The sequence below is a fragment of the Tenrec ecaudatus genome, chromosome 14 (assembly GCF_050624435.1).
Source record: "Tenrec ecaudatus isolate mTenEca1 chromosome 14, mTenEca1.hap1, whole genome shotgun sequence".
Lineage (NCBI taxonomy): Eukaryota > Metazoa > Chordata > Mammalia > Afrosoricida > Tenrecidae > Tenrec > Tenrec ecaudatus.
Window position 1 is genome coordinate 4,759,846 of NC_134543.1, and position 70,239 is coordinate 4,830,084.

At 56.0% G+C, this 70,239-nt stretch overlaps 1 protein-coding gene across 1 annotated transcript; it reads left to right on the forward strand.

Moving 5' to 3' along the window:
• Positions 1-571: 571 nt before the first annotated feature.
• Positions 572-27,662, forward strand: CYP46A1 (cytochrome P450 family 46 subfamily A member 1). Its single transcript, XM_075531225.1, has 15 exons — positions 572-705; positions 7,446-7,526; positions 8,090-8,171; positions 12,973-13,046; positions 13,411-13,497; positions 17,373-17,511; positions 18,703-18,813; positions 19,616-19,766; positions 19,912-19,974; positions 20,061-20,133; positions 23,694-23,778; positions 24,255-24,365; positions 26,249-26,337; positions 26,934-27,000; positions 27,112-27,662. Exons 1-15 carry the CDS (start codon positions 587-589, stop codon positions 27,280-27,282), a joined length of 1,503 nt encoding a protein of 500 aa, XP_075387340.1. The 5' UTR covers positions 572-586; the 3' UTR covers positions 27,283-27,662.
• Positions 27,663-70,239: the final 42,577 nt, after the last annotated feature.

Genomic DNA, 70,239 nt, shown 5'->3' on the forward strand with positions numbered 1-70,239 from the left:
CTTGGGGAACAGGCGGTGCTGTTAGGGCGTTTGGGGCCTGGGATGGGTCCCCAGGTAGGCTTTAGGGAGCGGAAGGGACGTAGGACCAAGCGCGGAGCATCGCTGTTACTTCACGGCCCCATTGGGGGCGGAGCCAGCCAGCTGGATTTTTGTGCTTAGACCCCCAACGCGGCAGAATCTGGCCGAGGCCGAGTTGCTAAGACAACGCGTTCTGGGAGGAGCTGCGGCCGGGGCGGAGCTTCAGGGAAGAGAGACTGGGGCTGAGGCCGGGGGCTGAGTCCAGACGAGGAGTTGTGATTGGTGAAGAAGGCACACTATGGGTGGGGCCAGCGCGGGGCGTGGTTCCAGAGGCGTGGTGAAGCATAGGCGGGACCTGCGCGCCGGGGCCGGAGGCGGAGACGTGGTTGGAGGGGCCGGCGCGCCGGGGCGGGGTCGGGGCGGTGGGGGCGGAGCGAGCGGCGGGGGCGGTACTGGGTCGCGCGGGGCTTGGGACCACGGCGGTGCGCGGCGCTGACAGCTGAGTGGGCTCGCGGCCTCCCGCGCCCCGGCGCTCGGCCCGCCCGGCCCGGCCCGGCCCGCCGGAGCCATGAGCCCCGGGCTACTGCTGCTGGCCAGCGCCGTCCTGCTCGCCTTCGGCCTCTGCTGCACCTTCGTGCACCGCGCTCGCAGCCGCTACGAGCACATCCCCGGGCCTCCGCGGCCCAGGTGAGCGGGGGCGGGGCGGGCGGGATCCCGGGGGACTGGCCAGAGCCGGGGCGGGGGGTGAAGGGCAGCCGGGGCCAGCCCGTGCGGGAGGCCGGCTGCCGCTGACGCGCCTGGAGAAGGGCGCTCTGTTTACGGAGGCCCGCTGCTCCCCGCGGCCGCTGGCACCCCGACGCCTGGCTGAGCCCGCCGGGCGAGCTGGCAGGGCGGCCGGGCAAGTAGGCGCTATTGTTCGTCCGAAGCGCGCAGAGGCGACGGCAGGCGCCCAAGGTCACACCGCCGCCGGTAAGCCTCGCTTTAAACCCAGCTCCCCCTGGCTCCGGAGGGCGCGCCCGTGACTTGGGGACCAGCCCAGGATTGGAACACGCTGTGCTGTCCCACCTTGTGCTTTGTGTATGTCTCTGTCCTGGCTCATACGATGTGTCGTCCCTGACTCCCACTGTTCCCCCACCCTTGCCCCTTGTCCCTTCCCCATCCCCACCACCTGCCCCAGCCAGGACCACCTTTCTGAAGCCAAAAACCTCTCTCCATTACTTTGTGGCGCTCCATGGCCGGAAAGGGTCCTACCAAGACCAGGAGCCCCCCCCCCCCCCGTACCTTCTCTGACCTGTTCTACAAGTCCACTATGAACCCCCACTCCCCCACAGGTGATCGCCCCAGAGTCATGCTCTGACCACTGGGGGTGGGAGGGGTGGAGCCGGGAACATTGCACTCCTGCCTGGGTGTGCTCTTCCCCCCATCTCAAACAGCACCCACATGCACACACTGCAACCCCAGCCAGCCTCCCCACTGCAACCCCAAGGAGCCCCCAGTCCCTCATGGCACCATGCTGTTGGACGTTGTCACCTGTTGACTGTCTTCACCCATAGACTGTGAGCCCAGGAGGGCAGGGACACATCCTGCTCGCTCTGTACTCCCCAGTGCCTGGCACGTTGCAGATGCTTAATAAATATTTGTTGACTGGATGAATAAACAATGGTATTAGACACAGTTTTTAAATCCTCAGGCCATGAAAGTTCTGGAAGGCTCCCAACTCCAGCATAAACCAGCTGCACTGGCCTTAGAAGCCTAAACCCCTATTTGGTGGATTCGAAGAAAGAGCTCTGTGGCAGGTGACATGGGGAGGTGGCTATTGTTCCTGATGACTCCTGCCCTCCTGGTGTCCCCTGCCCAACCTATCGCCCTCACGTGACAGTGTGGCCTTCCGATTTCCCAATAACAGTTCTAGTTAACCGCCAGAGAGGTTCTTCCCACCCCTCCCCTGGAGTCGATTGTGTTTATTTCATAAATGCTGACATTGCCCTGAATGAGCCTGGTTGTGCAGTGGATAAGCACTTAGCTGCTAACTGAAGGGTCAGCAGTATGAACCCACTAGCCGTTCCATGGGAGAAAGACAAGGCAATCTGATTCCATAAAGCTTTGCAGCCTCAGGAACCATGAGGGGAAGCTCTGTTCTGTCCTGAGTTGAAATCCATTCAATGGCAAGGGGTTGTCATAATTTAGTGGCAATTTGTGCAACCTCTTGTTAACTGTTTGTTCCTTCTCCCATGGGACCCAGATCTGTGTCACGGTGACGGACACACACATGTCATCACACACACACAGTTGCCATCAAGCCGATTCCAACTCCCTACTCCGTAAATAGTGGCCCTAGTTTGAGTGTTGGACTTCTCCTTCAAGTTCTAAGTCCCTGATCATGAATCCTTCCAGCATCTCGGAAAGCCTGCAACCTCCTGGACCAGAATGAGTTTTACACTTGCTTTGAATAAAACTCACTGCCATCAAGTCCATTCTGACTCCTAGTGACCCTACAGGACAGTAGAACTTCCCTTGTGGGGTTCTGAGATTGTAAATCTTTACAGGAATAGAACGCTGCCTCTTTCTTCCAAGGAGTGGCTGGTGGTTTCAAACTGCTGACCTTGGGCTGAGCAGCCTGATCCATCATTAAGGGCACCCCCAGAACTCCTTTTTGCAATTTGTTCATCATTTCTTGGTCTCCTAGTAAACCAATCAAACTCCACCCCTCCACATTTTTGTTTTGTATTTTTTCATTGAGCTATAATTCACAAAGCATAACATTTTCCTCTCCAAATGAATCAATACCTCCGAGGCTTTCAGTGTTGTCCCTCAGTTGAGCCTCACTCCACCATCTAAATCCAGGGCATTTCATCATCTCCCAAAGAGGTCCCCATATCCACCCACCACACCCTTAGTGGCCACTCCCTTTGCCCCTCCCCCAGTCGGCTCCCACAAAGCACTCACTGTCTGTCTGGAGGACAGTCCATATAAATGCGCTCTATAATGTGCCCTTCCTTTTGTGTCTGGCTTCTGTCACTTAGCATAATGTTTTTGGGGTCCATCCATGTTGTAGTCTGTGTCCGTGCTTTTTTACAGCTGGTTTCCCTCCAGAATCTTCCATCACAGAGTCAATATGTGATCTACAGGTGTGTGTATTTGGTGGGGGGGAAGGGCCAGGGAGGGCAGGGAGTATGGGAGATGGCCAAACATCATCAACAGGGCTCTTTAAGGAGGTGAACTGAGCCATGCTTATATCAAAAGGGCTTGGATTAAAACTGGGCAGATGATCAAACACCCAAGGTCACTAAACAGAAGTTCTGAAACCTCTTCCCAGCACAAGACATCTGAGCCCTTAGAGCCTGAGTCCCCACACCATGATTGGCAGCACCATGCTTGACGAGAGACCTCAATATGGAGGCTCCAGTAGTGATGCTTGTCCCTTGGTACTTGCACCACTGTGCCCTCCTTCCCCTTCATCCTCAGTCATCTGCAGGCATCCTCAGCAGGCACTTACCTCCAGGAAGCCCTCCCCAACTGGCCCTCCTAGGGCAGCAGTCTACCTTGTTGTGACAGGCTACTGCACCAGTCTGTGTGACAGCAGAAAACAGGAACCCCACACTCAGCCCGGGTACAGACCCTTGTCGGTCTTGACCCCTCTATAACTGCCCAAGTATCTCATCACCACCCCTACCCCTGCCCCCCCACACACATACATACACTCTCCTAGGGACCTGCAGTGGCTAGAGGTGGCTCCCAGTGGGCCTGTCTTTAAGAATGCATTGTCCAGGTATGGGTACTGAGAGGTGCCACTTATCCCCTCCCACTCACCATGATGCCCAGAGGCCAGGCTGTCCAGTAGGAGCCTGGGGTTCTGCCCTGGGGAGCCCCATTGCAGCCTGGTTAGGCAGTACATTCAATAGGCATAGGGTACTCCCCTGGGCACTTGGTACCCCCAGCATAAGGCATGACCACACCCCTTAGTGTCACCCCTAGTGGGTGGCCCACCTTTCATCTTGGACCCCCTCCATCCCTCTGTGGGGATCTCATCGGGCCACTCCTAGGTGTTCCAGGTGCAAGAGGTCAATGTTGGTTTCCCACCCCCCACCATCTCTCCCGGGGCTGTCCTGGCCTATCCAGGCTTGGGGGGAGGGGCTTGCCTGTTGGGGTCTGCCTGCCTATGATACCAGTCCCCAGTCCCAATGCTCTATGCCCCCAGCCTTACCTGCTGGTCTCTAACACCTGGTCTCCCCACTCTGTCTTCCCCGCACCCCAGTGCCCCCTGCAGGATCCCAGCAGAACCAGCTTTACCTTTGGGTCTGTCTGACTCCAAGGCTGGCCCTTACCACGTGGCTGTGGATCCCAGTGGTTAGGAAGGAAAGCACTAGGGCCCAGCGGTGGAGGGGGGCGGGGAAGTGTGTCCCCGTCTCTGCACTCACTCACGTGACACAACACGCACCACCTGCACCGAAACGTGCAGTGGGGGCGATGATGGCATGGGCGCTCTGGCAATGCAGTCTTGCGTGTGACACCCCCGCGGGCGCTCTGCAGGTGGCGTCGCGCGCATCCCAGGCCCCTCACCTCGTCAGGGCGCGGGGCGGCGCTTTGCTCGCCCACGCGCCCCTCCAGGCGCCTTTCTTCCTTCGGCTGCTCCCCTCCCCCGCCCGCCTTCCTCAGCCCCGCTGCTCTTTTCCCTCCCACTTCGCCAGCGCAGGAACAGCTCGAAGAACCCCCGCCGCTGCCCACCTCCCTGCTTCCGTGGACGGCTGGACAGATGGCGAAGGACCCACGGCCCAGGGCCAGCGCCTCCCTCTTCCTCACTATCAGTTTGGTTGCCCGTTTTACGTAATAAGCTGTCCAGATTGGTAGCGAGGAAAAACACCGTCTCTTGCCCCTTTTCTCTGACTGTGGACCTGGCTTCCTAATCCCTGACAGCGTAGCTGCCAGCCACTTCCTGATCCAGGTCCTTCCCTCTCCTCCCTGAACACCATTCTTCAGTCTACTGCCTCTGGACCCCTCCTCCTGGCCCTGCAGGTGCCCCTGATCCCACCCACTCCAGCCGTTCCTCCTCCTTCTCTGCCTCTGCCTGAACCTCAGTGGTGGTGGTGGTGGGGAGGGGTGCGTGAAACAGGGCCCAGGGTTAATCTCAGACTCCCAAGGTTGCATCTCCAATCTAGAAGCAATCCTCTGCCTTGGGTGTCCTTCACTAAGACCCGCTGGACAGCCCCTGCCTCCACAGCCAGAACCAGACCCACTGCCCATTCTGATTCATGATGACCCTATAGAGCAGAGCAGAACTATTCCTTAGTGCTTCCAAGACGGTAAAGCTTTATGAGAGTAGACAGCTTCAGCTTTCTCTTTCCAAGCAGCTGGTGGGAGGGGGGGGAGGAGGGTTGTTGAACCTGCAGACCTTGCAGTTAGCAGCCAAGGCCCAACCTGTGGCACCACCAGGGCTCTCTCAGCTGTGGGAAAGCCGTGCAAATCCAGCAGGCTCAGAGCCAGGCTACTTGTTTGAGCCCTCGAGTCTCCCACTGGTCCCCCAGAAGCCAATCTGAGACAAGAGTGGACGTAGAAGTTGCTTATGGGGTGGTGATCCCATTTGGGTGGAGAGGGGGCCTGGAGTGAAGAGGGAGCCACCGGAAAGTCAGCAAGAAAATTACCCTGGGGACTCTGTGAGCCAGTTAGGACCCACCAGCTGATGTTGTTAGGGGCCGTTCTCAAAGGAGCTTTGGAAACGTTAGCCTGCCTTTCCGGTGGCCAGAGCTTCAGGGCTGGCCCACCTGTGGACAAGCGAGGGTGTGGGCACAGCTCTCCATCAATACCCTGCACCCCCACGAAGGGCAGCGCCATCCATCCTTCCAGTCAGCCACACCCACAGCCAATGGTCAGTAAGTCCTGCAGAGTCCACCTTCAGAGCGCATCAGGGCCCACCCCTCTCTGCTGGTCCCACTGCCCAGCCCCCATCTGAGTGCTCGTCACCTGCCCTGGGGTGATAGGGAGGGCCCGTCAGTGGTGTCCCTGTGTCCTGTGTATAGCCCTTACTGGACTTACTGGACCACCACTAACTGGACTCTCAGCCAGAGTGATCCATTTAAAACCCAAGTCAGCGGACGCCCCTCTCTGCTGCTCTGGCGCATTGCAACAGCCACAGGCACCGCCCAACCTGTCCCCGCCTGGGTGACCGCCCCCCTCCCCAAGTTCGCCCCGGTGACTCCCTCGCTCTCCTGCTGCCCCTTGGCTAGCCCAAGCCTGCTCCTACCCCACGGCCTTGGCACCTGCTGTGCCCAGGGCCTGGTCTACTCTTGCCCAGCTCTCTGCATGGCCAGGTGGTCGGCCCCTTGTTCACATGCCTCCTCCTCAGAGGGGTGTTTCCTGTCTGGTCACCCTCAACTGTTCATTTGTAATTCTGTCTGAGTCCCGTGACCTGGGCCCCTCAAACAGCAGCCCTGTGTGAGGCGGCCCACTGTGCTGAGCAGGGTTGAAGCCAGGTAGCAGGCCGGAAGTCACAGTCACTTTGAAGCGCACCTCCAGTGGCCCTAGACACACAGTGTCACCCTGCAGACAGCCACCCTATGCTCTGTTGAGAAGGATTGTGGGCACCTGGTGCCTGTGCACCTGTGGACAGGAGGCATCTCCTCTCAGCCTTGGTTGCCTGCCGGTCAAAGCTGTGGTCAATCATAGTTGTCCCTCCAGGGTCAGGGGGGAGGCTGGGCAAGGTAACATCAAGCAGGTGGACACTGAAGTCCTCAAGGCCATGCCCACTCCATGTCTACGGGGCCCCATTAATGTGCCCAAGGGACCTGGGTGGAATAAATGACGTGCACTCAGCTGCTCACTGAGAGTCTGGCAACAGGAAGAAAGTGCTGCCGAAGCAGACCCTAGAGACCTGCTTCCATAAAGATCACAAAAGTCTCACGCCGTCTTGTCGACGCTGAGTCACAGCGCCCCTAGAGGACAGGGTAGAACTGCCTCTGGCTTTCTGAGACTGTCACTCTTTATGGGAGTAGAAAGCCTAGTCATTCTCCCCTGGAGCGGCTGGTGGTTTCAAACTGCTGACTTTGTGGTTAGCAGCCCAGCTAGTAACCACTGCTCCCCCAGGGCTCCTTGTCCCTTGAGAACTCCAGGTGCACAGTTCTACTCTGTACTGCATGGGGCGCTGTGAGGGGTGTCTGACTCAATGGCTTTGTGTGTTAATCCTCCCCTCCCCGCAACATACACACACACACCTCTACAGCGTCAAGGTGAAGGGATGGAGGGTCACCTCCCCAGGAAGACCTTTCACATCTGCCAGACTTCAACTCGAGTCCTGACTTCTTCCCCAACAACCCCTCCACGTGCTCCCACCTCCACTTTCCCACCTGTGAAGTGGGTCCTGCTGGGAGCGAGCGTTGTGGCTCGGCAGGAGGGGGCAGTGACCCTAACACTCCCCCCTCCCCCATGTCTTCTAGCTTCCTTCTAGGACACCTGCCCTACTTTTGGAAAAAGGACGAGGTGTGCGGCCGCACGCTCCAAGATGTGTTTTTGGATTGGTGGGTTCTTCCTTGTTGTTTGCTGCCAATAGGCCAGGTCCCTCCCAGCAGAAGCCCTCCCACCCCACCCCCCACCCCGGCCACACTCTGATTTTGCCACAAATGTCATCAGTCCACTCACTCTGTGTGCTGAGAGTCTGTGGCCTCATGGGTACACTGGCAGGGTGTGTGTGTGTGTGTGTGTGTGTGTGAGAGAGAGAGAGAGAAAGAGAGAGAGAGAGAGAGAGAGAGAGAGAGAGAGAGAGAGAGAGAGAGAGAGAGAGAGAAGGTAGCAGTCATTGGGGAGCAGTTGCCTCCTTTCAAAGCCAGTTCATGGATGCAACTCTGTTTGATTGGAGTCTGTCAGAGGAGGGATGCGGCAGTCCCGCTTTATGGATGTGGACACTGAGCCCTGTGACATTTGTGACCCAGCCTGACTCAGCAACAGGGCAGAACCTCGTCCTTGGGCTTGCTGGGCCCTGATCAGGACTCTTAGTGGCCTGAGCTAAGCCCCTCCTGGGATGGGTCATGTCCAGTCCCCGGCTGGAGTGCTGACCGCCTCCTGTGGGTCACTCTGGTTCCAGGACCAAGAAGTATGGCCCGGTGGTGCGGGTCAATGTCTTCCACAAAACCTCGGTCATCGTCACCAGTCCCGAGTCAGTCAAGGTAAGAGTGGTTTCCAAGGGGCCCGCCCCTCCCCAGGGGCTGTGGGGGAATGCTCCCCACCTGCCTTCCCAAGAATCCAGGGGTAATGATCACTTTGTCTCCACACACACGCCTCTGGCCCTGTCACTGCGGCATTGACAGACAGTTGGTTGATGTGGGGAGTGAGTGAGGTTTGGGGTCAGACCTGGGTGGGATTCCTGCCCCACCATGAGTATGTTTACACTGCCCCCGAATCCCAGCCTAGGGTGAGATTTGAATGTTGATAGACATGCCAAAATACATACAGTGTCCAAAGATACTTAGTGGGTCCCATGGGCCACGCAAGGGTGCCCCAGTGACTCACTGGATTACATGTTGGCGGCTAACCACAAGGTCAACAGTTCACCCACCAGCCGCTCGGAGAGAGACAGATGAGGCTTTCTGCTCCCAGAAAGAGTTAGAGTCTCAGAAACCCACAGGATCATTTCTAACCTGTCCTCCATGGTCCCCATGAGTCGGACTTAGACCAATGGCAGGGGTTGGTTGGTCTGGATGGACCATGCATTGTTCTACACATGTTACAATGATGAATCTGTTGACTCCCCTTAGTTGGGGACATTCATGTTCACTCCTATTTTAAGAAAGAGGCACAAAGAGCAAGTGGGAGTTGAGGCTGATTAGCTTGGCTCCCAACACTGTGCTGCACAGGGTCTCAGGAGGTGGCGGGCATGTGGCCCTGTGCAGGGTGCAGGACCATGGAGAGCTCACGGGCGTCAGATCACTCCAGTTGGCACAACTGGGCTCAACTTGAGCTTTGTCACCCACCCATGTGGACAGCCTCCTTCGCCACCCTGGTCCTCTTCCCCCCTCCATCAATCAAGGGTGGGGCCTCTCGTAAGAGGCAGTTGTAGGAATGGAACCAAAATCAGGTACTTGAGCCAGCTAGTCCGGCTCATAACGACTGAGCCTATAGGACAGGGTAGAACTGCCGCTGCTGGGAGTCAAAAGCCAAGTCTTTCTCCCAAAGAGCAGCCATTGATTTTGAACTCCTGACCTAATGGTTGGAAACCCAACTCACAACCACTACACCACCAGACAGGGCTCCTTGGTGCACAACAGTGACTGGGCAAATGACAGTGCGGTCCATTCCACGGTGAGGACTATGCGTCCTAAGCTTGGGGAGCGGAGGTGGTGCGGAGAGAGAGAGAACGTTTTACTTAGGGTCCCAATCAGGACAGGAGCTGAGCCTCCATGTTATCTTTATCTGAAGGCTAGAAACCCTTTGAAAACAAAGTTTAGTTCTGAGCGGCAAGACAATTTAAGACCTTTAAAAGCACACTACGGAGGCGTAGGACAGAAACCCTTAACAAAAGGGGAGCAAGCTCATGAGAGTTGAATCGACTTGACGGCAGTGAGCAGCCAGGCTCCCAAGCTTGGAGCTCCAAGAAAGGAGATGTGAAGAGAAGAGAGGAACGTGGGGGCTGCAGTGGTTGAAAATCCAGGGTTATATCAACCTTGCTTTGTCTTCATGACACCTTCTCTTTGCTATAAACCACCAGGTTCAGTTTGCTAACCTCTGTCAAGGTGCTTTTGGTGCCTCCATTTACCTTTTCCTTGCCTGGTCTTTGTCTGGCTTTGCTCCCAGCCCCGGAGGGCGCACTGGGAAGTCTTTCCTCTCTGCTGTTTGCCCTCTGTGTGGGGCTGGTGTATTTTTTCCTTAAATGTTTGGTGGACTTACCCTGGGGAGCCATCCGGGCTTGTAGTGTTTTTTGATGGAAGGGTTTTTGGATTTTTTTAAAATTAGATATTCAATTTGTTTGCTGATAGAACACCATTCAGTTTTCTTTTTAGTAATGTGGGTCGTTTAGGGAATTTGTTCATTTCATCTAAATTGTCGAAATTATTGGCATTAAGTTGTTCATAATATTTCCTTCTTGCCTCTTTGATATGCTCTGTAGAATCTATAATGATGTTCCCAATTTCATTCCTGAGAGCAGTAACTTGATTTCTCTTATTTTCTTGATTGGACCAGCAAAAGTGCATCAACTTTATTCATTTTTTTAATAACAACCACGGTTTTTATTATTCATATTCTTCTATTATATTGGTTTTTGTTTGTTTCTTTATTATTTCTTTCCTTCTGTTCACCTTGGACTTAGTTTGTTCTTCTAATTTCCTAAGGTGAGAATTTAGGTCATTGACTTTGACCTTTAAACTTTTCTCATATAAACGTCTAGCTTCCAGAGCTACATAGTTTATTTAGCTACATAGATTTCCTCAAGGTACTGTAGTAACTATATTCCACACACATTTTAATAGGTTGTGCTTTGAGTAATTTTCATTCAGTTCAAGATATATGATTTCCTCTTTGAATCATGAATTAGCTTTACAGTATATATATTTTTAATGTCAAAAGGAGTATTATGGGATTTTCTATATATCTATACGTAGGGGATTTCTAATTTAATTGGGTGAAAGTCAGAGAATATATGTCTTGAGAATTTAAATTGACAAGAGACTTGTTTGATGGCCCAGCATGTGACCTATTTTGTTGAGTGTTCACAAGAACATAGGAAGAATACATATTCTGTAATTGCCGAACGGAGTGTTTCAGCAACTTAGGCCATGGAAACCTTTCAAATCCTGACTAATTTGGAATCTACTCAGTCTTTCTGTTTCATGGAGAGGAACATGGACCTCTTCTACCGTCATTCTGGGTCTGTCTATTTTTCATCTCAGTTCTGTCAATTCCGCCTTGATGTGGGAGGCCTGGTGTATGGTGCCCGCTGGCTGTTGGGATCTTGGTCAGTTTTTAGTCAGCTGTAAGCTCAGGCAACTGTTCAGCCCAAAGTCACCAAATGACTGATATTTACAAAAAGACTCAAGGGGATGCCTATGCAGATATCGGGGCTCCCTCTGGGCCCAGCTCCCTCTGTTCTGGTACTTTGCCCTGCACACTCCAGCCTCCCTTGGTCACCCTGGCCCCTGACCTGTGTCTCATCGGATCAGTGTGACTGCTGGACTGTATCTGGGGCTCTCCCCTGTCTGTCACGGTCCTGAAATTACCTTCAGGTCTAGCTGCGGGGATTGTAGGACTCACATCACGCACCCCCACCCCAATCTCAGAATTGATGGTCCTGCATTGCTGCCATCCAGCGTGGAGAACCAGACATCTGTATGTTCTTCCAGATTGCTGATTGTTTCTGGTGGGCGGGCAAGCTGTGCTGTCCATCTCTGTGGGAGACCAGAGAGATGAGCGAGAGAATCTCCATGCATCTCTCAGTCCCCGACTCCTGGGGCTCCTGGCCACGGGGGATGCCTGGTCACAGAGCCATCCGGCTGTGGGGACACCCAGCCACAGGGACACTGACCATGGGAACACTTGAGTGTGGGGACACCAGCTGTGGGACCATCCATCCATGAGGACACCTTGTTGTGGGGACGACACCCTGTCACAGAGATACCAGGCCATTAGTGATACCTGACAGTGGGGCTCTTGGCTGTAGGGATAGCTGACCATGGGAGACACATGACCATGGGGGACACCTGAAAATGGGGACACCCAACCATAGAGACATCAGGCCATGGGGACACTGACCATGAGGACATCAGTTGTGTGGAGTCTACTTGGCCACCCTGTGTGGTGCTTCATTCAGTCCAGCTGGGGCATGTCCCCTCAGACTTCAGCTCAGGGGCTCCATGAAGGCCTGGGAGGCGGGGCTTGGCTGGCATAGTTTCCCCCCCACGAGGTCATCTGCGAAGTGTAGGGGAGTGACACGACCTGATTTCAATGACGCTGTTCAGGGAAAGTCCCTGGGACATGGCTCCTGACTCAATGTTAACCTCTTCCAGAGTTTTCTTTCAACTGAAAAGTTAATGCGGGACCCCCAGGAGCACATAGCAGCGACCGGCCAGCTTGAGTCCATTTGCAGCCCAGTGTCCCCAGGGAACTCTCCCTGCCTGTGTGTACCTCAAGGTGTGATGGCGTACGCCCCTGGCCAGGGTCACACTGCAAGCGTCACCAACCTCGAGTTCATTCTCAGCCCAGTGCCCCCTGTTTCCCAGTGTCCCCAGGGCAGGTCTCTGCCTGACGTACCTTGAGATGGCATATGCCCTACCCCCTTTGTCCAGCTGTCAGGATCATAGCCCTTCACCGCATCCCACTGTTGGGGCCCACTCCCCACCCTGACCATGTACCCTGTGTGTGTCCGTGGGCCCCTGGTGAGGACTGACAGGCATTCAGCACAATCTGATGAGGACGCCCATCCCTGAGTGAACCCCTGTCTGCAGGCACTGTCCTCAGAACTGTCCAGGTAAGGATCAGTCCCTCCTCCTGGCCTCACCCCATCTTGGAAGGCCAGGGACCTACTTGAGGGGCAGAGGCAGTGAGCCCAAGCAGAGTGACGGAGCAAAGGTTCTGGGCCTGGATTCCAACTGGAGCTAGCTGGCTCCACAGCCCAAGTTGCTACCCCGGCCTGCCCTGCCTCAGAAGCCACGGGCTACAACACTGATCACGGGCGCTCCTGACGGCGGTGGGTACCACCAGACCCTTCAGCTCTCAGGATGACAGGCTGACGCCTCCTCCAGGAAGTTTCTCCTGATTTTCTTCCTGCGCCCTCCTCCGCGCTGCCTTCCTGGGCTCATTGCAGTGGGAAGTGGTTTAGTTGGGGTGCCTGGTGTGGCTCTGGGCTGGGACTCCCACCTCAGCCCCCTATGAGCCTTTCTTCCCTAGCTAAGTCTGTCGTGGTGTGACCGGAAGCAGGTCGGCGTGTGTGAGGAGTCTGTGGGGTGAGCTCACTGAGGCTTTCCTCCGTTTGGGTAGAAGTTCCTGATGTCCACCAAGTACAGCAAGGACTCCAAGATGTACCGTGCCATCCAGACCGTGTTTGGTGAGAGGTATGAGGCTGGGCGGGGCTGGAAGGAAGGATGGACCGCAGGGCCCCAAGGGAGGGCGGGGTGCAGCGGGAGGCCCGAGGCCATCGTGGGTGTCTTGGAAGGGTGGCCACCTGCCTCTCACTGTTGCCTTCCTCCACTACACCCCTCTCCTGATTCCGGTGAAGTGGGGGAGGGGAGGGGACAAGCAGTGACCTTGTGGTAGCGTTTACATCACCTAAGCCATTCCACGCTGCCCGTTCCCAAGGACAAGATCCTGCTGCACCTCTTCACTCCCTGCTGTCCAGGTTCCAGAATGTCCCATTGCCCCTAAGGGGGCTCCGTGCTGATTTGCAGCCTCGCCCCTCTGCCCATCTCTGTCCCGCAGACTCTTCGGCCAGGGCCTAGTGTCCGAGTGCGATTACGAGCGTTGGCACAAGCAGCGCAGGGTCATGGACCTGGCTTTCAGCAGAAGGTGAGTGGCCCAGATGGGCGCCGGGGACGTGGCAGAGCAGAGGTGGTGCTGGGCTGCCCTGGACAGGGGGCCTGGGGCAGCGGCGTCCTCAGCTGAGGGGCTAATCAGGCTGGAGGGAGAGAGGAAAGAGGACAGAGTTGTGTGTGTGTGTGTGTGTGTATGCCCCCCTGTAGCTGCAGACCTCCTGGTGAGTGTCTGAGACTCCCCAAGACCCCTCCCACCCAGGCCTCTCCTGGTTTTTTCCTTCAGTTCTGTTTGTAATTGTGTTATGTTTTTCTTATTGTATCTGGCACAGCCTTATTGAGACACAATTCACATACCAGGTGGTTTGTGCCAGCCCCTCATCTGCCATGCAGTCTGAGCTGTGAGACCATCCACACATGGTTCATTTTAGGACACATCCGTCACCCTCAAACAAAACCTTGCATCTCTTAGCAGTCCCTCCCTCAACCCCCCCCCTCCCCACCCCCACCATCATGAGGCAACGGCAGCTCCAATTTCTCAGGATTTGACTGGTTACCCTGTGTTAGCCTGGGTAGACTAGAGACACACATCCAGGGAGACTCATATGTATATTAGACAGAACCTTATATACAAGGGCAGTTAAATACTGAGAAAACATCCCAGCCTAGTTCAGATCAAGTCCATAAGTCCAATATTAGCCCAGATGTCCAATACCCATCTATAAAGACCTCTTCAGACTCATGCAACACATGCAATGACGCTAAATGTAGGATGATCACAGGCCAGTGGGTGGGAAGTCTTGTGGACCCAGTGGCGGTATAAGTATCTCAGCACTGGCAGGGGTCTCCATGTGGCTTCTCCAGCTCAGGGCACTGGCTGCCATCAGCCTGTCTCCATATGACTTGTCCACTGCAATGTCTCCCAAGGTGTGAGCAGAGAGAGAGTGGGTCTCCCGCCTACAAGGAAGAATACAGGAGTTTCCAGAATCCTCAGGAGAAGGCCATGCCCACACAGAGGCTTATTGGCTATGACCTTATTGACAGGCCAGTCTCCACCCCTTCACTCATAATCCTCTCAAATTGACAACAGATTATATAAAACATCCACACACTCCTTGGGCTGCTAACTGCAGGTTGGCAGTTCAAATCCACCAGCTGTTCAGAGAAAGACATAGCTCTCTACTCCTGTCCACGGTGACAGTCTCTGAAACCCACAGGGGCAGTTCTACCCTGTTCTGTAGGGGCACTGTGAGTCAAAATTGACTCAGTGGTGGTGGGTTTGGGGTTTGGGGGCTTTCCTTGTAGACAGACTCAGGCAGTCCATAGGCATTTGTTCCTGAACTGATCCTTTCCCTTCACGGCAGTGTTCTGAAGTCGTCCATGTGGAAGTGCGTGTCAGGGGACCAGTGGCACTGTGGGGTACATGTTGGGCTCTTAATCCAGGCTGCTAATCACAAACTCAACAGTTCGAATCCACCGGAGAAAGTTGAGGCCACCTGCTCCCAGCAGGGTGGCAGTGAGTCAGAATCCACTCAAGGGCGGTGGCTTTTGGGGCACGTGGATCAACACTTCATTTCTTTTTGTGGCTGGATGATATTCTCCTGTACGCACGGACCACACTTTGGCTTCCCTGCTTCCTAAGGGTTCATGTGTACCCCGCCCCCCACATGTCCCTCTTAAATCCTCAGCATCAACTGCCCTTCACTCCTACCTCCTCCATTGAGCCACTGGTCTTTGAAGGCGGGACCCTAACCCTCCCCTCCCCACAGTGTGAATGGATGGATGAGTCATTTGAGGGGTGGAATACTTGTGGTCTTACCGAAAGTTACAGGAGGTGACTTTGGGTACAATGAGACAGGATGGAGGAGTTTCTTTGATGTGTACTATACCGAGAGCGGAGGGGCCCTGGGTGCATGGGGGGGGTTAGAAGGGGGGGGGCGGCCAAGCACAAGGTCTGCAGGAGCTCACACTGTCTATCTCATATGAAGCTGGCCCAGAGACAGGCCAGTGTCTGATTTTCACTTGAGACCCTGGTCCGGATTCTTTCCATGAAAGGCAAGCGGGTGGAGTTTTACTGAACGCCTGGCACCCCCAGCCCAACAAAATGGTGAGAGATTCCGCTCAGCATGAAAGAAATGCTTGCCAGTGAGAGCCTTCACAGACCCAGCCTGGTACTGGCAGCAGACCCTACTCGTGCAATCCAGAAAAAAATAAAGCAAAACCAAAAAAACCAAACTCACTGTTATCGAGGCGATCTCACAGCGACCCTGCAGGACAGGGTAGAACTGTCCCGTGGGTTTCCCCGACTGTCACTCTTTCCAGGAGTAAAAAGCCTGGTCTTTCTCCAGAGAATCAACTTGAAATCCAGACAGTCAGCTTCAGTGGTACTTAAACAGCAGCTACATATAATCCGCTAAAGAAACACAGAGCTGCAAGCCTTGTCCGTGGTGTGAAGCAAAAATGGGGGAAATGGTGGTCCTGGGGCTGGTGGGGCCCACCGACTGGGCCTACGTGGGCAGTGGGAGAGAAGTTGTGAGCGTGACCATCGGCAGAGTAGCTGGGCAGCAGTGTCCACGGTTACCAGGCCCATCGGAGGGAGGAGGGTCGGGGGAAGCATGGTCCCAGCAGAGAAGTTGATGTGCAATCCCGGTGGTGGAGGGGGGTGGGGTGGGCGAGAGATGGAAGGGGCAGGGTGCTTGGGAGGTGGCAGCAGGGAGGCCCAGCTAAGGATGGGAATCTGCAAGGGGCCAACTCCATCCTCAGCCAAGGTGAGGGCTTCACCTGTTTCGTAAAGGTGGCAGGGCACTTCAGAGCATGCTGAGGTGGAGAAGGGTCACGGGATCAGAGGTGCATTCAGGCCAGCCCTGGACATAGGAGGAGATGTGCCGCAGGACTGGGCAGGAGCTGGGCCAGGGCCACGACACCAGAGCCCGGGAACCTGAGCAGGGCTGGCCTATGGGAAACCCAGGGCTAGTTTTCTCCCCTGGTTTTAAAAAAAATGACCCTTCTTCCCTGGTCTTCTCCCACTCCTTTCTTCTTCACTAAAACAAGCCCTTGTACTTGGAAAGAATTTCAAGTCTGCAAAGGGAAACAGATAATGCCATATGCTCTTTCTACCCGATGACCCGCGTTAAATAATCACTTTCAGCTACAGAAGTAGCGTCCTGCTGACTCTCTTAGCAAAGACTAGGCCAATCCAGAGCCATGTCATTCCTACACAAGGTAACAGTTGCACCCCATCCCTATTCCCTCGGGGCTACTATTTCCAGGACTTTGGAGCCCATCCATCCATACCTCTTTCTAAATACACTCTGTGGCTCTGAGACCTCCAGGGGGCACTGTCTAAAGACAGAGGGCCACTGTTTGGGGAGCTCTAGGCTGCAGATGGAATCTTCATTTCCAGGGAGAGGGACCGTCAGGATGGTGGTGGGGAAGGCTGGGCAGGTAAGGAGGATGGTAGTGCCACAGAGAGGTAGAAGGGGCACCAGGGTTCCGTCCAGTCCTAGTAGTGCCCGGAGACCTTTCCTCCCTTTGTTCCCACAGCCCCTCCTGGGCGCAGAGTCAAAGGGGCTGTGGTGCAGAAACTCTGTGGAGCTGGAAAAGACAAGGTCAAATGCATGTCTGTCCTGAGTCGCAAGGAAATGTACAAAATAGTGGGCTAGGTGGTTGGGCTACGAACTGTTGGGTCAGCAGTTCAAATCCACTAGCCACGCTGAGGGAGAAAAATGAAACTGTCTACTCTCATAAAGGCTTCTAGTCTTGGAAACCCTGGGGTGAAGTTGAAGGGAGAGAGTCTGGTGAGCTGACATTTGACAAGCAGGACAGGAGCTTCTCTTGGGGGTAGAGGCAGCAGGCAGAGCCTGCAGGGTGGGGCTGGTCCTGGTGGCCACTGATGCCTCTGCTGTCCCCCAGCTCCCTGGTCAGCTTGATGGCAACATTCAACGAGAAGGCTGAGCAGCTGGTGGAGATTCTGGAGGCCAAGGCCGATGGGCAGACCCCGGTGTCCATGCAGGACATGCTGACCTGCACCACCATGGACATTCTGGCCAAGGTGACGTCATGTGGGGTGGCTGGTGGGGTCAGCTCTCTCTCTCTCTCTCTCTTCCTTTCTCTCTCTCTCTCTGTCTGTCAGTCCAGGTAGGCTAGAGAAACACTTCCAGGGAGACTCATCTGTGTATCAGAAAGAGCTTTATATACACGAGCAATTATATATTGAGAAAACATCCCAGCCAAGTCCAGATCAAGTCCATAAGTCCGACATTAGCCCACATGTCTGATACCAATCTACAAATTCCTCTTCAGACTCACACACATGTGCAATGATGCCAAATGCAGGAAAATCACAGGTCAGTGGGTGGAAAGTCTTGTGGATCCAGTGGCTCCTCCAGCTCCATGTTGTCTTGTCAGCAAGTATGTCTCCCAAGGAGTGAGTGTGTTTCCCGCCTCCAGCAAAAAATGTATCTCCTTAGCGCCTCCAAATGAGGTCATCAAGCTGCAACTTGATAGGCTAAGCGCCATCCTGTCACTCTTAAGTCTCAAATTGACAACAGATTATGTAGCTACCACACTCTCCTTTCCCCTGCCATACCCCCGCTCCCAACCCTCCATAGCCCAGTGTGCTGTTGCATAATGCTTCTGAGCTCCATGGATATCCAAAGCAGTCCAGTGAGAGCAGGGTGGAGCACTCAATGCCCTGGTCACCCAGAGAATACCCAAGAGCCTGGTCTGCTAGTTAGTGGCTAGTTAGGGGCTGAAGCCAGGCTTGACCTCGATTCGGCTTGATGAGGGATCCAACACTTACCCCACCTCCAGTGGGGCATGGCTTGGTTGCCCACCTGGCTGGCTCCGGAAGAGCCCAGATAAATCGAGACTCACAGAGAGGCAGCCCAGGCAGCTGAGTGTGGTCCCAGTGGGTGAAGGATAGGTGGAACCATTGCAGCTGTGTAAGCAATCCGTGGTACAGTTGGGTATAGACTGGGCACCCGAGGAAGGCGGCGCTTCCAGGGAAGTTCACATTGTCAAGGAAGGAAACCAAGGTTTATTGAGTAGCTACTAGGTGCTTTTAATGTCCACTGCATCCATAGTGTTCTGTTCATCATGGGATGTTGCTGTAGTGGATAAGATGATGTCTGAAAACCCTTCAGCCCAGGGCTTGGGACTCAGCGGCCTGGCACCAGGCTCTGCTGCAGACTCGCTGGCTCCCCATGGCCCAGGCATGAGCTGGCTCATCTCTCTCCCCTAGGCAGCTTTTGGGATGGAGACCAGCATGCTGCTGGATGCCCAGAAGCCTCTGCCCCGAGCGGTCAGAGTGATGTTGGAAGGCATCACCGCATCCCGCAACACCCTGGCAAAGGTACCGCCCGAGCCGGGTCTCCCTCAGCGACCAGCCACTGTGCTCCACTTGCTGGCACACCTCCTGCAGTTCTCTTCTCAGAGTGGGTTTTGAGACCCGGTCTCTCTGGAGAGACTTAGTCCTCCCCGAGTCCGTCAGGATTTGGGTTCACCATGAAATGGCTGGGAAAAAAAACCCCAAAAATGAGGAGCGGCTCTTTCTTTCTTACACAGCCATCCCTACCCCAGGCCACCTGGGATGGCACCCCAGGGCTAGATGTTCCCGGGCTTGACTGTCTTTCTTAGCGTGTCACTTCATGGTCACACAGTGGCTGCCGCAACTCCAGCCATCCAGCCACCCCCTCCTCGTTCCAGGCATACAGGAGGAGGAAGGAAGGGAGGAGGTGGCTCCTCTCTCAGGTGGAGGTGCCCATGGTTCCCTGCCTGTCCTTCAGCCTCTGAGCTTGCAGTCCTCTTGTGCCCCTGATTTTTCCCGAGCAGTTGAGGCCACACCACTTTCCTGAAATTTCCTCCTTCCGTGAAAATCTCCCTGCCCGCCTCCTGCAGAGGCCCCTCCTCCTTTCCCGCTGCTCCGTGGAGACGGCGAAGGGCCCTCGCCATCATTCCGAGGGGCTCGTTCTAGGAAGGGGAGGTTGGTGTTGGGCTCAGGCCGTCACCTTGACCAAGTCTCTCTAGCTGCCCCCACTCGTCTAGAACTTTCTCACCCACTCCTGGCCTCCCGGGCTCGTTTTGGAAGGAGTGTGGGGGAGGAGAGAGGAGGCGTGGGTGTTCAGCCGGCCATCTGGGCCGGAACCCCGGTCTAGTTCTTACCAGGCAAGCGGAAGCAGTTGCGAGAGATCCGGGAGAGCATCCGATTTCTGCGCCAGGTTGGCCAGGACTGGGTCCAGCGGCGCCGGGAGGCCCTGAAGCGGGGGGAGGACGTCCCCGCAGACATCCTCACCCAGATCCTCAAAGGTGCGAAGACCCCCTCGAGGGGGCGGGAAGCCTCCAGGCCACACTGGCTTGGGTTGTCTGGGAAAGGCTCGGGGTCTTTCTGGAGCTCTGGGGCAGGGAGCTGGGCCCCCATGGGACCGGGCCAAGCCTCTGCTTTGTCCCTCAGCTGAAGAGGATGCCCAGGACGATGAGATCCTGCTGGACAACTTTGTCACCTTCTTCATTGCTGGTTGGTAGCTTCGGTGGGTGGTGACCCTTACTCGGAGGGAGGCGCCCCCCCGGCCCCGTGTAGAGCTGTCTCCTCCTCACCCGCAGGTCACGAGACCTCTGCCAACCACTTGGCCTTCACCGTGATGGAGCTGTCACGCCAGCCCGAGATTGTGGCCAGGTACAAGTCGGCCTTGGGTGACCTCAGGCAGGATCCCCCAAGGCCACCTGCTCCTGCCTTGAGGCTGAGTCCTGTCCAGTGTTCCTGCCTCCCGACACCCCACTGTTGCCATGTCTGAAATGTTCCTCCCTGTTCTCCTCCTGAGAACACATCACCTCCACCTCCTCCTCCTCTACTCTTTCCTCTTCTTCTCCAACCCCACTTCATCTTCCTCCTCTTCCTTCTGCTCCATGGTCTACCCTTCCTCTTTACCCTTCTCATCCTCTTCCTGTCCATGCCCCTTCCATTGCCCTCCCTGATCCACAGTCCTCCTCCTCCACTTCTGTCTCCTCTTCTTTCCCCGACTCTTCCTCTAGAGCAGCAGTTCTCAACCTGGGCGTCCCAACCCTTAGGGGTTGAATGACCGTGTCACTGGGGTTGCCCAATTCATAACAGTAGCAAAACAACAGTGATGAAGTAACAAGAAAAATAATTTTATGGTTGGGGGTCACCACCACATGCGGAACTGTCTTAAAGGGTCGCGGCATGAGGAAGGCTGAGAACCCCTGCTCTGGAGACACTGGTCCTGACAGCAATCTGAGATCTCCCTCCAAATGTCACGCTGCTGCTGCTGCTGTCAGGTTCTATCGAGTTGGTTCCGGCCCACCGTGACCCCCACGCACCACAGAACAAAACATTGCCTGGTCCCACGCCAACCTCACAAGTGTTCCTATGCCTGAGCCGGTCATTTCAGCCCCCGAGTCAGTCAATCTCCTTGGGGCTTTCCTCTCACGGCCCCTGCATTTGACCAAGGGTGATGTCCTTCTCCAGGGACTGATCTCTCCTGAAAACATGTCCCAAGTTCAAGACGTGTGAGCCCCTAAGGAGCACTCTGCCCGTGCTTCTGAGACAGATGGGTTTGTTCTTTTAGCAGTCTGGCTAGGGCATTGGCTTTCTCTTGGAATGGTTGACTTTAAGCTCCGGGAGGGCAGAGGCCTGGCCCCTCGCCTTGCCTTCCTCCCTCCCCCACGTGACAAGGAGGGGCCCCTGTTGAGAACAGAGCCCCCCATGGAGCTGAGGGCTGGGGGGGTTGCTGGGAAAGAGTGCCTTTGGTCCCCTACATGAGTGGAGATCAGCTCCCGCAGGGCCCGCTTTGTTGACTCACCCAGCATGGTGATGCGGAGTGTTGTGGGGGGGCAGCCGCGGGGCGGGGGCGAGGCCCTGGCACAGTGTGTCTGTCACTCAGCACAAAAGGGCCCCAGGGAAGCAAGCCTCCAGTGAGCACAACATAGTTCCTGGTGTGTTTTTAAATACAGCAGCAATGTGCTCTTTCAAAGCAATAGGGAAGGCAGGGAAGTTAAACCAATCCCAATCAGAAAGAACCCTCCCACAGTGCCCCCGGGCCACTGACTCACTGATTCCCCCCACTCCCCGCATGGATTTCTGCTCCACTCTTCATCTCTGTGCGCAGGATTGGGGTGGGTTTTCCTCCCTGACTTTCCAGTGGCTTTGACTCACCTGTAACTGCAGCCACTCTCCCAGCCCACTGTTTGCCACATACGGCATAGAACGTGTCTCCCCTGCAGTCTGAGTGCCCACTTCAGGAGCCCTGGCGGCATAGTGGTGACCATTGGGCCAGTAGACGCAAGGTATGCAGTTCAAAACCCCCAGCCGCTCCTCAGGAGAAAGACGAGGCTCTCCACTCCACTTAAAGCATCAGTCTCGGAAACTCACAGTTCTACCCTGTCCTGTACAGTCACTGTATGCCAGCATCGACTCTCTGGCAGTGAGAAGTATCCACTTCGATGGCTTTGATATAGCCCCCACCTTTGGCCTGCTTCCAAACGTTTTTCCTGACCCCCAAACGGAAGGCTGTGAGCAATCACTGTCCCTCCCCACCCCAGCCCCGGGGACGTGGGTCCACTTAATGCTCCGATGCCTTTGCCTGCTGCTGACAGCCCAGGCAACTGGAGTCACCCGGTGTTGGTCCTTGAGAGCCTGGCATTTCACTTAGCACGTTTCAAGGCCCATCCGAGCCATCACCTGTTTGGAAGCCTCCTCCCTTTGATGGCTGAGCAATAGGACGATGGGTACACGACACTAGGGCGATTGTCAGTCATGCTGCTGCAAACATTCATGCACAAGCTTTTGTGTAAACCCCTATGTTTAATTCTTTGGGGTGGACAACGAGGAGGGGGATTGCTGGCTCCCATAGGGTTAAGGGTTAGGGGCTGGGTTGCTAACTGCAAAGTCAGCGGTTCGAACCCACCAGCCACCCCTAGAGAAAACACGAGGCCATTTGTTCCCGTCCAGAGCTGCAGTCTCAGAGTCCCTGCACAGGGCCGCTCTGCATCGGATGAGCTGGATGGCAGTGGGTCAGGCATTTTTGGTGTGACAGTCCCCTGATGAACTTTGGGAGGGCCAGCCGTACGGTGCTGTGTAGGGACCTCCCGCATCCCCCTTCTCTTCCCTGCACCATGGCTCTCTGGGTGCTTTCCAGTGGTGGGCATGGGGTGGCACCCCCGGTGGTCTTGACGTGCATTTCCTACGTGACGAGTGGAGTGGGAGAAGCCGAGGTGCCGCAGCGGGTTAAGCACCAGCGATGAGCCAAAAGGTCAGAGGTTTGAACCCACCAGCCACTCCATGGGAGAAAGAGCAGACCGTCTGCTTGGAAACCCTATGGGCAGTTCTGTTCTGTCCTGTGAGCTCGGTGAGTGGCAGTGAGCTCAGCGGTGTTTTTTTGTGATGTTGGGCATCTTGCCACGTGCTTATTCTGTTGCCTTGGAGAAACCAAATCCATCTTCTAAAAACGTCTTGCTAGGGGACCATGTTCAACCCACACCAAGAGCAGAGAGCGTGACACACTGCGTTTCCATGGCCCCACGTGCCTCATGGGTCAGCCAGGCCACTGTGAACTCGACATACTGCGATGGTCAGTGTGTGTCCCCAGAATCACTTGGCTGGGTCTGTGTGACCTGCCTGTCGCAGTTACCAGCTCTGTGATGTGCGGCACAAATATCCCACAGTAGATTCCGTGCAGCAGACTGCAAAGGTAGCAGCCCCAGTGGTGCACTGGTTAAGTGTTTGGCTGTGGACAGACAGACCTTCAGTGTGAACCCCAGCTGCTCCTTTGGAGAAAGACGAGTGAGTCATCTAGTTCCCCAGGGGCCAACCTGAGTCAGAATCAATGCCAGATCACCGGAGGAGAGCCAAGGAAGGGGAGGATGCTTCTAGGCCTCTGGAAACCTGCCAGACCGATTCTGACTCATAGCAACCCCATCAGACAGCAAAGCATTGCTCTATGGGTTTTCCGAGGCTGTCCATCTTGACAGGGGTACACGGCCTCCTCTTTCTCCCATGGGGCAGCTTGGGGGGGGTGGTCACTGCTGACCTTGCAGCTGGCAGCCTGGAGCCCAGCCCATTGTGCCACCAGGCTCCGAAACCACATTGCCCTTTGGACTGGAGGCATGCTGGCCTGTCAGCACCAGGCAGGGCAGTGTCTGGTGGACCCCCAGCTTCCTCTCTCCCCCACCCACACATGGGCACCCTCTTGGGGACCTGACTTGGCTGTCTCTTCGTAGGCTGCAGGCCGAAGTGGACGAGGTGGTCGGCTCCAAGAGGCACCTGGACTGTGAGGACTTGGGAAGGCTGCAGTACCTCTCCCAGGTGTGGGGAGCGGGCAGCCACAGGGCTGAACAGAACTGTTGGGTGTGTAGGGGGGATGCCCAGGCTGTACCCCAGGGTCCTGCTGTCAGGGTCCCTGCAGGGAGTGGCACCTGGGCAGCACTGGGACATAGGGGGCTGACAGCACATGCCTTGGCTGCTCTTCAAGGGGCAGGCTCAGGCCAGCCGAAGCCCAGCTGGCTTCTCCGGGATGGTGGGGCCTAATTCGGAGGGAGGATCCTGGATCCTGTTCCAACTGGGTCCTTGCGCAGCTCCTTTCTCCTCTGGGCTCCACCTTTCCCATCAGGCACTCGAGGGGTTGGATGAGAAAGTAAGACCTTGAGGTGGCCCCACACCTATTCCCAGGGGTCCTAAGGGCACACTCAGCACTGTGAGAGGGAGCAGAGGGGAGTCCAGGGATGCCATCTCCCTACAGGGGTCCCCCAGTCTCAGCTTGCTTCCCCGTGTGGCTTCTACAGGTCCTCAAAGAGTCACTGCGGCTGTACCCACCTGCCTGGGGCACCTTCCGCCGGCTGGAGGAGGAGACCCTGATCGATGGGGTCCGTGTTCCCGGCAACACTCCACTCCTGGTGCGTGGCTGCTTTGGGGTCCCCTACACTCTCCTGGGGTTAGGGATGCTGTGTCTCAGTGTCCCTGGAGGTCTCTGCCTGGAGTTATGCTGCTCCATGTAGGACAAGAGGGCTCTGCCCATCCAGAGCTGAGACCGAGGCTCAAAGAGGCTAGGTCACTTTTCAGAAGACACACAGGCGGAGAGGCACCTATGGGAGAGGTGCAATGATTTGTACCCGACTCCCTCTGCTCTGACTTCTCCCCAGACCCCTGGAGAGGACCCTCCACTCCTGTTGCTCTAGCCCCCACTAGATGTTCCTGCATGTCACACACACACACACACGCACACACACACACACACACACACACACACACACACACACACACACACACACACCCTGTGTCCTAGATTAGAGCAGGGAGACCTTGTTTCTGCCAAGGGCCATTTGGCTATTTATCACATCTTTCATGGACGAGACGAGATGACCGACTTACACCAGCCTGCTCTCTCTGGTCAGTCAGCAAATGGATCTCTGCCTCATGTGGTGGCCAGAACTGCTCTGCCCTTGGTGAGGCCTGTGGTGTGAACTGGTATTGATTTCATGGACCTGGTCTGGCCCGCCGGCTGGACGTTCCCGCCCCTGTTCTGGAACTTGTTTTGATACTCAGCACAGTGGCAGTGAAGCTGTGTGGCTTTTGATGTGGGGCTACCGGGCCGGCCAGCTAGCCCCATGGCTCAGTGGGAAGCTGGCCTGTGGCTGGCTCACCATGTGCTGATGGCGAATGAAGGCTGAGTGAGTGAGTGAGCAAGCAAATGAGCAAGTGGGGGGAGCAAGCAGTTTTCCTTTCAGACAGCGTTTGCTTCCCATCACTGCTGGTCAGCCATTTGGTGGACCACTCCTCACCCTCCTTCCTGCCCATATATCCTGTTTCCCTACCTCCTCCCATTCCTAACCCTCTGACCTCTATCCTGGGTGACCTCATGACCAGTGATTCTCAGGCAGGCAGCCTCCCTCAGGGCCGTGTCCCCACTAGCACAGATCTGTCTGTGGTTTGCTGACCACTGAGTCCCTGGGGTGCGTTCATTTCCAGACCTGAAGGGTGGCCAAGGGCCAAGGGCCTGGGGCTCCACCCACCTCTACAAGGTGAAGTGGCAGAGGGCAGCATCCCAAGTTTAATGATGGATAGGGCACAGGTATGTGGAGGCCAGGGGTCCAGGGCACTAGCCGCCGCCACAGCCAGGGGCCACCGTGTGGGGGTCCCCTCCTTGCCAGCAAGGTGAGGCAGGGACTGGAGAGGACTTTGAGTAACCAGAACACAGGGGTCTGGAGAAAGGTGGCCTCGCAGACAGCCCTGAATCTGCATCTCTGTTTGGTGACCCTGGGCCATCCCAGACTCTCCCAGAGCCCCAGTCTCGTCTTCTCTATGATAAGGAAAGCTTAGTGTCGTGGCGTCACGGGCGCCATGGCACTTTGGGTACCCTTTCTTCCTCTTATGGGCTCGCCAGGGGCTAGTAGAACCCCAACCTTGTCTGGAGAGGTAGGGGGATGGGAGGAGAGATGGTGGGTAGGAAAGTGGAAGGCGGTGTGGAGAGGTGGAGAGACTGGGTGAAGAGGCAGGTGGGTGGGCAGAGAGTGATGATGGTGGAGGGGTGGGTGGGTAGATGGAAAGGTGAGTGAAGAGATGGTAGGTGTAAGAACCTGGGAGAGATGGTGGGTGGAGAGGGAGAAAGGTGGGCAGATGGTTGGGTGGCGGGATGGATGGTGGGTAGAGAATGGTGGTGGAGGGGGGTGGGGGAAGTGGGAGTGGCTACCTGCTTTGGTCACTTTATTGGGACTCAGTGGCCTAAGGCAGCCGGAGGGTGGGGGATGGTCGGGTTGGAACTGCACATCTTTGCCAACAGTTCAGCACTTATGTCATGGGGCGGATGGACACGTACTTTGAGGACCCCCTGACCTTCAACCCTGACCGCTTCGGCCCTGGAGCGCCCAAGTAAGCCCCTCCTCACACCGATGCCCCCCTCCCAAGTGTAAGCCTGGAAGGAGGACAGCCACAGTTGCCTCTGGTCTGAGCCCCACCCCTTGGCACACATGCCCCCCCCCAGCCCTGTGAAGGGGTCATGGTTCCTTCTGCCTGGCCATACCTGGGCATCACAGAGAGGTCAGGTCACGTGTCCAGGTCCCTGATAGACTGAGGGCAGTGGTAAGGAGAGGAGGGCTCAGGGGCCGGACACCCAAGTCCACCTCCAGGTTCTGCCCAGAGCGGCCAGTTTGGGGAGGAGTGATAAAGGGGTGGCCTTGGGCAGGGACTCCGGATCTCTGAGCTCAGCTCCTTCATGGAGGCAGGGGCAGGGGTTCATGCGTAGCCAGAGGTTGGCCGGGTCAGTGGTCCCAGGCTCCATAGAGTTCTAGGTTGCAGTCCTAAATGAAGCCAGGCCTTTGCTTTCTCCGCACCGGTAGGGTTTGAACTACCAACCTTAGGTTGGCAGTCAAGCACCGACATTTGCACCCTCCAGGGGCCTATGCCAATGACTTTAGAGAAGGCAGAGCCCCTTGTCCTCGTCCCCGCTGACGCCTCTCTCCCCACAGGCCTCGATTCACCTACTTTCCTTTCTCCCTGGGGCCTCGATCCTGCATCGGGCAGCAGTTTGCTCAGGTAGGAAGTGGGAGGCCCCGCGGGGGAGGAGGGGCCAGGAGTGGGTGGGGCGGTGGGACCCCCACCCCCACCCCTCCTGACACCACCCTCCGCCCTCCCTGGGCGGCCCAGATGGAGGTGAAGGTGGTGATGGCTAAGCTGCTGCAGAGGCTGGAGTTCCGCCTGGTGCCCGGGCAGCGCTTCGGGCTGCAGGAGCAGGCCACGCTGAAGCCGCTGGACCCCGTCCTGTGCACCCTGCGGCCCCGCGGCTGGCAGCCCGCCCCGCCACCACCGCCCTGCTGAGCGCGCCACCCTGGGGCTCCCGGCAGGCTCGGACTCCAGGGCAGACGCCCCTCCCGGTCCACGCTGGCCCCCAGTGGGCGAGCTGCTTCGCCCCCCCCCCCCCCTAGCGCCCTAGCGCCTGCTGATCCCGCCCCCAACAACCCCTCCTCTGCACATTCCCAGAAGCCTTCAGGTGTTGCCTCCTCCAGGAAGTCCCCTTCCCCTGCTGCCCCGGCCGGCCGGGTCCCTCCCCCGTGCTCCCACAGTCACCAGTGCTACCTCTGACGCCACACTGACCACACTGTATCGTGCGTGCCGTGGACGTGACGACCGCCCAGCCTGCGAGGGTCACCGGGGGCGGGGTCTGCGTGTGATGCCACCGCGTGCCCCGGGCCCCCAGGGCGAGGCTCCGAGTCACTGGTCAATAAATGTGCGTTGACTGCATGAACGACCGGCTGAGCTGGCCTCCGGGTGCGTATCTGTAGACTGGGGGGGGGGGGTGGTGGTGGAGGGGGTCGAGGTGGCTCTGTGGACTGGATCCCCAGTTACCAGACGATGCCTGCCTTAGGAAGCCTGCTAAACCCCAGTCAGGTACCTGGGGTGGGGGGCTGAATCCTGGGGTCCCAGAAGGTCTGGACTCCCCTGGTGGCCACACAGGATTCTGGATGGAGCCTCTCCCCACTCCATGTCTGGCCTCCCCCACCCCCTACCCCTCCAGGGTGAGGAGGGTTAGAAGAAACTGTCCTTTCCTTCTCTGGGTCCAGGACTGGTCCCAGGTCAGTGGATACTGACTGTCCCCTGGGCCCACCCAAGGTCCCTACAGACATAGGAACCCTAGCCCTACCCTTACTGGGGACCCCTCTCCCCAGCCGGAGGCCTTAATGACCTAGCTGATGTGGCTGGTCATTGCCATACCCCACCCAGCATCTGGGGAAACTGAGGCTCAGGAGGCCCAGGTCCAGGTGAGGACGGATGGAGACTCACACCAGGGTTTCTGGCTGCAGCCCCCCCTCTTCCCTTTCCATCTCTTTCTGGGGCCTTCAGCCCTGCCCTGCCTCCATTGCCCCCTCCCCACGAGCCCCCCAGGACAGACCTCCTCGCATGCCCTGCACTGTTGCCTAAAAGGCTGAAGACCCCTCACCTCGGCTCCCAGGATCACCATCTGCAAGCCCCGCTCCCACCCCTGTACAACTTCACATCCCACGCAAGCGGGTCCATGCTGTGCACTTAGCTGGAGAAGCCACAGCCCAGGCCAGCCACTGCCACGTCAGGATGAGAACTCTTGGCCCTGTGCATCCTCCCACACTCCACTCGCCCTGCCACATCAGGCCTGGACGCCAGGGGGCTAGCAGGGTGGGGCGGGTGTGGCGACGAGCCCCCTCCCTCGCCATCAAATGGGGTTCATGGGAGGGTGCGCCCATTGAGTCAGAGTTTCTGGGGTGGAGCCCCAAGAGTTTCAAAAAGTGACCAGGCGGCCCCAATGTGCACAGACTGAACGTCACTGCTCTAGCTCTGGCACGGGTTACTATTACTCTCGGGAGTGTCGTTATTGATTGCCCCCTTGGGGATGAGGAAGAGGCCCCACAGAGGGAGAGAGGGCGGGCACCACGGGGAGAGGCCGCGGCGCAGTTTCTGGATTGACCGCATGGTGGCGCGCTGACGCAGCGCTCGGCCCGCCCGCGGCGCTGCAGTCACTAAGGGCGGTGCCTTCCCCCGCGTCCACCCGAGGTGCCCAGGTCCGACTCCGGCAAGAGGAGGGGAAACGCCGAGAACCACATCCAGCTCCCGATGGCGCGGGCAGAGTGAGGTTGCAAACCTGACCCGCCCAGCGTCGTTTGCAGGCCATCTCCGGAATCCGCTGGTCACGCACCACCGCCCCCAATTCATAGATGCTGAACCGAGAACTGACCCCCGACTCACCTGGGGGTCCGCTGGTGGAGGTTCCCGATGGCCCAGCGGTTGCTCACCACCTCTCCAGAAATGGATCTGGTTTGGCTTGGGGCCCACTGAGGCCACACCCGGTGGCTGGTCCAAGGCGAGGCCTGCAGAGGGGCCCAAGCAATCTGAGCCCATCTGTCGCGTTGGGGACCCCCCCACACACACTCTAAAGAGCGCCCCCCTGTTCCCCCTGGCTGCCTACTCATGGGAGGGTCCCACCGTCCCTTGAAACCTAGAGGAAAGAGTGGGGAGAGCACACTGCTGATCTACATGCCCCCAGCAGGGACCCCCCACCCTAGTCCTCCTGGGTGGGTTTTTTTCCTCCCCAGTCCCACGGGCCTAGCACCCTAAGCCCTGTGCTACCCACCAGGCACCAGGAGGTGAGTGAGGCTCAGGTCTCAGGCCCAGGGGGGCAGTGGGTGAGTGGTCCCTGGGGGCTTCATCTCAGCTGTGAGCCCAGGAGCCTGGCAGAGGCCTACCTGCCCCAGGCCACACCCATGCCTGGGCACAGCCGATCCCCGACACCCACCCAAGGTGCCTGGGAGGTGCCCATCCCTCAGCTCGCCCCAGGGACACCCACACAGCTGGTTGGACTTGCTAGAATACCTCTTTGGCAGGGAGCCTGTTGTGGCCAGCTCTGTGCAGGGGCTGGGAGAGGCAGCTCCCAAGGGCAAGACACTAGCTCCGGAGCAGTGCTGGATGGAGTTCAAATGAGCCTGTGTGCACCTGTTTGAGCACCTGCATGTCTGTGTGTATGCACCTGTGTGTCAAGCCTGGGCATGCATCTCTGTGAGTAGCCATGGGTACCCGTGTGCCCATGTCTTTGCAGCCTATGTGTGTACCTGTATGTGTCTGTATGTGTGTCTGTGGACCCACTCTAGCCCCGCCCCCCCATGTCTCCATGGGTCTCTGTGCGTCTGTCTCTCTGGTGGTGGCGTTGGCTGTGTAAGCCTTATATGTGAGTATGTGTGTGTGTCTGTGTGTCAGCGTGTCCATGTATCCATGGTGTGCCTGTCCAGGCCAAGTGACAATGTGGGCCAGCACCCTCAGGCAGGACACAAGGGACCTGTGCTCCCCAAAGCCTACAGTGCCACACCCACCTGCCCACGCCAGGGAGTCCACCCGGTGGAGGCGTCCCTGTCCATCTCCCACCCTGGTCTGAGCCCAGGGAGGCACCTGCTCACTGCTGCTACTTCCCAGGCCCAGGGGACAGTCTGGACTGACTCTCAGGTCAGGGAGGGGACATGGTCCTGCTGCCCAGCACAGCCCCACCTTTGCCATGTCGCCTGACCCTGTCCTCCCAGAACCCTTCCTGCAGCAGGTGGGAGCCCAGAGAAGCCCTTCACCCACAGGCAGCAGCAGGTGGGATGATTGGGGCTCCCAGGGACGTCTTGAGGAGAGCAGTCAGCGGGTGGTGGTGGTACTAGAGAGCAGTGAAGCCCAGGGCACACAGGTCAGTGGGGGCAGCTGTCTCCAGAGTCCTCCCTGAGAGGAGGTGAGAGTCATCTCCCGGGACAGTGGGGACATCAGGGCTGTCACGGTGACCCCACTGGATCTTCCCTGTACAGCGCTGCTCTGAGCAGGGCCACAGGCTGCCAGACCGCCCACTCCAATGACTCCCCAGCAGCTGGCTCTCCGGCCTCAGTTCTCTCCACTGCCCAGACTGAACTCCTGCCCAGCAGGGCTGCCTCCCCTTCCCAGGTTCACTGTGCCCTGCCACCCCCACCTCGGGCTGCGGCTCCCTCTCAGGAGAGTCAGCCTCAGTGGTAGGGTCCGTCTAAGACACAAGTGGTGAGTCCCCTCCATCCTCACCTGCACCTGGGCCTCCTGAGCCTCAGTTTCCCCAGATGCTGGGTGGGGTATGGCAATGACCAGCTACATCAGCTAGGTCATTAAGGCCTCCTTCTGGTGGGGAGGAGTCCTCAGGGTACACACGGGGACAGGTGGACTACTGTAGGCTTGGAGTTGCAGGGTGAGCTGACAGGAGCCAGAGTTCACTCTCATGTGAACACACACTCCCATGCCCAGGCATGCACACCCAGGATTGTGTGCACACGGTATCATACACAACTTTCTCTCACATGTGCACACATACCCACACACAGACCACACAATGCACATGCCACACTCCCACTTAATGTCACACACACGCGCCCATCCACATGTGTACACATGTTCACATAGACTTACTCCCATGCATGCATAAACATGGGGTCATGGTGGTTGTTCTCTTGCTCACACCCAACGCCCCCTCACACGCACCTGCATTGTCTTACATGCCCCAAGAGCACACACATGTGACCTCCCACTCACATGTGCTCACACACGCGTGCCGCGGCTCCAGGGGCATCTGGTTTGGTTTTCCCAACACATGTTCCCACAGTGAAGCAAACAGGAAGGGCCAGGACAGGAAGGGGAAATGGCCCGAGCCAGAGAGCCTCCAGCAGTGACCTGGGCTGGGCTGGGTGGAATGAGGGCACAGGCAGACAGATGAGAGTCCCCTCTGTGGCTGTCTTCCCTGAAAACAGGTGACACATCAAGTCTGGAGATGGGGCAGGCTCGCCCCAGGCACCCCAAAGGCCTGGCAGAGCTAGCCTCTGACCCTGGGCAGCTGGGTAGCAAGCCTCAAGCAGGCTGTGCCCTCATCCCCTGCCTGCAGTTCTGACTGAGGAGCAGCTTGGGGTCTGGAAACTCTGGGCAGTGTAGACCTCCTATCCATGTTTGAGGGTCCAGCTGGTCCCACCCTGAGGACGGACCCCTTTAGCACCCAGAGCAGGTACCTCTTCCACCGCTGGCAGTGTTGCCCAAGGAAGCTGTCCAATGGATGGCAGAGCATCTCTGAGACCTCCTGCCCAGGGCTGGCCACGGCCTCCCCACTCAGCAGAGAGGCGGGTGGGAAGTGGGCTCTCAGCTTCCCCTCCCTCCCTCCCTCCCTGTGGGAGTCAGCTGTCCCTGCTGAGATAGTTGCAGAGGGCCTGAGCCTGAGCCTGAGCCTGAGCCTGAGCCTGAGCCCGAGCCCGAGCCCGAGCCCGAGCCCTGAGCCTGAGCCTGAGCCCAACCTCATCGCCCAGAAGCCTGTGCTGGGGCAGGTGAGACTCGGACCCGCCCTGCAGGTGAGGCTCCCCTCCCCTGGCCTCACCCTATACCCACCGGGCTGAGCAGCCACGCTTCCACTGGCTGAGAGCTGTCTGGGGTGGGGGGTGGATGACCAGCGGTCCTGGTTTGCCTGGTGGCTTTCAGAGCTGAACTAGGAAATGTCCCCAGAAGGAGCCCAGAGACTCTCATAGGACCTGCATGATGCTGGAGCCTGCCCATTGGCTGGCCAGGTCCTGCTCCCATGCCTCCAACAACCGTGAACTCATGACCTTTCCAAGCAGTAATTGTCAATCAAGAGACGGAGGCAGCCAGGACCAGGTGGATCCTCCACAGTCAGGTCTGGGTGCTGGCGATGGGAACCCAGTCAGACAAGGTTGGCCAGGGAGGCGGGGGAAGGGCAGGAGCAGGGGTCAGGGGACAGCAAGACAGCAAGACACTAAGGCAGCAGACAGCCAAAGGCCAGAGGCTGAGCCAATTGACAGGGACAAAGTTCTATCTGTCGGTCATTCTGTCTCTCGGTCTTGGGCAGCCATGGTGGGAGGTGAGGTGAGGTGAGGCTGTAATTCACAGACACTCCACCCTCTACCCCCTCAAAGGAGCCTCCTCTGAAACCCGGAGGTCTTCCTGCCTCCACCTTTGCTCCCCGGTTTCTGGGGTAGGACAGGCCTCGGTGCTGGGACACCCTTAGGTGCTGATCCCTGCCTTCTCACTTCTCAGAAGCAGCTGGACCTTCAGCACCAGCATCTGTCTCTCCTCCCACTCTGATCAGTTCCCTGGCCTGCCCCACTTGGACACCTGCCCCCACCAAGCTTTCCACCTGACTACCTCCGTCCGGGCCTGCCTGGCCCTGGCCCTGCTGGGACCGCCCACCTTGATTTCTGCTGCCCCCTCTTCCTGGAATGCTCCCCACCCCCATACAGAACTAGAGTCCCAGTTCCTCCAGGAAGGCCTCCTAGATTTCCCCACCAGGGTCCTGAGCAGCCCTTCACCCCTTCTCTTGAAGCCCCTCCCTCTGTGTCTGCTAGAGACTCAGGCAGCTTCTGGTCCTGAGAGGGCAGGTCTCAAGTGGGGGTGACACTGCCCTGGGGGTGCAGGTGGGGGAACCCCTGGGGGACCCCTCTTCTGCTGCTGGCTGTGGCCCAGGGCTACACCTCCCCTTCCCCTTGTGGGTGCCAGAAAGTGGGGGGAGGGTGGCTTTCTCCCAAGTACACAGCAAGTGCCTTCTAAGTGTTTAGTAGTCGCAGGTGGACAGTGGTGGCTGCTCCAGAGAGCTGGGCAGGACACGCAGGCACTGCTTGGGCAGCTCATCCCCTGGTGCCCCCACGGCTGCCCTGCTGGCTGCATAAGGCTCCCTGAGCCCAGGGCGGAGGGTCTCTGGGGCTGACCCAGTGCCTGGCTCGGTGGCGTCTCAGGCAGCATTCCGGGAGAGGCTGGGCAGGGAGGGCAGTGCCCAGATTTATCCACCAATCGTGTGGGCGCCCAGCCCGGAGAGCATTCTTATCTGTCCGGGAGCATGGGGGGCGGGACATGCCAGGGGCTGGGCGTGCAACTGGGCCCAGCAGCCCTGTGTCCAGCCACCCCCGAGGGCTTCTCGTCCCTGCAGGCCGTGCCCCGGCCCACTGTCTCCGCACCATGTCAGACGGCGAGGGCCCCTCGGCCGGTGAGTGGCAGCGCTATATTTACCGAGCTGTGGCTCCGTCTCAGAGCCCAGGCTCCCGTTGCCAAGGGCATGGCCCCCGAGGACTGCAGGCAGCTGGGGCTGGGCAGGGGCTGGGCACAGCTGACCCCTACCTTCCAGGCTGATGTGGGGGGCCTTGGCTATGGACAGGGAGCTGAGCATTCATTGGGAGTGCCTGCAGCACCCCTGGACTTCCCCATGGTGGTGTTAACCCTTCCCAGGCTCCCTGCTGTGAACTGGAGTGGCCCTCATAGGACCTCAGAGGTCAAGGCAGGGAGAGCCCCTGGGTGGGCTCAGGGCCACCGGCCTGAGCACTGTCTGTAATCGGCAGAGGTCCCGCAGGCTCCCTCAAGCCCTCCAGCTCTGCCTCCAAGGCCCGTCCTCCTGCCTGACAGGGGTCCAGCCAGGGTCAGAGGGACTCTCAAATTCGGTCCACAAGCCCTGCCCTCTCGCCGGCGAGGGGCCGTGGTGGGTTTGCGTATTCCATTCCCTGGCTAGATCCTCTGGCTCCTACCCAGTACAGGGCAAGTTCCGAGGGGAAGTCCCCTGAAGCCAGCCTGGGCTGGGGGCAGGGCTGGTGGTACTCTGCTCTGGGGTTACCTCAGGGACTCTGCAGTCAGGCTGCCCAGGTTCAAGACCTCATCCATTTATTCCCAGGTTGGTGACCTTGGGCCAGTGGCTTCATCCTGAGCCCAGTGTCCCCAACAGACAGTGTGGTTATGGCACCTGCAGGAGTGGTCGTAGGCAATGAATGAAGATCATGGGAGAGGTCTGCCGGTGCCCAGTGCGGAATGGGCACACGTGGGGCCAGGCGGGCAGCACTCCCAACTGTGGCTATGGAGGGTCAGCAGGTGGGGCAGGAGCCCCAAGGGAGATGGTTGGTGGGTGTATCCAGGCCTCATCTCCCCAGTGGCCCCTGTGGAAACGTCCTTATGTCTCTGCCCCCAGAGTCCTTGTGCAGGAAGCTGCACTACCGGCACCGGGGGGCACGCTGGCTGTCCAGGGGGTGGTGGACAGGGGCGTCACTGTGGCATGGTCCCAAATCATGGGTAGTGTTGGACTGGCCAGGTCTGAGTTAGACCAGCGTGTATGCGCATGTGTGCATGCTTGGACAGGGACACTGGCAGATCCAGCCTGACCTCTCCTGTGTGTGTGTGCACGCGTATGGGTGTGTGCCCTCTCGAGTGTGTGCTGGGGATGGGGTACACGGGCAGATCTACTCTTTTGTGTGCGCGGGTGTGCGTGTTGAAACAGGGTACCAGCAGGTAGTCCAACCTGACCCCTCATCCCTCTGGACACCAGACGTGGTGGTTACCAGGAAGGAGACAGGCAGTAGGGGTGCAGGCAGGCGGGCGGGCAGGCGGGCTGGTCCTCTCTGGCTGTCCTGCCCCACACCTGCCCAACACCCGGAATAACTCTCCCTCTGCCCAGGACGCAGTGCCGGTTTTAGCAGCTTGTAAAAGCAGCCGGCAGGAGCGGGTATTTCAGGAAGACCAGCACAAGATTAGCTGGCGGGGGCACGGGCGCTGACTGTCGCCTGGGGGCAGGGCGGGGGCTTCACTGTGCCTCCAGTTCAGGAGGAGTGTCAGCGTGCTGGGCTGGCTGGGCACCCAACGGGAAACCTGTGGTCTTTGGTCTCTGCTCCACTGGGTTGGTGATTGGGTGGGGTGCAGGTGGGTGGTGGTGGTGGAGACAGGCCTGTGCAGGGGCGCATGCTTGCTCGTGAGGTGGGGGTGGGGTGTGTGAGCAGATGGCCCCCTCGGAGCCTGTGGTCTGAGTTCAGACCCTGCCGGGACTCCTAGCCCAGAGTGGTGGCCCCAGGCCATCACCCTGCCTTCTGTAACCAGAGTGGGCAAGTTCCTCGTCTCCCCTGCTCTGAGACCCGGCTGGGTTCCCTGAGGGTATGGTGCCTCAGTTTACTCGTCTGTAAGATGAGAGCATCCAGCATCTATTGGCTCCCAGAGTTGCAAAAAAGCCCCCTAGCAACCTATCCCCAACCCCTGGTCGTCAAACTGATTCCCACTTATTCCCACTCCTGTGGAGCCTCCGGGACCGAGTAGAACCCCTCGCTAGCATGGTAACTGGCTCACTTACAACAGTGGTGGGTGTGTGGTTATCATTGCTCTGTGACTACTCCCCCAACAAACCAGTAGCACCACAAAGTGCCAAACAAAAGGACCCTGTGACCGGCCAGCCCTGTGTCCTGACCCCTAGAGGTAGGTGGTATCAATCTGGGGAAACTGAGGCTTGGGAGATGGCGGGCCTTGCCCAAGGTCACCCTGTAGGTAGATAGCAACCCAGCTCCCCTGTTGGCCCAGGCCTTGGCCCCCACAGGCCTGCTGGCTCTCTGGAACTGAACATCACTTCTAGCCATTTGGTGCCTGGGGGAATGTGGTACCTTGTTAGGGTGTCTGGAAAATTCTGCAGCTTCCACAACACCACAGCAGGCGGCCGACTCTGGTTCCTGGCCCTGCGCCTGGGCCAAGGCTGGGGGCTAAGGTTACCTGCCCGGAGTCAGCACCGTATTTATAGCAGGACACCCTGCTCCCACCGCAGAGAGCTGCTGGACCCAGGGCTCGGCTGCCCTTCCCACGGTCGCCTGGATTCTGGGAGGGCAATGGGGTTCTACTTCCTAAGCCTCAGTTTCCTTGTTTGTAATGTGGGGGTGCACCACCTCTCTCTCCAAGTCTGCAGGTCCTGGGATGCCGATTGCAGCCTCCCGGTCTGACTGTCCTCTTTCCCTGTTTGACCTCATTCTGCACGCCCCCTCCCCCTCCCCACCAAGCTGCTGGCAGCTCCCCTGGTGTTTCCAAATGTCTCCAGCCAGGTGGCCTCACAATCGGAGGTCCAGGGGGTGCTGTGGTTAAGTCTCCCATCTAGTCACACACACTCACTTTTACTCACGCACATGCACACAGAAACACACACTACCCCACACACACTCACGCACATGCACACAAAAACACACTCACACACCACACACACTCTCACAGTCACACATCACACATACTACATACACACTCATGCACATGCACACAGTCACACCATACACACCACATACACTCATACACACACCACACACACATACCACAGACACACACCACACACACATACTCACATACACCATACACACTCATGCACACATAAACCACACACACTCACACTCATGCACATACACACATGCACATTCGCAGCACACACACACACACTCACACCACACACACACCATACACTCACCCTCACACACATGCACACACATACACTCACGGCGACTCCACACACCATGAAACCAAACGTGGCTTGTGCTGCACCCTCCCCATCGATCAGACTTCTCTGACCTGGGGCTCTCTTTCCACGAACTGAGTTTTGCCAGACCTTTCCCACCCACCCTCTGCCCATCTTGGGAGCTCTGAGGACACTGGTGGGCATCCCAGTCACATGCCAGCCTGCACTGACAGGCGAACCCGGAGTCTCACCCAGGGGTAATGAGGCATCTGCCGGGGAACCACCTGGAGGCTGCTCAAGTGTCCGTGGAGTCCAGGGTTTAAATCCCAGTGTGACCACTTCCTTGCTCTGTGGCCTTGGACAAGCCACTGAACTCCTGCGACCCTCAGTGAGGAGTGTCCTTGGGCTCACCCTTCCTGGGAGGGTGCTGTGGGGTGGGCACGCGCCCAAGCAGCAAACAAGGAAGCTCTCTCTGGGGAGACCCAGTTTCCTGTCTGAGGGCCCTGGAGGTGGGTGGGGGGGGAGGGGGTCAGGGTCATTGCTCCTGACAACAGGAAACCCAGGACAGAGGGATGAGGAATTCTGCATGGAAATGGAAGCCTATCCACTTCTGTCCTTGCAGAGGATGGCCCATTCTCACCATAGTGCCCTTGAGACTGGTTTTATTTTTGTGATTTATTTTTAGACAACTTTACTGAGCGGTGAGTCACATGTCAGAGACGTGGGGGTCACATCTTCCTCAGAGGGCATGGACGCGTCTAAGCATCACCCCAGTCGCTCTCCAGAACATTTCTGTCCCCTTGGAAAGAGATCCGGACACTTCTGCTCCCACCAGCTCCCCCCGACCCCCGCACTACTTTCTACTCTCACCCCTTGTCCCAAACCACCACTAAGTCATCCCTGCATGGGACAATTCTCAGGAATGGCATCGGACCAGAGGGGGCTTTTGTTCTACATGCTTTGTCAAGGTTCATCCACGTTGTCACACGCAGGGCAGTCCTTCATCTCTTCTCATGGCCAACTGACGTCCCCTTGTATGGACGTACCACACGGAGAGACCCAGAGCGTTTTATCCCGCGTAGTTGGATGACGGTACACAGAACAGACTGGAGTGTTACAGGAAACAATCCGTGCACATCCTCACTCAACATCCTTTGCCTCCCTCCCCTCCATACACCATCCCATAGCTCACTTCCTCCCTGCCTTGCCTGTTCCTGCCTGCCCCCTTCCTCACCTTTGTCCTTGGGCTCACGCTGACCTTTGACCTTAAATGGTGGCGTATTCGGGCACCACAGGGACCCCACAGGACAGGGGAGAAGTGCCCTGGTGAGTGTTCGAGACGGTTGCTCTTACAGGAGTAGAAAGCCCTGCCTTTCTCAGGAGGACTGGCTGGTGCTTTCCAATGGTGTGTGAGCTCTGGGATCCCGGGGCTCAGGACCCACTCGAGGCAGAGAGTTTGGCTCTGGGTTTTGGTATTCTGACCTGGAGGTGAGTTCAATTCCAGGCCTGGGGACCATAGTCTTGGGGTGGGGGTGGGGTCCCACCACCGTCTATCTGACCCACAAACCTGTTCTCTTTTATGATTTTAAGTGCTGTTCCACACTTTTCTCCCATCCTGTCTGGGACCTTGTAATGGGATCCTTCTCCAAGCAGCTGATAGTGGTGGCTGGGCACCATCTAGTTCTTCTGGTCTCGGGCATGTGGAGGCTGGGGGGCATACCAGACTTCGCACGTGGACTTCTCAGCCGGTGGAAATTTGGAGCGTTTCTACCGTCAGGCCATTGTGAATGCAGGTGTCCCATGCCCTTATTTTTAAGGGAAGCGAAGCCGTTAGCATCTGCAATAGCACTCTGCCATCGAAATGAAATGCAGTAACTGGCTGTGGAGGCAGGTAAGAAGGACGGCCGCCGTCCATAGCTGCTGGGTTTAAACGTATGCAGTCATCCAAAACAACCCTTTTCTGGTGTCAGTTTCTAGAAATGGATCATGGTCGTGCTTGCACCTGGTTGAAGAGGTCATTAACACCTCTCAGCTCTCTGATGACAAGTGGCTAAAATCATACATTCACACAGACCTGAGTCTAAGTAAATTTTAAAAAGTTTTTACTGACTGTATCCTTTATTCAGGGTTAGACTTCCTATGGAAATCAACAAATCCTAGTCTTCCAGCAACAAAGATGCATTTCTTTGAAAAATCCATAGTGGAGTTGGGGGACTCTCTGGGGCAGGTGTAGTTCCTGGGTGGATCCAGGTAAAGATACAGGCCAAGACAATGAGATACTCCCACCTGGGAATGACAGGTTTGTTTCTCCTGGCATTTCATTGGCCACTGCAGGTCACATGGCCACACCTCATGGCCAGGGGTGGTGCTCGTAATATCAGCTCTCACCACAGATTTGTTTTTTTCCTGTTGGTTTGTTCAAGCGTTGGCTCTTGTTCATGGTGGGAGGTGCTGGCAAGTCTATTTCCACTCCTACCGACCCTTACGTACAGTAGGAAGAAACCGTGCCAGGCCCTATGCCAGCCTCACAAGTTTGCCATCTTCAAGTCCATGATTGCAGCCAGACAAGGAAGAAGAATGGTTGCCTTTGAATTCTGGTGTTGGCGAAGAATACACCATCAACTGTGGGCTGCCAGAAATAAAGGGAGCCCTGGCAGTGATGTGGTAGCTACATGATCGGGTGTTGACCTGAGACTATTAAGAGTGAAGGGGTAGAGCTTAGCATGTCAATCAGCTCACAGCTTGATGACCTCATTTGGTGGTGCTACTAGACAAATAGCTCACTGGAGGCCAGACCCACTCTTCCCACTCTCTCGTTGCTTTGTCTTCCTGATGAAAAGACACATGGAGCTACACTGATGGAGCCAGAGCCCTGGAGCTGGAGGAGCCATATGGAGACCCACGCCTGCGGTTGAGAGGCTTCTACTGCAACTGGATCCACAAGACTTTCCACTCACTGAGCTGTGATCTTCCTGCATTGGGCGTCATTGCATATGTTGCATGAGTCTGAAGAGGAATTTATAGACTCGTATCAGACATAAGGGCTACTATTGGACTTATGTACTTGATCTGGACTGGGCTGGGATGTTTCTTAATACACAATTACTCTTTGCTATAAAGCTCTTTCTTGTACACATGAATCTCCCTGGATGTGTTTCTCTAGTCCACTCGAACTAACTCAGGTGATGTCGGGCACAGCAGTTCAAACCCACTAGCTGCTCTGTGGGAGAAAATGAGGCTCGCTGCTCCCATCCAGGAAAGACTTACAGCCTCAGAAATCCTGTGAAGGGTCTCTGTGAGTTAGAACCGACTTGATGGCAGCGGATTGGGTCTGGCTGGTGAACTAATCTGTCTCAGAAGTGAAAATATAAGGAACGCCGATGTTGGGGGGCTCCTTTGGGGGGATGGCAGTCAGTGCCATGGAATAACGCATGTAGGGGTTGCTGAATGGAAAACTGATCTCTTCTGTAACCTCCCCCCAATTCCCAATAAAACAGTGGAAGGGGCAAAGCCGAGGAGAGTGGCACGACTCGGTCTCATGTGCTTTGGACGTTCTGTCAGGAGAGACCAGACCCTGGAAAAAGACGTCATGCTCAGTAGAGGGTCTGCAAGAGAGAGAAAGACCCGCATTAAGCTAGAAGTAATCAGTGGTTCTCAACCTGTGGGTCGCGACTCCATTGGGGGTCAAATGATCCTTTCATAGGAGTTGTCCGATTCATAACAGTAGCAAAATTACAGTTACGGGGTAGCAATGAAAATAATTTTATGGTTGGGCGGTCATCACCACATGAGGAGCTGTGTGAAAGGGTCGCGACATTAGGAAGGTTGAGGATTACTGGTCTAGATGAAATTGTAAGCTGTGGCGGGGCAGTGGTTACACATTGACTGTGAGCCGCGTGGTCGGCAGTTCGAAACCACCAGCAGCACCAGAGGGAGAAAGACTGGTCTTTCTACTCCAGTAAACAGTTACCATCTCGGAAACCCACAGGGGGTGCTGTGAGTCAGCATGGGCACACTGGCAGTGAGTTTTGGGAGCAAAGACACCACATCGTCATCAGCAGCATGTTGGATGGTGAGGTTTGAGAAGAGGGTGTTCAGAGGTGCCGCACACCCTCCTCTCTGAGTCTTCTCAGCAGGGTCAAGGACGCTGCGGGACTGCTGAGAATGAAGCTGGAATTCTGTTTGGGATTGCTGGGATCCTTGGGACACCAGAAGCTGCCCCGGGCTCCACATTCCAGCCTGCAAGCCAACTGTTTAGAGATCTCGCTGCCTGGTTTAAACACAGGCTCGCAGAATCTGCTCTCATTTATTTTGGGTGGAAAGACCTGTCAAAGTCCCGGGGCTGTTACAGAAACACCCTTCCTGCGATCCTGGCCGCAGGGCCCGCCCTGTGCAGCCCACACCCGGCGGGGAGCAGCAAGCTCTGAGGGCCCAGTGGGGTCCCCGCATGGTGCCAGGGTCCAGCTCCCTTGGAGTTGTGAGCCAGGCTCTGAGCACAGTTCTTCCAGATTCAGTCATGGCCCACAAATCAAGACAGGAAGGGTCATACAGAAGGGTCAGGCACCCTGTCCTGGCTCTCTCCTGGTGGGGGCCGCCTTCTCCAACCCACCTCCGCTCCTTTCCCATGGGACAGAGTGCGTGAGGTCACCAGAGGCCCGAGTGGAGTGTACATAGCAGCCATAAGACCAGAGAAGGGCTGATGCCCTTGAGAGGAGGGAGATTGAAAGCTCGGTGGACTGCGGAAGGGCAGACAGATCTGTCTTGAAGGAGGTGCAGCCAGAATGCTCCTTCAAGCCAAGGATGGGAGGCATCTTCCCATGCACTGAGGGCAGGTCATCAGGCGGGACCAGCCCCGAGAGAAGGACGTCATGCTTGAGAAAGTAGAGGGGCAGTGGAAAAGGGGAAGGCCCTCACCGAGATGGATGGGCACAGTGGCTGCAACACTCGGCTCCACCGTAGCCGTACTTGCGAGGATGGTGCAGGACCCGGTAGAGTTTCATTCGTTCACGCACGAGGGCGCTATGAGTTGGAACCCACCTGCGGCATCTCACAACAGCAACTTTGTAGGTCCTACACACATAAAGGGATTTACACAATCTCACAGCCTGTGCGGAATTACTTTCTGATGGATGTTTAGAGGATTCCAGAGACTTCCCAAGATCACACACTGAGCCAGTGGGAGACATGGGCCTGGACTGCAGCCAGGGGGCCGGGAGGTGGGCTGAGAGGAGGTGGGGGGAGAGCTTTCTTTTAAAAAATAATTTTATTGGGGGCTTGTACAACTTTTATTATGATCCATCCATCCATCCATTGTGCGTCAAGCACATTTGTACATGTGTTGCCCTCATCTATCTCAAACCGTTTGCTTTCTACTTGAGCCCTTGGAATCAGCTCCTCTCTTCTTCCTTATTAGGCTTTCAAGAACAGAATGTTATTTCCTCAGCGTTAAGGAGGCTTGGTGGTCCGATCGGGGCCTGGCACGTCGGTGTCTGCTTGTGTGGAGTCCGGTCACTGCTGGGCTCCGTGGCTTGTAGCTGATCCTTGCATGCTATTGACCCCCACCCCGTGTGTGTGTGTGTGTGTGTGCGTGCGTGCGTGCGTGTGTGTGTGTGTGTGCGTGCACGCTCTCCTTCGTGCTTCGGTTCACCACTGACATGGCCCCGCGACATCACCAAGAAGACACTCTATTTTCAAACAGGATCGACATTGACGGGTGTCTCCAAATCAAACCTCACTCCCTGCCGCCGAATTAATTCCAACTCAGAGCTGCTCTGTAGCACAGGGAAGAGCTGCCTCTGGGGGTGTCCGGGGCTGTACACCTTTGCGGGAGCAGAAAGTTACAGCTTTTCCCCCCCTGGAGTGGCTGGTGGGTTTAAACTGCTTGCCCCCTGCGGCCAGCACAACCCCTTGCATGAGGAGGAAGGTGGGAGTGGGGTGGCCGAGAACGCTCCCTGGCCTTTTGCAGGCAGGAGATGACACCTGAGGGGCCATGGTGGTGTGGTGGGATGAGCTCTGGGTCGTGGTTCAAATCCACCAGCCCCTCCTTGGGAGCACAGTGACACTACCTACTCCCTTAAAGATGTGCAGTCTCAGAAATCCAGGGTGGCAGGGGCGGTGGGGGGGCAGTTCTCTGTCCTGCAGGGTCGCTGTGAGTCAGAATCGACTTGGCAGAAGTGGGTTGGAGTCACCTGGCAGAGCCTCAGTTTCCTGTTGTAATGTTAGGCCCACCTCAGGGTGATGTGGGGATGAAGCTGGGAAAGCCATACCGTGGGACAGCCCATGGCCCAGGGGAGCCCTCCTTCCCGCCCTTCCTGAGGGACCCTGGTACAGGTCTGCTCCTCCTGTACAAGGCAGCGAGGCCTACGGGAGGAGCCCCCACCCCCATCTTCACTCAGAGGCTTCCTCAGTGGTTCCCTCTGCCGGTACCCCACCAAACACATCCCATGCCACCCCTCACCTGGGTCTGGCTCCACATCACCCCTCCCCTGTGACCCTGGTCCTACATCACCCTCACCTGGCCTGTGCCGGTTCCGGGTCTTCTTCCTGGCCTCCTTTGTGGAGCCAGCGGACTCTCCTTGCCCTTACACCACCTTCCTGGCTGGGAAGACTGCCAGAGGGTCTGAATCTCTCCCAGGGCTCATTTCCCATTGGTCCTGGTCTACATGCCCCTCCCCTTGGAGAGCACCAGGGGCAGGCCTGTATCCTATGACTCCTCTCCCTGCCCGCCAGTGCAGGGCACATAGTAGGCCCTTAACAGGTGTCTTGTTATCTCTCTGTGCTGCCGGTCATTGTTTCTCCAACAGTTGGGGTGGTGGTGGTGGCTGGGTGCTCCCGAGTGGGTCCAACTCAGTGACCCTGCTTCCAGCAGGAGGAACTGCTGCCCGGTCCTGGCACCTCAGAATTGCTGCTATATCTGAACCCATGATTGCAGCCCCCCTCTCATCGTGGTGAGGGTCTCCCTCTTCTGAGCTGATCCTCTGCCGAACATGACGTCCTTCTCCAGGGACTGGCCCTCCTGACCACATGCACAAAGGATATGGGACGGCATCTCACCATCCTCTCTGCGGAGGGGCATTCCTTCTTCCAGGACAGGTCTGTCTGTCCTTCCGGCAGTCCGCAGTGCATCCCAGAGTCTTCCCAGTGCCCTCCATCCAAGGCACGGCTATTCTGCCATCTTCCTGGAGGGCTGTTTTTATGCATAGATCCTATTTTCTGCCACCCCCCCAGGTGTGTGTCCCATTCCCACTTTATGGAACAGGGACCGGCTCTCAGGGGCCTGGCAGCCACCCCACCAATCCCTGGTGGTGAGAAAAGAGCCGCTGAAGGATTGCTGGAGGCCCTTGCCAGGGGGCTGGCCAGTACAGGACCCTCCTTTGCTGTGGCTTCTCCACCGATACCCCAGTCCAGTTACCTGGACCAGCCCCTTCCCCTCTTTTGGCTTCAGTTTTCCAATTCCATCTGTAAAGCATCACCCGTCCCAGATGTTCCCGCAGGGCCAAGCAGCAGGTGGGACAGATAGTCAGGAGGGGGACCAAAGTCCCACACCCCCCCCTCCAGCTTCTCACCACCAAAGAGCTATTCCTGACACATGGAGCCCCAAGGGATGTGCTGGAGGCAGATCTCTGGGTGGCCATGACTCAACTCCCAGACTGGCCCCAGGGTCCTAGAACTCAGGAGGCAATGAGGCCAGCTCCAGACTGCTCCCCTCCCCACCCCACCCACAGGGCCTCTTCTCTGGTCAGAGAAGTGGGCAGCAGGGTTCGGATTCATAGCTCACCATTTCCAAAACTTATTTGCAGGACCCATGAGTGAGACCGGCAGTCTGGCACAGGCCCGAGAGCACTTGTCACGCCATCAGCCAGCTGTGTGGCCAGGCCTTGGGGTCCTCACCTATAAAGTGGGAGCAGTGTCTAGCCCATGAAGCTCCTATGTGCACTGGGGGCTGTGTAGAGGACTGGCCCCCGGGACCCCAACGGCCCCCACCTCTACAAGACCACTCGACCTTGCAGGAGGGGGCAGGTGGCCGTGGGGAAAGGCTGTACATCTAGCCAGCTGCAATAGGCAAATGGGCTTCAGTCCTTTCAGGGGAAGGCGGTCCAGCTTCCCGCTGGGGTGGCCAACAGCAGGCCCTTGGTGCTCTTTGGGGAACATGAGCTGGAGGAGAAGCCGAGTCAGGTGTGAGCGCCTTATCTCTCTTGGCAAAGCGGGGCTCTGGGCCCGGGCCCGCTGGCCAGAGCAGAGAGGCATGAATAATGGAGGAGCAGGCGCTGGGCTCCCAGCCACCCAGCTGGTGGCCTTGGGGAGCTGAGGGGGACTGGGGAGGGTGAAAACCCGCGGGCTGTGCCTAGGGCTGGGCTGGGGAAAAGAGGAGGAAGGAGCTGTCTGAGGCTGCAGGGGGATCCGGGTATCTTTGCTGGGAGAGGTCTGGGCCTAACCCTCCGGTCACAGCTGTGTGTCCTAGGGCAAGTCACCCAATGTTTCTGAACTATCCTCTTCGTATCCAGCCTACCTCTCAGGGTGGCTGTGGGGGTCCTAGCACAGAGCCTGGCTCACAGGCAGTGCTGGGAGGGGCAGCTGGGCGGCATGGACTTAGTCTCAGGTCTGTCATTGGGATGGGCACTGATGCTAAAGGGGCTGCCCTTCTGTGCGGAGGGGTGGATGGTGGGGATGAGCATGTGTTGGTCAACCAGGGGAACTTGGGGGACTACTGCGGGCAGGGCAGGAACCAGCTCCCAGGTCAAGGGCTGGCCCTCGGTCCTCAGAGAGGGTATGTCCCTGAGGCCCAGACCACTCCCATGGCCTGCCCTGGGTCATTATGCTGTTGAGCAGGCTGGGGATGGGGGTGCTGGATTAGAACTCACTCTGCCCTGTTCCTGCAACACCCCACTGCCTTTCCACCCCTTACCCTGCCCCCGAGAGTCAGGGTACCAGAAAGAGGGGGAAGATGTGCTGGGCAGGGTCCTTCAGGGTTTTCAGCAGAGCCATTGGGGTGTCAAGAAGCCTAAGAACCTTGCTGCCTGTGGCACCCCTTGATTGTTCCCCTCACATCCCCACTGCTGACTTTAAATCCGTCCCAGTCCTGCTGCCCTGCCGGCCAACCTCAGGGCCAGGCCACCACTTCCTGCTCTGCAGTGAGTCACTGCCTGGCCGTGCAGTTCGGAGTTGGGGGGAGGGAACCTCGGGCTGGTTCCTGCTGTTAGCAGGGCGGGCCCTCCAGGCCAGGGAGCACCCAGAGGCCAGCATTCCTGGGAGGACGCCCACTCCTTTTGGGATGCTGGATTTCAGAACCTCCGACTCTCACGTGTCCCACTCACGGGTCTTGGGACCCCCAGGCACACCCACATACACACCCACTCACACACGGCCAGGAGACTTTTCTCTGGACCCTGCAGTGCACTGGGAGTGTGCAAGAAGCACCATGCAGGCTGAATCATAGTGGGGGGCTTGCAAGTAGGAGGTGAGTCACCGGCCTGAGCTTCATGAGGACCATTTTCAGTGAGCTGTGACTAGTTTGGGAAACTTCCATGACCTCCCCGCCGCCCTGCCCCCAGTGGAGTTCAGACAGGGCTGTAGCCTGCACGCATTCCCAGAGGATGCACGAGGGGGGCACTCACTCGCATAAAACACCCACTGTGCGCCAGTCCCTGTGCTCAGCACTCTGCAACCCGTCTGTGGCCACCGCCCTGTTTTTCAGAGCTGGGCATGGTGCCCGGCCCACAGTAAATGGTGCTTTTGTTGTAGCACCGACTGCTAACCTCCATGTTGATGGTTCAAATCCCCCATGGCTCCAGTAAAGATTTACCACCTTGGCAACCCTTACATTAGGGCGCTGCGGGTCTGAACTGTCTCAAATGCCTCAGGGTGTTGGTTCTCATCTATTTTGTCAGCGCCACACGGCCCCAGGTGGTGGTGGTGCCGTCAGGTGCTATCCAGTGAGTTGGTTCTGACCCATGTCCAACAGAAAAGCATAGTGCCCGGTCATGAGCCAGCTTCACAATTGTTCCCATGCCTGAGCCCATCGCTGCAGCCCCCACGTCCGTCCCTCTCACCGAGGGCCTTCCTCTTTGTCGCTGGCTCTCCACTCGACCGAGCATGGCGTCCTTCTCCAGGGCCTGGGCTCTCCTGACAACGTGTCAGATGGTAAAACGTATTTTATCTTCAGGACCACTGCAATGAAGAAACTGTCCTGATGAGAAGACCCCCTCCAGTGTCCAAAGCCAGTTGCTGATGGGAAAAGATGGAGGCTCAGAAAGGAGAAACACTGCTGGGGGCTTAGGGATGGGATAGCTTATGCCCAAGTTGCTCTTGTAGGTAGTTCCCTGCCCCCACCCCCATGGCCTGTCGTCTGCATGAGGACTGCGGTGGGGGTGTTTGGGGAAAGGATGGCTGCCTCAGTTTCCCTAGAATGCTGCTGGAGCTGCCTGCTTGGTGCCGCCAGGGGGCATGGGACTTCCCGAGTTGGTCCAGATCTGACGCTGGAGCAAAGGCAGGCAGGTTTCAGATAGTGGAGTGACTCAGGAGGGAGGCATAAGTCCTGCCCAAGGCCTTCTTCCTGGCCTTTCCGAGCCAAGTCCAGGATCTGCCCAGTGAGGGCTTTTCATAGACGCACGGAGCTCATGAATATGCAGAGCCGCCCCATCAATTATGCATTCTATATGGGGCCCTGGGAGAGGCCAAGGAAGCTGAGAAGCCCTCACTCAGCGACAGAAGGTGGCTCACAAGGCCCCCTCCTCCCTGTCACAGTGAAGTCTCGCCCAGCCCCTCTGTTCTGTGACAACCAGGCTCAAAGAAGGGGAGTTTTCCCCAGAGGTGATATCGTTGGCAGCGGTGGCCTGCCAGGGGGTGTTTCATGCCAGAACCAGCCAGCAGCTCAGTCGGGCAAGGTCCCGCACCCCCTGCGTGTGCCAGTCTGGGGTCACAGCAGCGGTGACCTCATTCTGCTGTAGAAGCTTCTGCTCGAAGTGTGGATCCAGCCCTGTCGTCTCCTGCTTGGGAGGATTGGCGAGGGCTGCGGGTCCTGGGGCCCGGATGGCTGCTCCTGATCACTGGCGCTGCGATTCTATCTCCAAAGAAGTCTGTGCAAACTGGCTCCTGTGTCTCCCTGTCCACGCTGGGCCCTGGCAGGCACTCAGTCAGGACCCTGGGCCTAAGGGAGCAGGCGAGCCCGTCAGTGGCAGGCCCTGGCATGGCCGCTGTGGGCTGCAGGAGGTGCCCCAGAGACCAGCCATCCATGTGGTGACAGCAGCCGAGCCCAGCTGCCCCGCCCAGAGCTCAGGGCCTTCCTGTCTGATGGGCAGGGAGCAGGGCCCTGGGAGCTCAGGCTTTAGTGTGCAGCTGCTGTTCTCATTTGGGGGTGCTGGAATCCACTTAGGGGAGCAGTCTGTCTTGACCACCTGCTTGTTCCCCAAGGCTTTGTTTTCTGGTTTGAATGTGTGTGGAGGTTTTGAATGTGGCACCTCCAGTGTCGGTCACAGCATCATGACTCAGAAATACTGGCACTGGAGGAATATGACCCTCAGCTGGCCCAGTGTCGCAGGGACACCCCCTTGGCCTGTCCCTCGGAGCTTGCCAGGCTGGAATGCGGTGGCCCAGAGGCCCGATGGACGGACATGGAAGAGGGTGTCTCTGACAGAGGCACATGCTCCTGTCCAGGTGTCCCCGCATCATGGAAAGCCCAACCGGGGTGTCAGGCTGTGACCCAGTTCCTAGGAGGCAGGGGGACAATGGGGACAGCTGTTCCAGGAGCACAGACATTTGGTTCTTGGCCTCCATCTCTGGCAAGGCTGCAGCGGGTGCTGGAACACAGGGGACACACCTCAGTCAGGGTCGGGGTCCAGGAGAGCATGGAATGGCCAGCTGGCCTTGACCATCCCCACCCACGGGGGAGCTTGCCACTCTTGCCCAGGAAGGCATCCAGATTTCATGGTCTCTGAGCATGCCCTGCTGACCACCACACTGGGCAACCTGCGGCACACGCAGTTCTGTACTGGGAAGGCGCTTCCTTGGGGCTTCGTGTGGCTGCCGCCAACGCTCCAGCAGGCCCGTGGGTGCAGTGGGTCAGGCCTGAGCCTCTCACTGCAAGGTGGGCCATTCAAACCCAGCAGATGCTCCACGGTGGAAAGACCAGCCCCGCCCCATCGAGATCTACAGTCTCAGAAACCGTCCAGAGCAGTTCTGCTCTGACCTACGGGGTTGCGTGAGTTAGAATCAGCTTGAGGGTCATGCGGTTGCTCTTTGGTTTGGTACCGATATCATCCTGCTGGTGTGAAACGACATCTCTTCGTGGTTTGTGCCGGCACGTTCCTGATAACTAATGCGCAGCAAAACGACTTTTCACCGGATCGGCCACAGCCTATCTTTTTGGTGAAACATCCATTCAAGGCGCTCCCCCATTTCTTAGGTTGGGAAACGGAGCCGAGCTTGAGCTACCCTCCTCTGCAGTGGGGCACAGGAAGCCACCTCAAAAGCAGATTCTTGGGCCGAGGGCAGGGCTTAAATGGCCCTCTAAAGCCGACCACAGTGGGTGTTTACAGGAGACACATGAGCTATTGGCAGAAAGCAGAAAAAGATGAGATCAGCAGTTGTCATTTACTGGGAAACCCAGGCCTGCGGGCAGCTGGGCCAAGGGAGTGTCCTTACTCCCGCCTACCCACTGGTTCCCAGCCAAGTTGCCCTTGACGACCCCATAAAGTGGCGTCTCCTGTTGCTTTCCCATCCCTGTCATAAACTATCCTCACATGGCCACATTAGCTCCATTACCATCCTTAACGATGCACAGAGCACCGGTGCTTTATGATGGCGGTGAGCCCTTTAAAGCCGCTCGCTGGCCGAAGGGAGTGATCGCAGCCTAATTGATTAATTATGGGTGGAGAATGTCGTCCCCCTCCCCCGTCTGGGATCAAGCTCGGTCTCATATGCCGAGCCAGATGGTCTCCCGATGGCCCCCCGGGAGTGGCTTCCTTCTCCCCATTTTACAGCTGAGCAAACAGAGACTCAGAGGCGCCGGTCACTTGAGCTGCATTTTCTAATGCAGAGCTGGGGTCTGGAAGCAGGCGTGGCGGTGGCGGTGGCAGTGGCGGTGGCGGTGGCGGTGGCGTGTGTGTGTGTGTGTGTGTGTGTTTGTGTGTCCATCCCTGGTGGCGGGAGAGAGGAAGGCAATCAGGGAATGACAGGAGTGTCAGGAGCCCCAGGAGCCTCGTCATGCAGCCGGGAACAGGCACTGCCGTTACCCCCACCGGGTTGCTGTCACTGTCAGGTGCCATCGAGTCAGTTGAGACCCATGTGACCCGACACACAGCAGAATGAAACACGGCCTGGTCCTGCAGGCGTCCTCCTCACCACTGTCGCTGTGCTCCGCCCATGGTTGCAGCCACTGCCAAGCCAGCTCGCCGAGCGCCTTCTTCTTCTCTGGCCCTCCACAGTGTGACTCCTTCCCAGGGACTGGTCTCTCCCGGCAACCTGTCCACGGCGTGTAAGACGGAGCCTTGCACCCTTGCCTCTAAGGAGCACCCAGACGGTACTTCTGCCAAAGACAGATTGGTTTGTCCTTTTAGCCGTTAGCTCTTGAGCCGGCTCCAGCCGCTGGCGGCCTATGCACACCTGAAGGAAGCCTGCTCTGCCCCGCACCACGCTCACGATAGCTGATGTGCTTGATCTTTTGACCCCATCCGTCTCCATGACCGGTCTTCCTCTCTTTCCCTCGCCCGCTACGTCACCAAGCCTCATGTCCTCCTCCAGAGACGGGTCCCTCCTGATGACATGCCCGAAGCCCGGGGCATGAAGCCTCATCAACATCGCTTCTAAGCAGCACCTGGAGTGCTTCCTCCAAAGCACATCCGTTTGGTTCTTCTGGAAATCCATGGGACACCCAGTCCCAGCGTCACCAACAACACCATCCCAAAGCATCCGTTCTTTTCCAGGCTTCCTCCAATTCTTCCAGCACAGAAGAAAAATACACAAAAAAGGAGGTGAACCATATATGCTTTGGGGGAGTGTTTGAGGAGACCCACCCTACCGAACTCATCTTTCCCATCACCCATCAACAAAGCAGACTGGCGATTCCTGGCAGGCGCCCCAGCAACACACCGGCCGGAGCGTGTGTTGGCATGCTCAGAGGACATCCCAGTCAGCGGCCAGCCCAGCAGGGGATGGTGAGACTTCATGGCACTGGATTTGGACATGTCAGCAGGAGGGGTCAGTCTCTGGAGAAGGACAATGGGCTTGTCATTCCAGACAGAAAGACCACCTCGCTCTTCTTCGTGGCGGTTCCAAAGGACCGTGTCGAACCTCCATCCGAGTCAGCATCCACCCTGTAAACACATCCTTGGCAGAGTCCAACCAGCCCTTGTTGCCAAGGTAGCGAGCACACTCTCAAACGGCCAGTTCTTCCAGGCAGAAGAGGAGGCCAATGTGCACTGGAGAGAGCCGAGAGCCGGCCAGCCCCTCCTGGAACGGGGCCGGCCGCCGAGCATCCACAGAAGGCCTGGTTCACTCCATCCGTGTTTACTTAAGAAATGCAGCACCCTCCCCAAGAGTCACCGTTTTCCAAAGGTCCTCCTGCTGATTCATATTCCCAGAATTCCTTCACCACACAATATTTTCCCGTTGTCATGGCGACCGGGCGAGGAGACGAAGGCAGAGGGAGACTTCTTCCACAGAACCAAAATTAATGGTGGCTAGAAAGTGGACACAGGCTTTTGTTTCGAAGAGAAGAGTCCCCCCCTTGGGGACTGAGACAAGCAGGACCACTGGTCCCGGATCTAGAGCATTCTAATGTGGGATTGGCTTGGGGCAAGATGCTTTGCTTCTTTGAGCCCCCTTTTCCCTCTCTGTAACATGGGGTGGGGGTAGGAATGGGGTTCTCTGTACGGTCCACAGAGAGAATACAAAACATGTGCAAGATCATACTCCAAACAAAACAAATGAATGAAAACCAAACTAAACAATCCAGCCTCCTTCCAGCTCAGGAATCCCTGAATGAACACAGGGCTCATGGACTCAGAACCTGACTGCAAGGTCCCAGGTTCAAGTCTGCCCATAGGAACCTTAGAAGAGAAGCCTGGGGATGTGCTTCTGAACAACTCAGCCACCAAAGACCCTCTGGAGCCCCACTCCATGGCCAGGCCTGGCTTTCCATTCTGGTCAAGGTGCCTTGACAGGTGTTTCTGTCTGACGCCATAGTCACTGGTTTTGGTTACGCATACACGCACACCTCTGACCTCCCCAAGGACAGAAGCTTGCTGTGTGTTGAGATGGGGCCCTGCCCTCTGCAGGTCATGTGGCTGAAGCCATAGCCGGGCCCAGGAAACACAGGACTGGAGGCCCCATGTGCATCAGCCATTACTGTGGGGACTCGGAAGAATGGCCCATGCTGGGAGGCAAAACCACCCAACTGAAGATAATTCTGTGATTCCAGAACCGCTTCACAGGGGGGATGGGGGAGGGGAAGAGATGCCACCCCCCCCACCGCCCAGCTCCCGCAGGACGGCGCTGGTCACTTGTAGACCTCAGGAAGTCAGAAATGCACACTGCAAAAAGTGTGTCTTGGGAGTTGCCACAAGCTGGTCTCTGCAGCCCCAAGTGTCAGGTGGGGCTCCTGGACAGGTGTGCTGTCTGTAGAGATGGCCAAGGAGTAAGGGTCAATTCTGTGTGGGTAGAGGGGTGATTTGAGGGAGTTCCTGGGAGCAGAGACATCTTGGCTCTGGGAGGAATTGGCTGAGCCACAAGAAGGAGCACCGAGTTGTCAAGAACAGCGACATCAGGGGTTATGTGGGGCTGGAGCCCAGGAGGAGGGTGTGGAGCGAGCGGAACACACCCCAGGCCAGGACAGCCTAGTGGACACAGAGGAAGCCCATCCCAGGATTCAGGGGCACACAGTGGCTGCGACCATGGGCTTCAACATAGCCACAGGATGCAGACAGCACAGAGCTTTGTCTGTCAGACACACGGTTGCTATGAGGCCGTACCCACTGGCCGGTCCTTAGCAACCACAACCACCGACACCAAACAGCGTGGCAGGCACTCAGCGGATAACCACAAGGTTGGCAGTTCTAGCCCACCGGCCAGACGCAAGGCCTGGTTGAGAGGTTCCCTCATAGCTTTCAGTCTACGAGTTCCCAGGGCGCTGCTCTGCTCTGTCCCGGAAGGTTGGTCAGGTCGCTAGTGCCGGAAGCGCTCCTCGGAGGAGACATCCTAGAAATGCATAGCACTTTGGGGCTCGAGGGGAGCCCTGGTGGTGTAGGGGTTACAAGTTTGGCTGCGGTCCTCAAGGTCCACAGTTCGAAACCACTAGCCACTCCACAGAAGAAAGACAGCGATTTTCACTCCCATAAACACTTCCAGTCTCAGAAACTCACAGAGGCGGTTCTACCCTGTCCCATAGGGTCACTACGAGCTGGCATCGACTCAATGGCAGTGAGTGAGTTTAGTTTGGTTTGGTTTGGGGCTCAGTTTGGTGGTTGGGACGCAGAGGCCAGGTAGCCCACCATGTCAGGTCCTCCACCCAGGAGCGGGGCTGGCCTAGAGCATGTCTTTGTTGTCTCTCCCTTGGCAGCCGCTGGATTGAGCAGGGAGAAAGGCAGCGGCTGGCATCCATTAGCTCCTCTGTCGGGCTGGCAGGGACTGTGCAGGTGTGCCCGCCCGTGGGGAGCTGGGGGCTGTCGCATGGAGACAGCAAGCCTGCTCTGCAGATGCATCTTGGTCACCCCATGGGGGCACTTGACTCCTCCTGTGGGAAGAACACAGCCTGGAGCTTCCAAGAAAAGGAACATTCTGGTGCCCAGAGGGTACCGGCAGAAGGCTGGGGGATGGGAGAGGCGTGACCTTTTGCCTTGGTGCTTTGGGAAACAGCATAAGACACTTTTTGTCCCCTAAGACCTGAGGAGTTGATTTTGCCCTAGTTTTCTACCCCAAAGGGTTTGTGACTTTTGCTCAGGGTGATTGACATTGAGTAAGCTGTGTGGTCCTGGGCTGCAGCCTGCCCTGGGGCAGTGGGGTGGGTGGGGGCGGGTGGGGGGGTGTATGCACCTTGCAGGGAGTGGTCAATACACAAGGCAAAGGAGGGGAGTTGTGGCACGCTATGCAAATGAAGTGTCTGTGGCCTAATGAGTGGTAATTGGCCAGTCTGTGCCCCCTCCCTGCTGGGAAAACTGGAGCGAAAAATGGACAAAGGATGGTAAAGGTAAATAGTCAACTAGAGAGACGGGAGGGGGAGATGATGGAGATGGAGGCAGAGATCAAGATGACCTCCTAACACAGTCGTCCTCCACCTTTCTCATGCCCAGACCCTTTCAAACAGTTCCTCGGGCTGTGGTGACCCCGAACCATAACATTATGTTTGTTGCCACTTTATCACTGTCATTTTGCTACTGTCATGAATCGGGCGACCCCTGTGAAAAGGTCGTTTGACCCCCAAAGGGGTCGAGACCCACAGGCTGAGAACCGCTGTCGTAAAGGAGCGTGTGGGTCAGAGAGTGCTACTACTGAAGGCAAGGGGGCAGGTCCAGGAGGGGCCCCGTGGTGGGGCCAGCAGGGACAGAGGGGAGAGGCAGAGAGCATCCTGTCCTCAGGGGCCTTGGGCGAAGCCTGCCCTGTGCAGGGGAGCTGAGCGTGCTGTCCTGCTCTAAGGAAGGGACACGTTGTCCACACACTGCCTGGTCCTGAGCTGCTGCCTGTTGCTGCTGACTCCGAGTTGGACCCTATTTCTGACTTAGCCCAGTGAGTTGGTGACGTCAGGGTGGCGGCTACACAGCCCAGAAGAGACGTGGGGAGAGTGCTTGGGGGTGTCTGCTCCCCATCTTGTGGAAATCGGCCTTGGGTTGACCTTGGATTACATGATCGCCCTGAAATTGGCTCTTATGACCACTCCTAGCACCACTTCCCAGGCACACCAAGGGGGCCCCAGAGCCCCATGAAGCCCATCTTCACTCGGGCAGCCCTGGCTTCTAGCCTTGGCTTTCCTGGGATTCCCTCCTCCCCTCTGTTTGTGTGAGTTCTGCAGACAGTCCTCTGAGCTTCCTTGGTGTGTGCAGCGACTCCACTTTCCATCCCTTCTGGGGTCTCGCAACTGGTTTCCAAACCAGACAGATGTCACTGAGTTGTATGTACATGTAGAAACTACTGAATTGGGGTGCATTTTGCTCCCAACCACGAAACTAAAATAAATCATCTGTGTGTGTTATATATGTACCATGTATTTTAGTATAGATAGTCAAACAGGCAGTTGGGTACCATTTTGTTGATGTTGATGCATAGAGTCATAGGGTCAAGCAGCTAAGCTGTGGGCTACTAACCAGAGGTTGGCAGGTCAAATCCACCCAAAGGTGCCTCAGCTATTTCAAAGGAGCCCGAGTTTGTTCCAATCCAGTTGTGACACTGACTCAGTTATTACACCTCCAGATCCTCAGTTTCCCCACCTGTAAAACAGAGGCAGTAATTCCACCTCACCAAGACACAAGAATGGTGTGAGGAGGCTGGTGGGGTGGTGGGTGACGAGGTGGGCTACTGACTGCAACGTTAGCAGTTTGAAGCTACCAACTGTACTTCGGGTAGAGAATGAGGCTTTCTACTCTTGTCAAGAGTTACAGTCTACAAAACCCACGGTAGCCACTCTACCCGGTCTTGCAGGGTCACTAAAGGGCAGAACTGACTCAATGGCAAGTGAGTGTTGTTTGCTTGTTCTGAGAACGGTAATGTGCTGGGCGCAGAGTGTGGTCCGTATGAGAGGGCTTCAAAAGGTTTCTGGAAAAACTCTGTTACCTTTCCCTTGTTTCCCACAAACTTTTAAAGGAAGCCACCACCCCTTCCTAGTAGCAATTCAAGAAGCATTACATCCTTCCCTCCTCCTCCTCTTCAGCAAAGGTCTTTATTTTTGTGGACGATGGTGTTGCCATGAATACACGCGTGAAACAGACGCCAGTGTAAGTGCCTACGTGTACAGTCGAGTAGCACTAATTCCACTCCCAGTTGTGCAGCAGTCTCACTCTCCGGAGTTGTTTTCCTCATGTCCTGTATAGCGTCTCTGCTGGTACCAGACTGGCCATGGTCTGCCTCACCCACTAGATGTTCAGTTTTGTGGAATCTACGGTGCGGCTCTCTATGTTTGCAGTTGAATAAATCACAGACTTTTAAAGATATGACTCATAATAAGAAATGTATTTTATATCCTAATCCATATGTAGATTCATTAGAGCAAGATGTGTTGAGACCCTCTCTGTTGTTAGCGATTTTCAGGTCTAGCTGTTTTATCAGATGCCAAGAGAAGGAGGGTGTTGGCTTCTCCTAGTACGACGTGTGGAATCGTCTAAGTCTCCTGTTGAAGTCATTAATGTTTGCCTCCTGTGTTTGGAGGAGTATACATTAGAATGGCTATTCATTGTGTAGTGGTTGCACATTGGGCTGCAGTCTTCTTGGTCCACAGTTCAAATCCACCAGCAGCTCTCCTGCAGAGAGATGGGGATTTCTATTCCTGTAACAGTTACCGTTTCGGAAAGTCACAGGGAATCACTGTGAGTCAGCCTTGACTCGACGACACTGAGCAGGTTACTCTCCATTCGCCCTTATGAAGGGCCTCACTTCCAGTCTCATAGTACTCTTAATCTTCACGTCTGTCGGAGCTAAGACTCACCACCCCTTCAACCTTGCCAGCTGACATCCTGAACTCTGCCCCATCCATTCACTTCCAGCCGCCACATGTTTACATTTCAGGGTGTCTCCTGCAGCTAGCCTATGGCTGACCCTTGCTTGTTTTCTGGAAATCTCCGTCTTCTAGTTGGAGTGTTTAGTCCGTTAACATTTAGTGTAATCATTGATTTGAGAGGCTAGAGGTCTACTATTCGATTATTAATTTTCTGTTGGTCTTCTCTGGGTGGTGACTCAGTGGGCTGCTAACCGTCAGGTCAGCAATTTGAAACACTGTAAGGAGTTCTAGTCTTGGAAACTCAACGACAGTGTGTTTTTATTCATTTTCCTGTATTTTAAAAAGTATTTTAAAATTTCATTTCATTTTAATCTACCTACTTGATTTTTAAGGAACCCAGGTAGTGTGTTGGATATGCAATGGGGCTGCTAGCCACAAGGTCAGAGGTTCTAACTCACCAGCAGATCCTTGGGAGAAAAATGAGACCTTTCTGCTCCTATAAAAATTTACGGCCTCAGAAACCCACAGGTGCCTTTCTATTCTGTCCCGTAGCGTCACTGAGTCAGAATCCAATGGTTGGCCGTGAGTATTGCCATATTGGATCTTTAGCTATCTTTCATTGTACTTCTTAAGGGGTTTGTCTTGGGGTTATGAAATATGTCTTTTACTTGTTAATGCCTCCTGAAAAGTTAGTATTGCACCATTTCCCATGCAATTTACAAAATGTTACATACACCTAGGTCCATTTCCCCTCGTTCCCACCCCCCTTGAAACTATTGTCGTTGCATACGTATCACATTCACATGTACTGAAAACCTCACCAGACAGTGTTACAGCTGTTGCTTCAAATAGTCACAGGGGCTTATTTCTAATCCAAGCCAACACATTTGTTTAGAGGTACCCAAATAGTTACAGTTGCTCATACTCTCCATTCATTCCTGAAGATCTGAGCTTTCCCCCATCATTTCCCTTTGAGACCAATGAGCTTTCCTTAGCATTCTTTGCCGGGCAAGTCGTGGTGGCACAGTGGCTTACGAGTTGGGCTGCTAACCACACAGTCAGCAGTTCAAATTCACCCGCTGCTCCTTGGGAGAAAGAGGAGACTTTCTGCTCCCTATAGGACTGCTATGATCTTGAATGAGATGTTTACTGAAGCTCTATGTCGACAATGTTTTTCTTTCAACCCTTTAAAGATGTTGTTCTACTGAAAATACACAGCTAAGCAGACACCAGCCCAGTTGTTTCTAATGTCTTATTCATTGCTATTGATGATATTCGTCAAGCTACGGAGACACCCTCTTGCTCCTTGTCTAACCTGGCATTCCGCATGAACACAGACGCTGCCTCCCACATTTTCTGTCTACCCTTTCCAGTTGCTATTCTGAATTCGATACCATGTAGATAGTTCTTTAAAAAGCACAAGGCAGATGCTCTACGTAAATCATAAACTTTTGTTTGGTTTAAAAGACTTCAGGGTTGTTGTTGTTGTTGTTATTTAAGGTTTCTAGATGATCTCAGAGCAATCATTTCAGGGGTGCATACAACTTCAATGGCTTCAGAAAATTTGGATTGCACGAGAATCTGAAAGTCTGTTCTACATCTTCCTCCTTTTGATCAAGATGCTTTTGTGGTAGTTACAAAATCTGTTGCCAATTTGAGAGGATTAAGAGTGAAGGGGTGGAGTTTAGCCTGTCAATCTGGATGTAGCTAGATGACCTCATTTGGAGGCATGAAGGAGATAAATAGCTCGTTGGAAGTGGGGACACATCCTCAATCCCTGGTAGACACTGCAGCTGACAAGACACATGGAGCTACCCTAGTGCCCTGAGCTGGAGGAGCCACATGGAGACCTCTGCCAGCACTGGGATGCTTACAATGCCACTGGATCCAGAAGACTTCCCACCCATCGGCCTGTGATCTTCCTGCAGTCGGTGTCATTGCATGTGTTTCATGAGTCTGAAGAGGACTTTATAGATTGATATCAGAATATGGGCTAATAGACTTATGGACTTGATCTGGACTGGACTGGGATGTTTTCCTAACGCACGAGTGCTCTATATAAAGCTCATCCTACACACATAGGAACCACCTGGGTTTGTTTCTCTAGCCTAACTGGACGGACACAGCCTTCGACAGGATGGATTGACCTAGTGTCTACAAGGATGGGTCCCAACGGAAGCACAGTTGTGAACATGGTGCGGGACTAGGCAGTGCTTTGTTCTGTTGTACAAACAGGGTCGGTCTGAGTCAGAACCGGCTCAAGGGCACTTAACAACAGCAGTGTCTTATTGGCTGGTTTCCTTACCTTCCTGAGGCGATTGAGTGGGGTAGAGGACATGACTGCTGCAGTCCTTTCTGAGAGTTCCAACGTCTGGACCGTCTTGGCGCTGGAATACGTTGCTTATCTTCTTTCTTGGGAATGAGCCACATTTCCCAAGTGCTTCCAATGTGTAGGTATGTTGGGTTGTATCCTGGCCATTGTGACTGTTCTGTTGTGAGACTCTGGATCATGGGATAATGTTCTGAAGAAAGGTAGTGGTTTGGTTCCAGCAGACAATTAGCTTTGATGGAAACTGCCCACCCCCTTGAACTAGTGGTGGCTGGGGGCTCTGATCTTGGCCCCTATGGCTTTTAATCTGCTCCACACCCCCCCCCCCCACCAGCCCCATACGTGGTCTGCGGGTTAGACAGCCTTTGGAAAACCTCACTCACAAAACTTGAAGTTCTCTTTCTCCGACTCTCTCCTTTCAGGGGTCCTCCCAATTCTCCTTCAACCCTGGTGGTTCAAGGCGCCTTGTCCTGGCTCCTCTGCCTTCAGGAACAACATGCAGCTCTTGGAATTTTAGCCACCCACCTTGTGCTACCACTACAATGTGGCTGCCCTTGGGCGAAGCTTCCAAACTGTGGAACGCGCCCCCTGCTGCACCCCCTCCCTCTGGGGGCAAACAGATTCCTCTAGGTTTTGACAAAATAACAAAACTCCCAGGCAGGTCTGCTTCTTAAAAAAAACCAAAAACAACACAACCTAGTTTTATTGGCATATAACAAACAAATTAAATGAAAATAAAACCATTTATGTATAAAAATACAAATATTTTAAAAAGAAGAACAGACCTGCTCAGGAGCTGGGTCAAAATCTAAAAGTTCTAAATCACCAGCCACTCCTTGAGAGCGAGCTAAGGCTTTCTACTCCAGGAAAGAGCGACAGTCTCAGAAACCCACGGGCACTGTGCAAGCGTCACCATGAGCCAGAATGGGCTTGATGGCTGTGAGGAGCCCTGCTATCATAGTGGTTATACATTGGGCTGCTAATCACAAGGTCAGCAGTTTGAAACCACCAGCTGCTCCTCAGGAGATAGGTGAGGCTTTCTACTCCTATAAAGATTGACAGTCTCAGAAACCCACAGGGACAGTTCTCCCCTGTCCTGTAGGGTCGCTATGGGCTGGAGCTGGTTTTGCTTTTCCATTGCTTATTAGCACATCATGCAAGGCAATCGTTCAATCATATTAAGAAGAGTTATTCAGAGAGCAGGCCTGCTTTCGTTGCTCTCCAGGGCCCGCACACAAGCACGCGGGGAGTTGCCTTTACTTTTACTTGCAGAGTTTGTTGCTGCTCTCTGCAGGGGGCCTTGAGGAATTTGGGGCCCGCATATCCAAAATGGAACTTTTAGGGAATAAAAGCTTACAACAAACCTACTCTGGTTCTTTCCCACACCATCGTGATGAAAAAGTAGCAGGTGGCCTCCATTGTCCCCTGTGAAGTTGACAGGGAGTGGTTGCTCTGGAAGGCTTGCCCCTGCCCAAGGTGGAGAAGGCTGGGTGTCCTGAGCGTACTGGAGGCAGGGTGGTCATGATGCTGCCTCTGCACGTGGTCTCTTGGCTCCTTGGTGCTGCTTTATCAGAAATAACCACACCGGTGTGGCTTTTGGAGCTTCGGTGGCACAGTGGTCAAGTGCGTGGCTGCTAACTGGAAGGCAGGCCTCCTCCAGTTTCTGAAGGCTGATCCCACATGCATGGGGCTCCTTAGAACTCAGCGGAGCTGGGTTTAGGACCCAGCGGACACCGTTGTGGTCTCTTTAACACAACACAGACAGCCCTGAGCCCCCTAGGATTTAGGATTTCACCCTGGGGTATTCTGGGAGAAACTGGAAGTGATACCTTACAAGGAGGGTTTGCCATGCTAAATCAGGATGTGAAATGGGATGGACCCTCGCCACCAAGAGATGGCTATTTTATCCCCCAGAGTGCGCCCACTGCTTGCAGCAAAGCCCCTCAATTAGGTTTGCTTCACAGGGGTAGGGCTAGGGATCCACTGGGAGGTCAGAGCCACCAGGCTCCCAGAGGGAGGGGACATGGACCAGGTCATTCTCAGCTGAGATGCCAAATCGCTCTGAGGACAAAGTGGCCGGTGCTCCAGGTCCACCTCCCTGCTCTCTCCCCAAGAGGTGGACCCATTGTCCCTACCTATCATCACCCAGATAAGCAGGGTCTCCTGGCCAGGCAAGGAGCATGACAGAGGGGGCGGTTCCTCTTTGCAAACACATCTTGCTCCCTGCAGCTCAGAGAGCCCAGAGAGAACCCAAAATCCAAGCCCACCACGGTCCCGTCAACTTAGACAGAGCAGAGCTGCCCCGTAGGGCTCCCGGGCTGTCATGCTCAATGAGCAGCTACACCTTTCTCCCTGGGAGCGGCTGGGGGATTCAAACCTCCCACCTTTGGGTGATCAGGTTAGCGCTTGATCCGCTGTACCACCAGGGTTCTTTCTGAGACCCAGGCTTCAGACATTTCAACACACTGTCGGCCTAGACTTGCAGAGCCCCGATAGGATAGGGTGGGACTTCCCCCAGGACTCCAGGCCTGTGTCATCTTTACTGCAGCAGTCAGCCACCTCTTTCTCCCGAGGAGCGGCTGGTGGGCTTGAACCACCGACCTTTGGTAAGCCGCCAAGCCCCCACCCACTGTGCCGGGGCGGGGGGGGGCTCCTTCTGAGACCCATTAATGCCTGCACAATGGATGGCGGGGACGCTCTTCTTGGAAGTCAGCCAGTGCCTTCTGCCTAATGGCTGCAAAGAAGTGGGGCACAGCTCTGCTGGGAAAGCCGGCCTTGGCCTCCAGCTTCCCCTGGGAGGGGCTGCCGCTGCCCAACCTCCCAGGAAAGACGGATCTCCGTGTCCTTCTTCTGCTGACGGAGCTTGGGTGAGCATCCCCTCTCCTTCCCACTGAGGTCTGTCCTGTGGAGGACCGGGCCACTGGGGGTCCCTCTGAAGGGACACAGGAAGGGGGTTGGGAAGCACAGGTACCGGGAGGGGGGGCACCTTCCCCAGCTCTCAGAAGGTTGCTCACCTGAGACAGTTGGGTGGCAGGCTCACCCTCCCCACATGTCCACCCATCCAGCCTCTCTCTTGGAATGGCTTCCAGGCCTCTCTTGGGGTTTGGTAGGATCTGGAGTCAGCTGGTCCACTCAAGGTGATTGTAAAGATCTGGAAGGATTTCTGTCACCCCACATGTGTGGCCACTGCTGCTCCCTCCTTCCCTCCACCCAGGGTTCTCTCTGAGCCACTGAGGTCCCCAGGTCCAGCACCAAAGTGGCCGGGGACACAGCAGTCTGGCTGAGGGGAGGGCCACTGCTGTGAGCACAGCGCTCAACCTGCTGCACGAGAATTCCATGGTTGTCAGCATGCTCCTGGGTGCCCCACAGCCCTGGGGGCAAGCCGCCCTGGGTTAGGAGGGGGTAAGCTGGGAGGAGGAGCTGCAGGGGGGCCAGGGCCCCAGGGGCTGCCAGCATCCTCTAGAAGGGGAAGAGAAAGAGAAAAATGGAATTGCAAATCCCACTGACAGCTTGACTTCAAGGGAGAGATGAACTAAATTTAACCCAGCCCGTTACCGAGCCAAACATGCCACGCACTGATTAGTTTAACTTGGAAACCAGTGCAGCGAGCAGAAAGAGGCTTTCTGGTTATAAAACACCCGCAGAAAGGACAGAACAAAGAAGGGAGAGAGAAAGGGGGAGGGGGAAGATAAAGAGACAAAAACTGGCTCATCCCTCCCTCTGTGCCCACATGCACTTTAAAAACAGTCCCGTGGTCAGGCAAGCGGTTTGGACTCTGAGGGGGTGGTGGGAAGGTACAGGAAACTGGACCTGTGCACCAAGCTCTGTGTTCAAGTCAAGTTGGTGTTGTAATTACAGCCCCCTAGGGAGGGAGCCAGCCCCACCCCAACCTCAGCAGCTCAGTGCCCAGTGGGCAAAGGAAGTGAGGTCAGGAAGGAGTGCAACCTGCCCCAAGAAGGGTGCTCCCTCAGTCTGTGTGTGGCTGCTAACTGAAATTTGGGTGGCCCAAGCCCACCCAGCCGCACTGCGGAAGAAAGACCTGGCGATCTACAGGACTGAAAGCCCAACGGCTCACAGTTCTACTCTGCTAGGCGTGGGGAGGCCAGGAGCCAGATTCCGCTCGGTGACCACGTGTTTTGAGACGTGCCAGGAACCACACGTGCAGAGTCTGAGAAGGGGACGGGTGGGGCTTGTCGGAGAGCAGGGAGTGGCCAGTTTCCTGGATGAGCAGGCTGAGCGCAGGCAAGTGGAGTGGACTCCCGCCTAGCTAGGTGGGCTTGGTCCCCTTACAGCAGCCTTACCCGACAGGGTCCCTCTTAATTCAGCACCCCATGGCAAGGCCCACGGGGGTACTTCTGAGCTGGGTGGTGATTGGAGTAGCGTGGCCTTTTAGCCGACCCACCTGGCCGCTGTGTGGCAGGCGTGCTTCTGTGACTGGTGTTTCACACGTTTAATGTTCGGACCCGGTTAGGCTTCATGGCTTCTTCTCTTGCCTGCCTAGTGACGGCACTGGGATAGCAACAAGGACTTTGAACACAGCTCTGGGACATTCCAAGCATGCTAATGGTGGCAGCACAGAGAAGGTGCCCTTTGGGGGGAAAGCAGCAGAATTCCAGAGAGGGTTTCTGTTCTTCCATCCCGAACTGATGGCCCCTGCACATGCTGCCCGTCTCTCGAGGAGACAACCTTGCTGCTCGAGCGAGGTGCCTGAAATGTCCGGACAAGCGAAAAATCCTGGCAGGGTCATGCGCTACAGGTAGAGAGAGGGCCTCACCTCCTTGCAGGTAAGGTGGGAAGGGTACCATCACAGCTGCCACCTGAGGAGAAAGTAGCAAAACTGTGCGGGTAGTGAGCTCAGAATCCCAGTGACGTATCTCTGACCACGTCACAGCCACACCTGCTGGGCTCCATTGGTTTTGAACACTGAGAAACCCACTCCCTGCTGTTGTATCGATGCAGCTCATGGCAACCCCACAGGACGAGTGAGACCTGCCCCCGGGGCTTCCTGAGACTGTGACTCTTTACAGGACTAGACCAAGCTCAAACTCACTGCCATCAAGTCGTTACCGATTCAGAGCCCCTACAGGACAGGACAGAACCGCCTCTGCGCCTCTGCGGGTTTCCGAGACGGTGACTCTTTAAAGGAGTACAAAGCCTCATCTTTCTCTGCCAAGTGGTGGGTGGTTTCAAACTGCTGGCCTTGAGGTTAGCAGCTCAATGTATAGCCACTCTGCATAGGTTCTTTCCAACCCCTAGATGACGCCATTAAGAATGCACAGAATTATGGTCACCAGGGCGAACATCTCAGTTCCTGATAAACAGATGAGTTCCGATCTGTTGTTGTTATTCATCTTCATCTAAGTGATGTCCCGTGTTCCTAACATGTTAGCCGTAAGTTTGTCCCCAACCCACTTTTGGCAGCTGCACATCTTTGTCACCAGAGCGACCAATATACAGAATTCTGAGTTTGCACCCTGATAGCACTGCGAGGGAGGATTTTTTTTTTTGGAGAGATCTCTCTGAGAACCCCTTTGCAGGGAACACTCCAGCCACGCAGGTCCCCACTTCCCCCAGTGAATTTGCCCTAGTTCTTTAGAAGCCCCAGACTCTGCACAAGGAAGCAAAGAGGCATGCCGACCTTTCACCTCCTGGTCATTTGTTGGGATGAGAAGGACAGGCCTGGAGAGGCAGGAGGGGTGTTCCTGGGAGCGCTCACAGCCGAAGTCTGTAGAAGGTATGACTTCAGGAACAAACAAACAAATAAACAAGCAAAGGGAAGCTTCAGAAGCCGATGAACAGCTACATGACTTCTCACTTAATTTGAACGTCTTTAAAATCAAAGTCAAGTGCACACACTTTCAAAGCTCACATATACCAATACTGCTTCATGCAAGCAAGCCTCGGGCCCTTCCTTCACCCCCGGGGCCACTCCACATGCTCCCATCCTCAAAGCCACTGCTGCCCCCAGGCCATCAGGGCAGCTGTCCTTGGGGTCTGCATTGTGCTTTCTTGGGGTGTCCCGGTCACCAGCTCCTCACTAATTGTTTTCAGATGCAGGCGCTCTCTCATTCACCATTCAGCATGAGGTACGGCACGGTACACCCCTATGCCTGCCCATGCCCACACACACCCCTGCAAAAACCACACGCTTCCCGCAGCCTTCTGATGTCTGGGCCCTCACTCTTCAGAGGAGCATGCTCGGCTTATCTCATCGCAGCTCCTAAACATGACTCACGACTAGGACACGTCGCTCCCAACTGACCCTGCTTTCCCAGAGGGACTGGGAGAAGTCTGGACTGCGTTTTGTTTCCCGCCACCACACCTCCTGCCCAGCCTCAGCCTGTCTGTCCCCAGATGCGTGCATGTTGCTATGGTGCCGAGTAGGTTTCAGATGGAACTGGGTTAGGAAGAAAGGCCTGGTGATCCATACCCCAAACCAGCCAATAAAAACCCTCCGGACCGCAGGGGTCTGACCGCCGCCCATCGTGGGGGTAGCCCAGGCCCAGCAAGGCCACCACCATGTGCCCAGTGCCCAAGGGTGAAAACACTGAGGCACGGGTGGGTGGGCAGGGGCTCAGCAGCCGTAGAAGTAAGCCCTCCCTCCATTGTCCAGAAGGATATGCCCGTTTCTGGAATTTTCTCTTGGCTTCTAGAAACCCTGATGCTCTAGGCAGTAGTGTAGGCACGTTTTAAGTTTACCTGTCTGCATGTTTGCAATGTTTAGATCGCAGTACACAATGTGGGGGTGTTTCAAAGCCTTCCCTGTTACTAGGACTCATTGCCATCGAGTTGGTTCTGATGTGACCCTGCAGGACAGGGTAGAACTGGCCCCGTGGGTCTCTGAGGCTGCAACCCTTGACGGGAGTAGAAGTTCTCGTTTCCTTCTGGTGCTTTTGAACTGCTGACCTTGCAGTTAAGTAGCTCAACACATAACCCCTAGACATAACTCCTGTCAACCTCCAGCTGACACAATGAAGAACACAGAGAATTATGTCCTCAAGGGCTACATCTCAGTTCACGATATGCAAATGGTTCTCCTTTGTTGCCATGAGTAATACTAGCCATGATCTATTTACATATAATAATATGTGAATATGATGTGATATATGATATATAATTATCCATACTATAAAGGAGTAGAAAGCCTCATCTTTCTCCAGCCGAGCAGCTGGTGTTTCTGAACTGCTGACCTTGTGGCTCCCAGCCTGATGCATAATCCACAGGGAAAGTGCCAAAGGAACAAACAAAGCTGTCCTGGAAGTACAGTCAGAATGCTTCTCAGAAGCCAGCGTGGTGAGACTTTGTCTCACGTGCTTTGGACAAGGTATTAGGTGAGACCAGTCCCTGGGGAAGGACATCGTGCTTGGTCCAGTGGAGAGGCAGTGAAAGAGAGGAAGGCCCTCGGTGAGATGGAGTGACACAGGGGCTGCAACTATGGGCACCAACATAGTAGAAACTGTGAGGATGGCGCAGCACTGGGCAGTGCAGGGTTGCTAAAAGTCCGGACCGACTGGAGGCACCCAGCAGCAGCCTTCTCTAGGAAGACCACAGAACTGATGGGCCACACCAGATTCAAAACCTCAACCCTCGTGGACATTGAGTTAGCTCCTGCTCTTAGCAGCCCATTGAAGACAGCGCTGCTAGTGATCGCTCAGGACTGTAGGCAAAGCCCAGTGCGGTCGCAGGCTCCTGGGGAGGAGCGCTGGTTCTCACCTTTGCTAGTTCCCTCCGTGGTTTGTCCATGGTCTGTGGTACCCCTAGAGCTTCTCTGAAACCTGGAGGGCAACACGTGGGCACAGAGAAACACAAATCCCTGCAAACGACTGTTCACCGGCCATCTTTAGGGCACACAGTTATCCACTGGAGGCCCTGCACCGGTGTGTGAGTTAAAGAGAGAAAGCTAGCCAAGTATTATTTGAAGTTTCCTACTTCACTTCCAGGCCGCTGCTGTCAATTCCAACTCACAGCGACCCTGCAGGACAAAGGAGGACAGCCCCATGGAGTGTCCCAGGCTGTCACCTTCACGGGAGCAGTGAGCCAGGTTCTCACATCCTCCCCTGCCTGCTCCCAGGGAGCAGCTGGTGGGTTTGAACCACCATGAGTGGTGGCATTCCGCCAGTTCACACCAGCTGGGCAGAACCAAATGCCTAATTTTTTGTTGAGTTCCTCAAACCGGTTGTTAACATGGGGCTTGTCAACACAGGGGTTCTCTCACTGTGGAAATCACAAATTCACATTCCTTCCACAGACCAGTGGGTGGAAAGTCTGTGGATCCAGTGGCAGTGGAAGCATCTCAGTGCTGGCGTGGGTCTCCATGTGACTCCTCCAGCTCCAGGGCTCTGGTTCCATCGGCGTACCTCCATCAGGCTTGTCATCAGGAATGTCTAGCAGCGAGTGTGTGTGTCCTGCCTCCACGGAGGAAGTTCCAGAATCCTCTGGAGAAGGCCAGGCCTCATTGACTATGACCTGATTGACAGATTAGACTCCACCCCTCGCAAGTTGACACATTTTATAACTGCCACATCATACTGCCTCTAAGGAGCACTCTGGCCTTACTTCTTCCAAAACAGATTGATTTATCCTTTTTTTTTTCAGCTTTAGAACTTTTATTAGCTCATCAATCACTAGTTTTCATCCACATTGACTGTCTGTAGGTTTCTGAAAGTGGTGACAGGGACGTAGGTAACCAATGAGTAGAGTTTGTTTGGGAAGCTTCATCCTCATTGTGTTTCCTGGACAACTGCACATGGAGATGGTAGGGGACATGCCTGATTCCTTTGGCTCAGGCAGTTTTGTTGAGCCTGGTGTCTACCCGTGCATCTGGTGTCCCCATCTCCTTCATGGCAAACTTGCTCATCTCCTGAGTGCCCAAGGGGCGCCCTGGATGTTCTGGTGAATGTTGACGGTGTGCTCTGCGGTCATGACCTTGTTGGTAGCCGAATGGCCCTTCTTAGCCGGAGCCATCGTGCCGGGGCCGGGCTGGAGAGGACTAGTTTGCCCTTTTGGCAGTCCCTTCTCTCTTCTCCAGTGCCAGTTCAAATGCACCGATTCTTCTATGGTTTTCCTTGTTCAATGTCCAACTTTCACATCGTATGAGGCAGTGGAGAAGACCATGGCCGGGCGCACCCTAGTCCTTGTGTTTCCACTCTGTAAAGAGCTCTTGCCAGCAGACCTTAGGTCAGCAGGTCCTCGATCACAGAGCCAGTACATGTTTTCGGGCAGTTGTGTAAATTATCCGAGTCAGGCTCTGCATTGCGTGTTCTGTACCATGGACGTTTGGCCATGGGATGGTCAACTCCTCGAGGCCCAGGGAAGGCTGTGTCGCACCCATGCCTCTAGTCCGGGCCCGGCCAACTGTTGCAGACAGCGCTCCGGAACGTCATTCATCAGGCTAAGAATGTCTGGCCCTCAGGAGATGAACTGTGTATCTGGGCTTAACCAAGGTCCCCAGCCAGGGACCAGCCAACCAGGGAGATCGTGGCTGTGTGGAGGACTGAGGAGAGTGACAGGACAGGCCTGCCCCGCTGGGTGACAGTCCAGCTGGTACAGAAAGAAAGGTAGCTTGGCACCCAGCAGAGGCAGGTCCTGGCTGCCGCGGTTAACCGGGAGGGCAGCAAGACGGGCAGGGTCAGAGGAAGTGGCAGGTGACCCTGCTTCACAGCTGAGTGGTAGGACACCAGTGTCAGGAAGCATACCCACAGAGCCCAGGAGCAGACAAGTGTTGGGAGATTTGGGGAAAGAAAGGCTGAGTGGATTGGATGAGCAGGGCTGAAGGAGTTGGGGCAATGGGGGGTGGGGGCGGTGTGGGGCTGAGGGTCCACGAGAGACCCTCAGAACCAGCCTGTATTTGGACCACATCTCATTTGGAAACTCTCGCCCTGGTGGGTCTTTCCCTCCAATAAAGAGAAAAATCTGGAACCCGGAAGGGGAGAGAAACACTCAGCGGAGGGCACTGCCAGAGGTCCGGGAGGAGGCGGGATGACAGGGATCCCTCTGTGTCTGTGAGGGTGTCCTCTTGACTTTGTCTGTTGAGCTCGAGGTCTGTGAAGGGGGAAAGTTGTCATTTTCCAGAAAGGCTGAAGAGCTGGATTCTGGGAAGCAGAGATGGAAAGTTTGGTCCTGATGCTGGCTGGGAGGTAGGCAGCATACAGACGGTTGGGTGGGAAAGGTGGTAATGAGGGGCCACGCCCACTTTGTTGGCCTTTGACATGGCGGCCGTTATGACTCAAGGGGACCTCTCGTTCCTCATAATCGTTGTTGTAGTTGAGTTCACTGATGCTGCCACTGTGCTATCTGTCTGTTAGGGGTCTTCCTCTTTTCCAATGACCCTCTTCTCTACCTGTTGGGTAAGCACTGGGCTGCTAACCACCAGGTTGGTAGATCAAAGCCACCAGCCAGCGGCTCCGTGGGAGACAGAAGAGGCCGTCTGCTCCTGTCAAGTTTTTCAGCTTCAGAAACTGTGTATAGGTTGCCAAGAGTTGGAATGAACTTGATGGCAATGGGCATTTTCTTGACATTTCTTGAGAAGTGCCAAACTCAATGGAGAGTCTACAATATTTTGGTTGGCTCACCCAACGGCTCGAGCCCCGGATGGCAACAAATGTACGAAGTGCTCGACACAACGGATGCATGGAAGGATGGATTGAGATAAGAGCTGTGTGAGCCCCTAATAAAATGATTTAAAAACAAACAAGATAAAACCAAAGCACCGTTAAGTCAGCGTAAATCCAGGTCTTGTTTTAGAGTTTTAAGAAAATCAATTCAAACAGTTTAAGATGAAGAAAACCCAAGAGCAGTTCATTTCAAAAAGGCGGAGGGGGTGTATAAGTAACCCAAAGTTCTGTTAGCCAACAGTATTTTCCCTGACTTCTCAAAAAAAAAAAATCAATACAAACTTGAGCCCCATCAATACTCTCTTCCTCACAAGGGAGTTCTTGTGACACAGAGGCTGCCAGGTAGGCTGCTATCCACAGGGTCAGCAGTTGGCAGCCACCAGCTGCCATTCCTCGGGAGGAAGTCGAAGTTTTCCTGGTCTCAGAAACCCACGGGGGCAGTTCCACCCTGCTTCCTAGGGTC

What these genes read in the sequence shown, in the direction of transcription:
- CYP46A1 (XM_075531225.1), top strand. Translation starts at nt 587, where the DNA reads ATGAGCCCCGGGCTACTGCTGCTGGCCAGCGCCGTCCTGCTCGCCTTC. An exon ending in GACCTGGCTTTCAGCAGAAG is followed by an intron (nt 13,498 to 17,372) that starts GTGAGTGGCCCA and finishes GCTGTCCCCCAG; the next exon opens with CTCCCTGGTCAGCTTGATGG. An exon ending in GGCTGCAGTACCTCTCCCAG is followed by an intron (nt 23,779 to 24,254) that starts GTGTGGGGAGCG and finishes TGGCTTCTACAG; the next exon opens with GTCCTCAAAGAGTCACTGCG.